Source organism: Anoplolepis gracilipes, chromosome 13 (assembly GCF_047496725.1).
Source record: "Anoplolepis gracilipes chromosome 13, ASM4749672v1, whole genome shotgun sequence".
Classification (NCBI taxonomy): domain Eukaryota; kingdom Metazoa; phylum Arthropoda; class Insecta; order Hymenoptera; family Formicidae; genus Anoplolepis; species Anoplolepis gracilipes.
In genome coordinates this window covers 1,767,502-1,839,590 of record NC_132982.1, presented here as the reverse complement: position 1 = coordinate 1,839,590, position 72,089 = coordinate 1,767,502, and the positions used below count along the sequence as shown (strand labels likewise).

Below are 72,089 nucleotides of genomic sequence, written 5' to 3'. Positions count from 1 at the left end.
CTCTCACAGATTCTTCAGTAACTAGTATTTTTCTTGTTTCGATCATCGAGGGATCATTGTTAGTATTAATAGCAGTTATCACTTCATCATGAATTTTTGAAAATCGTTCTATAAATTCATCCACACTTTTGTTTGGCTTCTGTTTGCATAGGTTTTTTTTGTAGCTAAAGCAGAGACATCTATTGTTTTACTATATAGAAATCGTACCTTTTTAATTAGTTTGTCCAACGAAGGAATAGTGTCCGCTCTGATGGCTGTTGCTGCTTTGCCTTTTAATTTTTGCGATAGTATAGCCAACAGTAAATATTGATGCTGATGTTCAACTAGTATCGTTCGAACACGCATGATCATGTTAATAAATTGTTCCGCATTTTGTCCGTCAAACTCTGGTATCATGGGGATGCACTTTTCATATTTCTCAATTCGGTCAATTGATACTGTTTCTGTTAAATCTTCTTCTGGGAGTCTTAGATACAGATTTTGAGGTGTATGATAAGCTGGTCTTCCTTCTATTCGCGCTTCAAGTTGTTCGATTTTCTCTCTTAATTTTATCATTTTATCCATCATAACATTCACTGCTGTTGTTATTTCGTTAGGAGCGCTTGGTTTACGTATTGGTGATTGAGTTCGCGACATGTTATTGGGTGCTGTCACGTAGGCTTGTATCAGAATTGAATTTAATGAAGATTCTGTTAGACTTACGTTGGTTCGAGTTTCTCTCTAATGCCACTGTGGATCCAGGTTGTCTGATTGGTCCTTCACCTCAATTTTGCCTAAGCCTCACGGTTACGCGGATCTCAGACTAACTGTCACCAAAAACTGTGAACTGTATGTAGGGTGCTTCGGAATTCAGTTAAGATTTTGTAGAATGCACTGCACTTCACAATTCACTTTTCTTATGTGAGTTCAATACGAGACACAGTTTAGTATCCCGCACCGCTGCCACCAATTTATGTTGTGGACATTAGAATAAGAATCTCTTTTAAAAATCATTTATTTTATCAGAATTATTCACTACAATAAAAATTATTTATTATGATAAAAATTACTAGTTACAATTAATGCTACTTGGCCCGTTGCCTCAGCGAGAATAAATGCTCGCCTTGCTTTGTCCGTTCATCGCAAGAATTATCGCTTTTGCTTTGTCGATCGAAAGAATTTCCTTATCGCTATAGTGTCACTCGCTGTGAACCACCTTATGCTTATACGACATGCACGACAGATTCTAAACGCCTCTTTTTACCGACAGAACGTGAATTAATTATTTTTTACAAAAATATTTTTGTTGGCTAAACAAATAAAAAAATCCTTTTCCACAATTAAAATACTTGTAGTAATGAAGACTAAACGCTATTGTAATTTATAAATTTATTATATATTTGCAGGCAAAAAAAAGAAAAAAATTGAAAAGTCCCAAACTCGTCGTGTCTACATCTGTTTAATATAAAAATTCTGCATATATTTCGCGCAAAACATATAGCCCTTAGTCTTGGTACAACATCAAAGAATATCAGTGAACTTTTGGAAATGAGCTTAGAACCCTAGTAAAAAATAATTTTGAAAAAAAATTTTATACATATACGGTGCGTGAGATCAAGGCAAGAGAGTAAAATAGAACAGTAATTAGTTGGCCAAAATCGCCACAGATGGAGCTACAATCTTTTTACTTGACAAGGACAGACAAAATACACTATCCTTGTCTATCGCTCGCTCACTCGTATCGTTCAGCTTCATTCTCTCCCCTCTCCCCTCCCCTTCCTCCTCCCCATCCTCCCCTCCCACTTTCCCACCCTTCCTCTCCTTCCCTCCCTCCCTCCCTCCCAACTTCCCTCCCTCCCCCCCTCTCTCTCTCTCTCTCTCTCTCTCTCTCTCTCTCTCCCCCCCTCTGCTCAACTCATTATTATATTCCTTTATTCGTATAAACGTTATTGTTTCTGCTCTCGTATTTCTCCATAAAAATAAAGTTTTATTTACATTGCATACATAAAAATTTATTTATAATTATTTATATAAATTTATAGATTTATTTATATATAGAATTATTTATATATAGAAAACTAGAATCATAATATGTTTATTTATATTATTATAGACGAGGAACACAATTATATATAAAATAAAAATATATATTTATTAAAAATATATTTATTTTACAAAGTTGTTTTGTGTGTGTGTGTGTATATGTATGTATGTTTGTATATTTATAAATTTATTAAAATTGTGTATTTTTGATGATTTATTATTTATATTTATTTGTGTATTTATTTATTGTGTATTTATGTGTGTGTGTATGCAAATAAGATGGTATATATCCCGATGCAAGTAGGCTGATGGTGCGGACGGCGCATCCAAGTAGGCTGACAGTGCGGGCAGCGTAGGCAAATAGACTGATGGTGCAGGCGGCGCAGGCAAGTGGGCTGATGGTGCGGACGGCGCAGGCAAGTAGGCTGATGGTGCTGGCGGCGCGCCAATATATGATGTGGGTGGCACATAACTAGAAATGTACGTCGGCATATATGACGGTGACACATACTGGTGACGTACTTTCTTCTTAGATTTTTTTTACGTTCATGTTTTACCGCCCGTCGCACCGCGTCATTGATACGCTGCAAAAAGAAAAATTTTATATTTTATGTATAGATCTGTGTGTATGTATACATATATATATTTTTTTTCTCTTGTTTTGCATTAACTACATGTATATTGAGTGAGTATGTTTGTGTACGTGTATATGTATGTATTACAATACAATGATTTAAAATAAAAATAAATAAATAAATAAGAACGATTATATTTCTAATTAAATATTATCCAATTTATGTCGCGTTTGGTGTCGTTTGTAAAAATCTCAAAAATTATTTTCATGTTGTAATAACGTTTATGTGTAACAAATATATGAGTTACTGCGCGATCTTTGTGTACATATAATCAAAAACGCATCATCTCACAGCAACACGTATTTACACGAGACTATGTTCGTGACCAACACGAATATAATAGATGTATATGGAATATACCCGATGATTTGGAATGGACCTAAGAAGTAAGAAGTGTCATTTGTCTTCGAGCTGTTCATCAATGGGGAACGTTGATCAGACGATACCTAATAAATGTAAGTAAAAAATAATTATTCTTCAATAATTTATAAATCGTATTTATCTTACAGTGCTTATTACAATAATCTGTCAAGTGATAAATTGTTCAATTTGCATGATCTCTCTTTCTCTCATTGAATAAAAGTACACACACACACACACACACACACACACACACACACACACACACACACACACACACACACACACACACACACACACACACACACACACTTTTCTTCATTTAGAGAGAGAAAGGGAGAGAGAGAGAGAGATTATGCAAATTTTTCAGTTTACACATTATTATAATTTAAGTAAGATATATATATTTAAAAAAATTTACATTTTTAAATCAAAAAATAAAATTTCCAGCTATCAAAAACATTATAAAAATTAAAAAAAACCGATAAGGAGGAAACGGCGACGCCGATTGCATCGCTTGTAACGGAGGCGATGGAGCCGAAAGAAAGAGAGATAGATACTGGCGTAGCAGGTATGGCGATGATGCTGCCTGCTTTAAGCAGAGAGCATAATGTAAAAAAGGTTAGTCTAAATTATATTTTATACTTTCTAAGATAAAATAAGAACATAAACATAATGATCGAATAAATTACATGTGTGTACATATTATTGTGTCGCGTGCAACGATAGTAACAGCGTCAACAATTTATTTAATCAGAATGTATATTTTTTTATTTTCTTTTTTCAAATATGCACACACACACACACACACAAATTAAATTTTTACTCCTGTTTTGCTTACATAAATACATTTATGTAAGTGAGTGTGTCTGTGTATGTGTGCATGTGTGTGTTACAATGCGACCTTTCTTGAAATATTTTTCATAAATATAACCGTTATATTAGTCACCGGCATGTGATTCAAAATTATTATTTTCAATTTTCATGTAATAATATTTATTTTCATTAATTTATTTATTTTTATTTTAAATTATCGTATTGTAATACATACATATACACGTACACAGACACACTCACTCAATATACATGTAGTTATTACAAAACAAGAGAAAAATAATATATATAGGGTGTCCCCGAATTGGCGGATCAACTCTCGTGAGTAGATAGAGCGTGTTAAACTGAAGAGAAAAATCTTATATCATTTTGCTAAATTCGCAATAATTAATGAGATATAAATTAATAAAGATCGGTCAATACGTGCCAGGATAAGTGCGCGGCGCGAAGAAGCCTCCTACTTGTTACTTGATACTAGGCGCGCGGCGAGACAGTAGGCGGAGCGCTCTACAAAGGACGTACAAAGAACGTACAAAGGGCGTACTTAAAGAGACACGTACAGTGCGTTCTGCGTTTATTTCTTGCCGCGCGCCTAGTATCAAGTAACAACTGGGAGGTTTCTTCGCGCCGTGCGCTTATACTGGCATGGATTGGCCGATCTTTATTAATTTATATCTTATTAATTATTGCGAATTTAGCAAAATAATATAAGATTTTTTTGTTCAGTTTAACACGCTCTATCTATCGACGAGAGTTGATCCGCCAATACGGGGACACCCTGTATATATACATACACACACACACACAGATCTATACATAAAATATAAAATTTTTCTTTTTGCAGCGTATCAATGACGGTGCGACGGGCGGTCCAACGCGAACGTAAACAAAATCTAAGAAGAAAGTACGTCACCGGTATGTATGTACCACCGTCATATATGCCGGCGACGTACATTTCTAGTTATGTGCCACCCACACCATATATTGGCGCGCCGCCCGCACCATCAGCCTACTTGCCTGCGCCGTCCGCATTATCAGCCTACTTGCCTGCGCCGCCTGCACCATCAGTCTACTTGCCTACGCCGCTTGTACCATCAGTCTACTTGCCTGCGCCGCCCGCACCCTTAGTCTACTTGTCATCGGGATACATACTATCTTATTTGCATACACACACATAAATACACAATAAGTAAATACACAAATAAATATAAATAATAAATCATCCTAAATACACAATTTTAATAAATTTATAAATACACAAACACACATACATACACACACAAACACACAAAACAACTTTATAAAATAAATATATTTTAAATAAATATATATTTTAATTTTATGTATAATTTTATTCCTCGTTTTTCGATTATACATTCTCTCTTTCTCTCTCTTTCTCTGCTAAATTCTCGTTATATTCTTTTATTCAAACATTGTTTCTGCTCTCCTATTATATATATATATATATATATATATATATATATATATATATATTATTTTTATAAAGAAATAGGAGAGCAGAAACAATGTTTGAATAAAAGAATATAATGAGAACTTAGCAGAGAAAGAAAGAGAAAGAGAGAATGTATAATATATATATATACATAAATAAATGCTTGGATACGATACTCTCGCACTAGAAAAGTAGAACGTGTGTCAAAAGTCAAGGAAGAATACATTGAACTGTTTTCTTTTATTTGGATTTAGTGTTGTTTAGATTTAGTGTTGTTTTTGACATTATGGGACGCAAATACGGCAAGCCCATCAGTGTTCGCAAACTTTGCAATAAAGGAGGATGGTTTAAAAGGTTAGTATTCTCTTAATTATTATTTACATACAGATTATATATGTGTTACATACATAAATTTATGTAACAAATATATTATATATATTATATATATTATATATTATATATTCTATTGTATGGTGTGTGCGTGTGTGTGTGTGTTTGTGTCATTTTCTTATTTTTAATTTAGCTTATAAAAATATTGGAAAATCTCTGAAAAATAACAAAGTAATTTTATAACTCAATAATTTATAATATTATAATATTATATATATTAATTATATAATATTATAATATAATGTATAATATACATTAGTAGAAATAGTAATAATAATAGTAAGAATAGTAGTAGTAGTAATTGTAGTAATGGTAATGCCAGAGGCGATCTATTCGTATGCTGGTAATCCAGAGGCGATCTATTCGTGTGCTGGATCCAGAAGCGATTTTATCGTGTGCTGGTATTAAAATCCAGAGGCGATCTATTCGTGTACTGGTATTAAAATCCAGAGGCAATCTATTCGTGTGCTGATATTAAAATCCAGAGGCGATCTATTTGTATGCTAGTATTAAAATCCAGAGGCGATCTATTCATGTGCTGGTTTAAAATCCAGAGGTGATCTATTCGTGTACTGGTAAACCAGAGGTGATCTATTCGTGTGCTGGTAATCCAGAGGCGATCTATTCGTGTGCTGGTATTAAAATCCAGAGGCGATCTATTCGTGTGCTGATATTAAAATCCAGAGGCGATCTATTTGTGTGCTGGTTTAAAATCCAGAAGCGATCTATTCGTGTGCTGGTAAACCAGAGGCGATCTATTCGTGTGCTGGTAATCCAGAGGCGATCTATTCGTGTGCTGGTATTAAAATCCAGAGGCGATCTATTCGTGTGCTGGTTTAAAATCCAGAGGCGATCTATTCGTGTGCTGGTATTAAAATTTAGAGGCGATCTGTTCGTGTGCTGATATCAAAAATATAATCCATTTATATTATTGTTATTGTTAATTTTTTTTTAAATAAATTTTTTTTATTACTGTCTTAAATTTTTTTAAATGTAAAGCTTTATAAAAAACTTTGATGGTAAATAGATATTATATATCTTTAATAACAATTATTATAGACCAATTTATAAATAAAATAGTACACTTATTTTTCAGAGATACCAGCACACGAATAGATCGCCTCTGGATTTTAATTTTTTATAAAAGCAGTATATCTTCTGTAAAGCAATATTGAACAAAAAATAATTTATTTATTTTTTACAGGCGACAATTATTGAAGAACATATACGAAAAAAAAATGATTCCAAGAACACTAATATTACTGAAGGTACTAAAGCTTCTAGCAATGAATTCATCAATTTTCATAAGGTAGCAGACACGATGAATTCGGAAATTAGTATCCAAGTAATGCAGTGCTTGGAGTCAACTTCGAATACAGGTATGTGTTATACAAATGTTTACTATTGTGATGATAATTATAATAGTGAAAACAAAGCCTCTATATACGCTTTTTGTAATCAAGAAAGCTTGCTTAAAGGCTGTCGCATTAATTGCGATGATAACGATACTTTTATTTACAATAAAGCCTTTCCAGACGCTTCTTCTGTTCAAGAAAGTTTGTTTGAAGGCTGTCACATTGTCGACATTGTTGCTCGAAATATCAATAACGAATCCATTCAAGAATCAGTGTCTGATGTAGGATCACTATCTGATACGGAATCACTGTCTGATTTGATGGATACGAAAATTGATATCCGAGTAACAGAATGCCAAACAAATAAAGAAAAAAATAAAAATACGTGTGATGAAAATTTCGAAAATTATCAAGATTGCACAGATTTTATTATTGAAAATAGTCCTTTGAATAATGGTTTGGAGGAAAACCTACCTAAAGGACATCGCATTGTCGACCTTGGTTTTTTATAAACGAATTGCACAGAACTTTTGACAATCACTCGCAAGGAATAGAGTGCCAATTTAAATATTGGAAAGTCGTACGTGAACATAGAAATGGATTAAAAAGCCAGTTGTTCTTCAAGTGCGAAATGTGTAGTTATAAAGAGAAAATCTGGACAGAACCCACAGAGAACTCGGAAATAATGGACATTAATAAAGTTGCCGTAGCAGGAACTATTGCAGTAGGAATTGGTTATGCTGGAAAAACAGTGTGCAGCCATAGATGTTCCTTGCATGTCCGAACCAACATACATCAAACATAGAGACGAGTTAGTCGATTTTCTAAAAACAGCCGCAGAACACATGAAAATGGCTGGCAAAGAAGAAAAAAGACTCGCTCTTGAGAACAACGAAGTTATAAACGGTATTCCGTACATAACAGTTGTAGCGGGATGGTAGTTGGATGAAAAGATCGTACGGCACCGCCTACGACTCTCTTTCAGGTGTTGGAGCTATAATTGGTTTTCGCACGAAACGGATTCTCTTCTTCGATGTCAAAAATAAATATTGCGCACCATGTGATATAGCAGAGCGAAAAGGTGTTAAGCCAAAACTTCACAAATGTTATAAAAATTTTGATCGCAACGTAAGCTCCACAAAAATGGAGAGCGATGCCATCGCGAAAGGCTTTAACTGTAGCATCGAAATGCATGGCCTGATTTATAGAACGCTTATTGCCGACAATGACAGTAGCGTATACCAGGCTATTAAAAATAACAATCCTTACGGAGAATATATGGTAACAGTACAAAAAATAGTATGCACGAATCATTTGCTGCGTAATTTATGTAAAAAGTTGAGAACTGTAGCAGAGAAAATTCGACCAAAAGCCTCTAGACAGCATGGCTTTGTACAGGCGCGAAATGTTGTAAAAAACAGCATTCAAAAAATACGGAAGGAAGTAACAGAGACAATTGCTCTACGAAGAGAAGAAAGACAACCTCAACATTGTCAGGCTATGGAATTACAAAAAGATATTTTGAACATTCCTAGGCATGTTTTTGGCGATTACAAGCAATGCAAAGAACGCGGCAAAGATAATTGTGATGAAAAAGAAAACAATTATGTAGACTCTTTAAAATTTCACGGTCTCTATATAGAAGTAGAAGAAGCTATCATATACTTAAGTGGTTACTCTGATAGCTTACTTTTAAAGTATACAAACAATCTTGCAGAATTGCTCAATTCGATAATCTGCGAACTAATTGGCGGCAAACGTTTTATGGTTTGTAAAAAAGGTGGTTACGATGCTAGAGTTGCAGGGGCAGTTGTACAATTTAATACACAACAAGTACTTACAGAATTATGTAAAAGCGTAGGTAAGACTGTTCCGCCTATCACTGAGAATCTGGAAAAGCGATGACAAGAAAAAGTTGCGAGAACCAGAAAATCTAGACCAATACAAGGCAGGCAAAAAAAATTTAAACAAGAATCAGGAACAAACTGTTATTATGGTCCGCAATCGCAAAAAGCGGATTTACCATTCAATATGTTGAAACAACTTCGACAAAGTTATTTCGAAAAGTTGTACGAAAATGGGAGAAATTGGTAATAAATAGAACGTAACATCAGAGACCAAAATAAATCAGAATTATAGTTACAATTGAGACGTAAAATGTTAACGGCATCCAACTTTGGAACCGTATGTCGTATGAGACAGACAACGTCTTGCGCAGTGACTGTAAAAAAATATTTTATATCCTTCTGTTACTGATATTGCGGCAATGAAATATGGTCGCGAAAAAGAAAAAATTGCAATAAAAGAATTGGCTGAAATTCTGAAAAAGAACATTAAAACTTGCGGATTATTTATTGATATTAAAAATCCAAGCTTGGTTGCTTCTCTTGATGGACTTATAGATGAAGATGGTTTGGTAGAAATAAAATGTCCTTTCTCAGCTGAGCATTTAACAGCGGAAGAGGCTATAAAGACGCTGCCTCAACTAAAAGTCATCTTTGATCAGAAAAATTCTGATAAAATGAATAAGAAACATAAATTTTTTTACCAGGTTCAAGGCCAGTTAAATATTACGCAGCGAGATTATTGTGTTTTCGCTGTGTGGACGCCAAAAAGTTTAAAAATAATACGTGTTAATAGGGACAATAATTTTTGGAATAATGAAATGCTGCTCTCTTTAACACGTTTTTATGATGAATGCATGCTGCCAGAAATCTTGGATAGTCGGCATAATAGACATATGCTATTAGAGATCCAGATTATATATTAAAAGCTCAAGAAGTAACCAAAAAATTAAATAGTCAATGTAATATAAAAGACAAAAATATTGTCAAAAATATTCGCAATATTGCTTTTCTTCAATCCAATAATTTACCAGTGGAACTATTACTCCTGTTACTGCTCTGAGTCCGAAACAAGATGACAATTACATAATTGTTAGTTACTCACAAAATAAAGAACTAACTGAAGAAAGAATAGTAGAAAACAAAAAATATATTGATAAACGCTTTATAAAGTTCAATGAAGTAAAGGATAATATATTACCAGTACATAGTCTAATAAACGACGACTCATTGGATTCTTAGGCGTTATACGAAAAAAATCTCGTTTTAAAACACAAAGTGTGTTATATTTGGAATATCCTCATCTAATTGAACCAAGTCGTAGCGAAAGCATACAAATTATTGGAGGAAATTGCAGTAATCACTGGCGATGTATATTTTTTGACGGTACCAAACTTCGAGTGTACGACAGTCTATCTGGTTGTACATACGATAAATTGGTACCTAAAGAAAAAAATTACATTCATCGTCGTTATCCACAAATAAGTGCAAGTAATATAATATTTGAAAAGGTTCAAACACAACCTGATGGCACATGTTGTGGAATTTATGTTGCAGCTTTTGCTACAACTATAACTTTAGGAGGAAATCCTTGTAATGAGAAATATTCAAATCGGGTTGAATATATGAGGCAACATTTTCTAAATATTATAATAGAAAATGAACTGTCACCTTTTCCAAAATGGTCAAATGAATATCTTTGGAAAAAGACGTCTCAATGCAAATGACTCGTTTTAGTCAGAAACGAAAAAAATACATATATTGTGATTACGTTGTCACGGGAATGGGCGCGATGAAAAGGCCTTCTGTTGTCGATATTTTCAAAATACATATATTGTATAATTCTATGAATATCGAAAATATTGAGCGTCCGCAGGGGGAGGAGTAATGGAAACTTGCCTGCTCCCTGGGTAACAAGAAATCCCAAAAAACTTTCTGGATTTACACCTACCTTGTCGTGGTGAGAAAGCTTTATACTAAAAGGTGTAAAATTATGAAAGCAGTTAATAAATGTGGAAGTGACATTTTGTTATTTTATATCACCTTTCCCCTTTTAAAAAAATTCCGTATATAAACAAACACACACACATCACTGTAGGCGCGTTTGTGGAGACGCTACGCTAACAGCGTCATTCTATCTTTGTTCAACTTTTAATGAGTAACAAAGATAGAATGACACTGTTAGCGCTTATAGTGTCTCCCCGAACGCGCCCTGTATATACAGGATGTCTCATTTGAAATAACGACCTTAAATATAAATACATTTTATCGAAAAATGTTGAAAAAGTAAATTAAAAACTCTATTTATTTTCTCTCTTTTTTTATTTATTTTCATAAATACATATATATATATTTTTATATATAATTATGTATAAAATATAAAATATTAAAAAAAAATATATATATATATATATATACAGGGTGGACCATTTTAATCCATCCAGTCGAATATCTCGAAAACTAAGCCCGGGAGAGAAAAATGTTTCAGACAAAAGTTGTATGGTTTCGAGGGGGCCATAAGATGGTACCATTGGTTTGACCTTGAAAAGTGATTTGAAGGTCACGTGAAGGTCACTTCAAGTTTTTTAAATGGAACACCCTATATATTTTTACATATTCTTATAGCTCATCTCGAGAGCTTTCCAAAACACTTATGACAAAGTATTTTTCATTAAGTATTTTTTGAATTATAAGGCTTCAAAGTTGCAGTATTTTGACATAAAATACAAGATATCTCATAAAATATTCATTTTTTTATTATTTTACTCTAATACTTTTATGCACAGAATAACGAGACGAATCAATTGGCATAATTAAAACATAATTATGTTAAAGTAAAAATCTGAATTTGCAACTACAGTTACACATTTTTACTTTAACATAATTATGTGTTTTCATTACACCAATTGATTCGTCTCATTATTCTGTGCATAAAAGTATTAGAGTAAGATAATAAAAAAATGAATATTTTACGAGATATCTTGTATTTTATGTCAAAATACTGCAACTTTGAAGCCTTATAATTCAAAAAATACTTAATGAAAAATACTTTGTCATAAGTGTTTTGGAAAGCTCTCGAGATGAGCTATAAGAATATGTAAAAATATATAGGGTGTTCCATTTAAAAAACTTGAAGTGACCTTCACGTGACCTTCAAATCACTTTTCAAGGTCAAACCAATGGTACCATCTTATGGCCCCCTCGAAACCATACAACTTTTGTCTGAAACATTTTTCTCTCCCGGGCTTAGTTTTCGAGATATTCGACTGGATGGATTAAAATGGTCCACCCTGTATATATATATATATATATATTTTTTTTTTTTTAATATTTTATATTTTATACATAATTATATATAAAAATATATATATATGTATTTATGAAAATAAATAAAAAAAGAGAGAAAATAAATAGAGTTTTTAATTTACTTTAAATTAATATTTAATATTAATATATGTATAATTTAATCATTAATATTTAAAAAAATTTTATGATGATATCTAAATTTTTGTAATATTATATATATATATATATATATATATATAAATAGGTCTTTATATTTGTCTTACTTATACGAACAATGCCGTTTCTCTTTTCTTTTTATTTAATCTTTCTTTATTGATGCATTACTAGGAGACCGCGTTTTTCAACTTTTTATTTCCTTTCTATTTTTGTTTTATTAAATTATTTATCGTGGTGCCATAGCGGAGAACGCATTATTAATCGCGATAAGTATTACGATGCCTTAAAACTTGTGTCCTGAGATACGAGGTCGCATCGTCGGACAGTGGCAGGCCGGAAGAACAGTAGCGGAAATCGCTGCTGCGATTCCGTGCTCTGACAAAACTGTTCGACGATGGATACAACGATTTGCCGATGGTGGTGATCATGCTTTGCATGATCATCGTCAGCATAATCGTAGGCCTCGTAAAACCAGGGCGGAAGAAGACGAGGCTATCGTTGCCGCAGCAGTTGAGCAGCCCTTCGGCGCTGTCCAAGAGGCTCTCAACGCGGCGAACGTCCAAGTATCGGATCGGACCGCCCGGCGACGTCTGAACGAAGCTGGGTTACATTGTTACCGTCCAGCCCACAAAATTCCGCTGACTCCTGTTCATCGGGAGCAGCGCATCGCGTTCGCTTTGGAGAACCTGGTGACGAGCCGTGAGGAGTGGGAGGCTGTGATCTGGACCGATGAAAAGGTCTTTGTATCATCTGTCGACCGCACACCCCATGTATGGCGACCAAGAGATCAAAGGTTGCATCCGAACCATGTTGTGTCTCTTCACAAAAGTGGAAGGATTTCGTGTGGAATGTGGGGCTGGATTTCGGGAACTGCAATCGGCGAATTGATGCAAATTCCCTCGCGGATGAACTCTGCGGACTATATTCGCATACTGGAGGATGTTCTTCTTCCTTCAGTACGCGCAATCTATCCCGCAGAGGATGTACCAGTTATCCGGTTAGTGCAGGATAACTCCGGAGTCCATACCTCACATGAAACACGGGCATGGTTTCGAGATCATCCGGAGATTCAATTGGTCAACTGGCCTGCACGTTCACCAGATCTAAATTTGATCGAAAATGTCTGGGCACAAATGGTTCAACGATGGGAACCAAGACGGGAGAGGACAGTAGCAGCGTTAGTTAACCATGCGAGAGAAGTCTGGGAAGGGCTTCGGCATCGACCAGACTTTCTCGCAAACTTGATTGATTCGATATCAAATCGACTCAATCAAGTTATTGACCGGGACGGATACTGGACAAATTATTAAATGAAATGCAGCTTCCGCGCTTGTCCCACGATCGGCCCTTTTCAGGGCCAATAAAACTTTCACACCGCGAGGAGAAGCGTCTATAGGCGTCTCACTCGTTCGTATACTCTGTATATATATATATATATGTGAGTGAGCCTATAGACGTGTATACTCTGTATATATATATATATATATATATATAGAGTATATATATATATATATGTATATGCTCTGTATATATATATATATATATATATATATACAAAGCATATATATATATATATATATATGCTCTGTATATATATATATATATATATGTATATATATATATATATAGAGTACATATATACATGTATATGCTCTGTGTATATACATATATATATATATATATAGTGTTACGTCCGAAAGCAGACTCGTCTTCTTGCGACGCTCGTTTTTTTTCAAACTTTTGACCGATCGATATATCGATTTCCTCACAGCTGACACGGACGTAACAGTATATATAATTCTATATAATTATATATATATATATAATATTTTTTATATATAAATTCTCTCTCTCTCTCTCTCTCTATATATATATATATATATATATTTTTTTTTTTATTTTATATTTTATATATAATTATATGTAAAAATATATATATATGTATTTATGAAAATAAATAAAAAAAGAGAGAAAATAAATAGAGTTTTTAATTTACTTTAAATTAATATTTAATATTAATATATGTATAATTTAATCATTAATATTTAAAAAACTTTTTTATGAAGATATCTAAATTTTTGTAATATTACGCAGCATAACGTTATCTTCCCTAAATTAGTTACATTTTTATATAAGTATTGTAAATTTACAGTTAAATGCTCGTTGGTTCATTTGTGACAAACCATGAATTCGATCAGATATCGATATTGTGTTATAAACCCGGTAAAAAATTTTTATATATAATCAAACAAAAATAGTCGTATCTAATTATACAAATTTATATACGAAATTTGTCCATTTTATATATGATTATATATAATTATTAATAATTATACATAAAATGTTGCAGGCATTGTGTATAAGTATGTATAAGCTTACATATACATAATTCTAATTGTAGCTATCAATCCATTTATATATAAATATACGTAACGTTTTATACGGTGTCATCTATAATAATTATACATATTTTTACACAATTGTGTTGAATCCTGTATAATAATATTCAATTCTGTATAACTATACATAAGAAATTTTTTATCGGGAATTTAAAATTTGAGTTTTGTAATAATACAATTACGAAAAATATTTTATCACGAATTATCATTTCTACACGTTTATTTATAAGTAATTATAAATTTAATTACAAACGGATGCAAGTTTACAATTACTGTTCTAGTGAATCTCAAAATTACTCATAATGATACATGTATATATATATTTTTTAGCAAATTTTTTTACATAAATAGAAAAAAAAATACGCAATCATAAATAAATTAATATTTAATTAGAATAATCATATTTTTTTGATATATGTGAAACCGAACTTCTAATATTAATATAATATAATTATAATTTTACGAATGCCGGCATTCGATGCGCAGAGTTCAGCCACGTTTCTTGAAAGAATAAAAAAGAAAGCATGACATAAACGCGAGAGCGAACGAGACGCATATAGAGACAACGCGGTGTCCTATAGCTCTCTCGCTCATTCCTCCTGCATTCAAGCGTAGAGTGAGTGAGGCAGTGCTACAGGACATCACTAATCGGCATCACGTCTTGTCATGCTTTCTCTCTCGATCGTGCGGCTTGCGCTAAGGATGCAACATCGGATTGCCTCCCACTTTTTTCTCCTCCGCTGCATGAACTCTGCCGCGCTTTAAGTGACACGTACGTACGCGCTGCATGTGTATGTGACGCTCTCGGTTGTCATACACGTACGTACATACACATTTACCGACGGACACCATTTATGCCGGTGCGTGTACATCAGAAGTAACTAAATGTTATTTGCGCCTAAATGTATAAAAATATATATGTCAATGTGAAAAGTTCAAATTATGTAAAAAAGTCAGACTCATATTTGTATTTTACTATTATCGATGTTTACATACGCTTACATATGCGTATGAAATGATGTATCAGTAAAAAATACACGATGTTGTCTGATTTCAACATATTCAACACAATGAGAAATTGTTCTTTATGACATCTATAAAAATAATACATATGTCGATAATGGCGTAATTAAAATTATCGATATTATCGACAATTTTAATTCCGCCGAAATGAGGGCGCTATTCCGTCGGAGTTCGACCGTCTGTTTAGGATCCCCTAACCCTTGTCAGTCACACTTCCCGAGAATCCCGTACCGGTCACACTGGGTGAAATACACCCCAGCGTGTTTGCACGTGTATAAAAAATTGTAGGTGACCTTAAAAAAAAAGAAATATCCTGTTGTAGTTAAGCCTTCCTTAAAAAGACTGTATAGGTTTGATTTGCAAAAAATTAATTTAACATATGTAAAAAAATTGTTGAAAATAAAGGTCGGAAAAGTGACTTTTTTCACAAAAACCAATGTAACTTTTTCAATTTTTAAGATATTTCAATTTTTCAAACGGTTTTCTCATTCTCAGATGATGCACTTTTCACTGATTATTGCAGTTTATGTGGATGTTCCAAAAAGTTTATTTTGTATTTATTTTGAGGTATAAAGATGCGATTTTTTGCGGAAAAATGAAAAAGACATTTTTATGGAAAAAATAGCAATATATTTGAAGGTCCCAACTACCTGTAGATGGCGACACAAGGCCCATTTCTATTGGTTTACTGGGTCGTTTTCGAAGTCAAAAAAACGCTGGGGTGTATTTTACCCAGTGTGACTGTTAAGGGTTAAAAGCTACCCAGATAGCCAAGCGTGATTGATCATTAAAAACAAACTAATGCAATGCATTAGTTGTTATATGTTTGTTGTACGTTTGTTGATATCGAATTAAAACGCGCTACTGAATTTAGCAACATGAGAGCATATTACAAACAATTAATTTACGAAATTTTTAAAGCAAACGATCTGAGATACTGAAACGTTATATTGTCAACAATATGATAACATCTGATGATTTTCGTTTACAGCTGACTACAACATTATGATAGCAACAATACATGTATAATATTCTTAGACAACATACATGTCTTAAAGACGTATTAAAGACGTCTTTCTTATGACGCCTTTAAGACTTGACCAAAAAACGTCTTTCTGACGTCTTAAAGACATTGTAATTTAAGACGTCATTTTTAAGATGTCTTAAAGACGTCTAAAAAACATTTAATTTAAGACGCCATCTGAAAGATGTCTATAATACATCTGAAAAATGTCTATAATACATTTTTTTGCTTTATCGAAAAGACAACTTAAAAAAGATATCTTTTCATTATCTTTTTATAATTGTTTTCCCGACAAAGCAGAAAGATGACTAAAAGATGTCTTTTCGGACAAAAAAAGTTCATATAAAATCGCAACTAATAAGATTATTGTAACAACCATTTCGATCAATTTCATTTCGGATAGTTTCTATCCAAATAAATAAAATTGTAACATTTCGGGTAGATTGTCCAAATAAGTAAAGATTATTCGTCTTAAAGACGTCATAAATACGTTTTTCTAATAATCTTTTAAGATGTCTTAGCAATTTTAGGATGTCTTTTAGACGTCTTTAAGACAACATAATGTTGTCTGGGTAGAAACAAAAAGTTAAAATTTCTTATACTTGAATGCTTAATTAATAAGAATTTTTAACTTTTTTGTTTCTGTCTTACTAAAACAAAAATTACATGATTGATCCCCTGAAAAATTATCGCCAAATTATCAATGCGGTTAATCACGGATGACAAATCGATGAATATAGGTTGTCATCAAGTTGCTGTCAAGTCTCTTGTTTGCTGACAGCAATCGATGTAACCATATTGCTATCAGTTTGCTGTTCTGAGAATTAGAAATCACGCGAGCTCAACCCGACAAGCATAATGCTGTCGCACCTTGTCCTTACTTTTTCACAATTAGTTGTTGCAACGGTTATCGGCAACATGATTGCAAAATCGGAACATTTGGCTATCTGGGTATTTTCCTAAATTAATCATTTGCCTACGACATATATACACAAAGTGTCCGGTAATAATCGCCCCACCTCTCTAGGGCTGATAGAGCAAGTCAAACTGAACATAAAAGTCCTCTACCATTTTGCGATTTTCGCAATAATTATTAAAATATTAATTAAAAACACTCAGCATATACTGAGTACTATACAGGGTGTCCGGTAATAACGGCCTCACCGTTCATATACAGGTAGAGCAGGTCAAACTGAGTAGAAAAGTCCTCTACCATTTTTCAATTTTCGAAATAATTATCGAGAAATTAATTAAAAAAGATCGACGAATCCGCGCGAGTAAAGCGCGCGCGACGAGAAAGCCGTTTCACCGCTACGCGGTTACTAGGCGCGCTACTCATACGCATTCATTTCCAGTCGTATACCGCTCCTCCTATCATTCAATGAGCGCCTAGTAACCGCGTAGCAGTAGGATAGGTCTTCTCGCCGCGCGTTTGTACTCGCCCAGATTTGTCAATCTTTGTTAATTAATTTCTCGATAATTATTTTGAAAATCGAAAAATGGTAGAGGACTTTTCTACAGTTTGACCTGCTCTACCTGTATATGAGCGGTGAGGCGGTTATTACCGGACACCCTGTATAGAGACCGTGCAAAACAAAGAGTAAAAAGAAACAGGAGGGAATGTATCGGTGGTGAGGGCTAGCCAAATCGCTGACGGAAGCCGCCATCTTGAGTGTCCACTTTTTTGACGCTTATTAGCATCGTCTGCTGCTGTTGTCAGAGAGACACGCATGCGCGTATTATTTTGCACAATTATTAATTCTAAAAAAAAATAGTAAAATAAAATTATGGTGCATTGTCAGGCCTGTGGAATAACAACAGCGCAAAATTATGGAATAACATTTCATCGGTTAATAATTATTATCAATATAATAACAAGAATTTAATATTTTATTTAGATATACTATTTAAAGGACAATAAACAATGTGTTAAAATTTCAATATTATTAATATATATTATTTTATTTGTTGCATATTAAAATTATATATTTAATCTTATTGAATTGATTTTATTAAAAATATTAAGTATATTCCATATTTATATTTAAAACTTTATTCTTCCAGCATCTCCGAAAAGCCATTCAATTTTGACGCTCATAAGCAGCCATTTTGAGTGTCCACTTTTATGCTGATATATATAGGCATTTCCGTCCGTTTAGCTCGAGCCATATGCTCTCTCCTGTTTCTTTTTACTCTTTGATGCGAAATAGTGCCTCTTTGTTGAACTATTAGTGTGAATAATTGTACAGTGTGTTCAGAAAGAATTACAGCATTTTCAGTTACGTCTAAATCACGCCAATTTTGTTGTATAAAAGGTTGTAAAAATACACCAGCAAATACGAAAAATCATAATCCGTCTATATCCTTTTATAGATTTCCTAGTGCTAGTGCACATGCACTATGGAAAACAGAGAAACGCAAATTATGGTTACATGCCATTATGAAATATTCATAAGTGTCTTTTCCTTATATCTAAAATATTACAATTATGAATAATTCACTGTAAAAATATAATAATAGAATAAGTATCAAAGCATATTTATTTCCATAAATCAATTTTCTTATTGATATCCAACTTTTATTCGAAATGGGCAAATTTTTGTTCTTTCAGGAGATATAATGAAGATTGGGAACCATCTTCAAGTTCAAGAATATGTAGTGCTCATTTTATAGAAAATTGTAAATCCGAACATCCTTTTCATCCATCATATGTACCAACGATTTTTCCAGAAATAAAAACGAGAAACTTGAATCAATCTTCAGCAAGATTTCATCGCCATCAACGTCAACAATGTGTCAAGAATCAACTTATTAAACGAAGTATTCAAGATAACGAAATAATTGACATAAATATGCAATTTATTTGTTCTGAAGAATCTACAACAGAACTGAAGAGTGAAAAATGCAACATTGGTTGTCAAACAAACTTTGATGACAAAGATGGATATGAAGACATATACTCTGAAAGGTTCTTTTTTGTGTCATAACAAAGGAAAATGGTATTTGCACAGCTCTATTACAAATTCATATTGTTGACAAAACATCATTAACACAAAAAATGTTACATGCAGACATACCATTGGAAAAGAAATATAAAAACATTGGATGTGATGCAATTAATCCAGCGCAATGTAGACTATTATGTCAAGGTTTTCATGGACTCAGTTCAGTAAAGAGTAATGAAGAATTAAGTAATTTGTGCGGTATATCATTCAACTCATTTAATTATATTTTAAAATTATTACCGGATAGTAACATTAAGAAAACGTATATATATATAGAGTGTCAGATAATTCGAAAAAATAAATATATATATTTATTTATTTATATAAAGCATATCGCAAATATTTATTTTTAAAAAACCTACTCTCTAAATTTTTTAGAGTGGAATTTCACTCTAAGCAATAATGAAAATACTGTCAGTCGAAGTAGAGTAAAATTTCAATTTTTCGAAAAAGTGAAATTATTCGCTTTTTATTGGATTTATTCCTCACCCTAAAAAGAATCAACATTTCACTGTTTTTTTATGTACGTTGTCGCTTATGTTGCGCTATTCTAACTTAAAAGTGACACACGGAAAGAACTACGCAGGCGATTTCACTTTAAATTGGAGTGAAGTTTCGAGTGTTAACTTCGGGAATGAACTTGACTTTAAAAATAAGAGTGAAATTTTTCACTTTTTGTCTTAGAGTGAATAAATTCACTCTAGTGAAGTAAATGTTTATTTTACATGGAGTGAACTGGTCAGTGACTCCATGATTAAAGTGAAAATTTCATTCTAAAAAATTTAGAGAGTACGTATGTGCAATGGACGTATCTCTATGTAGACAAGTATGCATATACACGCGTGTATATGTGAAAATTTTTATTTAAAAAATTCTTTTTATTTTAACATAGTAATAAATCAATTTAGTTTAACATTTAAAAAATTTTTAACTAATAATTATTTTTAACTGTGTTGTTTTTTTAGTAATTTACTTGTATTTTATGTATGTAATTTTATCATGAATAGATTAAGAGCTATACAAATATGAATATATTATTATTATTATCTTATATTATAAATAAATATAAATTATATATAATAATAATAATACATACATACATACATATATACGTACATACATACATACATACATACATACATACATACATACACGCACGCGCGCGCGATAAATACACGTAGCGTGCGCTTATGGATGTCTACAGTATTGATTGAAATAAACATTATCTTTTCTCACTTAATAACATTTTCAAATACATATCATACTGACTGTACAAGCATTTAAGATAAACAATAAAGACCAAATATATTAAAAACAATATTCATATTTCTATTATAAACATGTAATAATTATGCATATAATTATGTTTTTATATTTTATGTCAAAAAGGAACATATTTATTAAAACATTTAAATACATCACGATAAAATTTAACAGATCGATTATTTTAATAATTGTAAGTGCTCTAAATGATATTATAAAGATAAATTATTATGACCATTTCAGTTGATGAGGTTGACCCAACTAATATTCCGCAAATATAATGTAGTTTGGAATCAAAAGGGTGTACGTAATGACTGAAAGTATTCAAACAGTTTTATTACCGCTCTTGATAATCAGTTATGTGTCTGGTTTAAAAATCATTGAATTCCCTGTAGATCATCCAAGAACATGGTTTAGTCTCTTGTATATGTTGCTATTTTGGTCAATTTATTTTTTCTTATTAAAGTCTGCAATAATACCTCATTATTTAACTGCTAAATATTATACCACCGAATACTATATATGCCTTGGATTAAACATTTCAGTAACATTATTGTCAATTATGTTCCAAGTGTACCATGATAAGGTGTGTATGATAAAAAATTGTTAATTATTTCAACTAATAATAAGCAAGATAAATTTTAATTCTGACATTTAAAGTAGCTATATAAATTTTAATTGTAATATTTTTTTCATTGAGTAAAACAAATTATCAAAAAGACATGTAAGGTTTTACATATTATATTAATGCGATATAAATTATTGACCAAAATTTCTTTTCTCGACATAATAATCATTTAGTACATGTAGAGAATAAGAAAATATATAAAATTAAGCTTTACATCTTCTTTGAATAAATAAGTTATATTATTAATTATATAAAATATGTTACACATAGAATAGTCAAACCATAGCATTAATTATTTGTTTACCATACTTCCCCTTTGTAACAGAAATTTAGAAATTGTTTGAGAAAGATCGACATTGTCGATAATACACTGCTGAATGTCGGAACAACGACAGATTATCACAAGCTACAGAAAAAAAACAATATATCTAGTTCTAGGATGGTTTTTAACAATTATATTAATGAGCTATAGAATGGCATATTGCAGGAAAAACGAATACGACAATGACGAGTATACTTTAAAATTTATGTATAATTTCTTTATACGTAATTATTGCTCTTTTATTAACATGTTTAACGATTTGATTATTGCAAGTATTTTTGGGTTAGTATATTTTTTTTACGTATACGATAATTATTTTAGCACAATTATCTGTAAATTTAGAAAACTATCTTGAATAATGCATAATATGTATAATGCATAATATAATGCATTATATCATAATGCATAAAAATATAAAGTTTTTTTGAAATTTTTCAACATATCGATATATTAACATGCGAGATGTGTCAATAAATTTACATATACATTACTTGTTATATTACACTTAGTTAATTTCTTTTTACATTTATAGATACATCGGATTAAAGTTTGATCAAGTTAATCAACATCTTTTAACAACAAATAATAAACATGGAATAAAACGAAGTTGGAAAAATTCGATGGACCGACATAGAGTTTCATAAGCTTCAAAGAACCAATGGATGATATGGATCATAATGTAGAAAAATTAAATCATCTATCAATTATGAACGTAAATTCTATTAATCATAGTTATTTTGAACAGTAAAATTTAATGTTGTTTTTACAGACATCTTTATGCGGAATTACGTAAAATATCTTGTGAAATAAACTTGATATTTGGAGTAGACAGATGACTTTGAAAATGGGACTTTATATTTTTTGGTTAACGCTCGAATTGCGCGAACTTTTTAGCCTGATACTCGTTAAAAATCATATGAAGTCTAATAAAATACTATTGATTATTTTAATGACAATCTGGGTTTTTCATAGCTTTTTGAAACTTTCCTTTATTAATTATGTATGCGAAGCAGTCAGCACCAAAGTATTAATTCTTCATTCAAAATGTATTAACCTGGAATTTTCTAACTATTATCTATTAAATAATAATTATGATCTATAAAATAATATTAATTATATTGTCAATAATTATAAACAATATCATTTTACATGATTTTTCTGAATTAAAAGAATAATTTAAATTTTATTTTGTATATTCCGACTTTAGGCAAATGAAATAGGACGTTTAATAAATAAAACGTGGTACTCTATTTGTGATGTAGCAGTACGTGAAAATGTAAGTCTTAATAATTAGTTTTGAGATACTGAAATTTATTACAATAAAGCATAAGTTAACTTTGAGCAAAAATAAAAAATTATAAATATATATGTACATATATACATCTAATCGACGAACACCATTCCCGGTGCGTGTACATTAAAAGTATCATATTAATTATATTTATCATATTGATAGATATCACAGTTTCTATTGCAAATAACTCAAACGCCAGTTAAATTCTTCGAAATTGGACTTTTCCAATATGGCTACAAATTTCTCTATGGAGTATGTTATAAAATTTCTATCACCAACAAAATAATTTACCACAAACAATTAAATATACAATAATATTTCAAGAATGGAATTATTTCAGATTAGCTCGTCGATTACGACCATTGTAGTTTTATTAATACAAGTGTACATAAATAAGTAAACATTTTATAACGATTAACACTTTGTTGTATAAATAACTTCAAAGAATGTTGACATGCATATAATACAGACACGTATAATTTAAATTGGAAAACAATTGCAACATGAATTATAAATTATAATATAAAATAATATTTTGAACCATGTATTTTGGAGCTAAACATGTATTTTAACAATGTTGTAGAAAGATATACGTATTGTATGGTAAAAGATAAATTATACATATACACCGAAAAAATCATATTCTCATTTTAAGAATATACCACTTATTTTTAGAATATCTTCCTCTAAAATAGGCGCCAAGAGGATTTTCTTAACTAAAGAAAGAAATCCTCTAAAAAGTAGAAAAGTATTAGATATTCTTAATATGTAAGAATATATACACTTCTAGTTTGAGGCTTTCGTGGCCATTAGAATTAGAATCTAAACTGGGGACTTCCGGAAGGATGCCGCGTGATTAAACAGCGTAATGCACGCAATGACGTTTCGCAAACGTTGCAGTTTGCATTTTCAGGGCTAAGAACCCCGATACTGAGCTCTCTTGGGTTGGGGTTCTTATATCTTGCGAGAGGTTTTTCTATCTACAGGAAAAATATACCGTTATGCCCTCTAGTGGTGTGAGCGCAAATAGGGTCTGTATGATACAATTTAAAAATATTTTCTTTATTTCATATACTATTCTTAACAAAAGTTCATTAGAGGGGAATATTCTGAATTTTTTAGAATATTTTATTGGAGGAAAGCTTTAGAAGGAATTCTTCTAAAATAGAGAATACAGTTTTTTCGGTGTACATATACATGGTTTGTCCCAAAAGTTTTTGAATTTTTATTAAAACTCACATTCTAGTTTAAAAATCACTCATTTTTATTTACATTTATTCGAAATATATTTGTTTTTCATGTAATGCAGTATTTGTAACGGTCGTACAATTTTTGACAAAATCGCTAAATCTCTTTTGAAATTTTCGCAATAGCTCCGGCCGAAGCTCACAGCAACTTTGTCGTACGAAAGTTTCTTCAGAATCAATCCATTTCATTGATTACACATATTCAGAAAACTTCGACCGAAGTATTGCAACCATTTCAAAACAAGAGTATCAGCGATTTTTTCAAAATTTCGAATAATTATATAATAAATAAAAGTGAGTGATTATTAAATTATAATGTAAGTATTAATGTAAAACTTTGGGATAGATGTATATATGTGCAATATATGTATAAAAAATATATTAGGGCTGAAGTTTAGAGCGTTTCCGGAAAATTTAAAATTCCTTATTAATAATAATCAGTCTTTTAGAAAGTGTCATCAGTCTTATTATTCACATCTAAAATAACAAATTTATGACACAAATATTTTGTAGACATAAGAAATACAACAATTAGAAAACACCGAAATTGCAACATATAAATACATACATGTAAATATTTCAAAATTTCTTCTGGATTTTTTTACGTTTTGTGCCAAAAAAATACAAACACACACGCACACACACATGCGCGCGCGCATGCACGCACGCACGCATGCTCATATACACAAGATAAATGTGTGTAGTGTACGTTTGTGATATTCTAATATAGATTAAAATATATTATTAGCTTTTATCACTTAATAACATTTTTCGAATATATATAATAGCACTGTTTAGGGTGCTTCCGCAACATACAGATCAGTAAGTTGGGTTGCCTATCTGACGATCGGCAGGGGCATGTTTTACCGACCTCGCATAATTGAAAATTAATAAAATCAGGGGATCGATTACGTAATTTTTTCTTTGTGAAAAGTGAAAAAATTACATGATTGATACCTTAAATGCAAATGGTAATGAATGAGAAAACTGAAATCGGCTTTTAACATACAGTATAATAATAATATTTAATAATATGAATAAAATAACATATACATAGAAAATTCGAATTTATAATAAAAATTCGAACGATGTTCAACAAATTTTGGATAAAAGATGTGATCCAATGTGTTATCCGTTATTATATCCATATGGTAACGATGGATGGCATTCAGAACTTAAATCATATAATCCTAAATATTCAGGATTTAAAGTAACTGAAATGGATTATTATGCTCACCTGCTGGCACCAAGAGCCGAATTTAGTCAATTTAAAAGAGCAGACAAGTTGAGATGTCAATTTATACTTGATGTCTATATGAAAACTGAAGTCAATAGATTTAATTATATTAAATTAAATCAACCTCAATTAAGAGCAGAACTTTATTCAGGATTAATGGATCACCTTGATAATCGAGCAGAAAATGAGGGAATTACAGTTGGTGTACCTGTAATATTACCATCTTCATTTATAAGCAGTCCAAGGAACATGCAAGAAAGATACCAAGATGCCATGTCTTTGGTCAGAAAGTTTAGTAAACCAGACATTTTTCTAACCATGACTTGCAATCCTCAATGTTCCGAAATTAAGAATAATCTTGATGGATGTCTAATAGAGTTTCGACCTGATTTAGTCGCTAAAACATTTAATTTGGATATCAAATAGCTTTTAAAGGATTTAATTCAAAATAAAATTTTTAGAAATATTATAGCTTATGCAGGTGTGATTGAATTTCAAAAAAGAGGACTTCCACATTTGCATTTACTTGCAATGTTAAGTGATGATGATAAGCCCCGACTTCAAGAAGTCATCATGATGGTATGGGCTGAAATTCCTAACGAAGAAAAATATCCAGAACTTAATGAAAAAGTTTTGAGACACATGATTCACGGTCCATGTGGAGATCCCTCGAGAAGATATCCTTGCACTGGGGACGATGGAAAATGTTCAAAAGGTTTTCCAAAAGAATTTTGTAAAGAAACTAATGCTAATGTAAATGGATATTCTATGCATCAACGTAGAAATATTGGAAAAAAATACATCGTTAGAAATAAAGAGGTTAATAATCGATGGGTGGTGCCATATTCACCATATTTAATTATGAAATATAATCCACACATCAATTTAGAAATATGTTCATCAGTGAAAAGCGTAAAATATCTATATAAATATATTCATAAAGGATTTGATTGTGCTATAATTGAAGTGCAAGCATGAGATGGTACAAGATTCATTAGAATAGATGAAATTAACTCACAACTTTTCTGGATGCAAGATATGTTAGTGCTCCAGAAGCAATGTGGAGACTTAACGGATATGATCTGTTTATGAAGTCTCACACAGTAATAAGATTGGCAGTTCATTTGCCAAATGGTTTATTTCCGAGCAGGAAACGAAGAACAAGCTGCTCAAAGAGAGCTCAATCGAAATACTACATTGACTGCATGGTTCAAACTGAATCAATCTGATGAAAATGCAATGCATTTTCTTTACACAGATATTCCTTATCACTATATTTATGACAAGAAAGTTACTAAGTGGAAGCCACGCAAAAAGGTGGTGAGAAAATAATTTCAAGGCTATACACAGTGAGCATAAAAGATAATGAAAGATTTTATCTACGTCTCCTTCTCCTACATGTGACTGGAGCTAAATATTTTGAAGATTTAAGAACTGTAAACGGAGTTATTTATGAAACATTTAAGGATGAAGCAATTGTGAAGAATTTAATAGAAGCTGATGATTTATGGGCAAAAACGTTAGAGGAAGCAACAAAATCAAAAATGCCTGCACAAATTCGAGAGCTATTTGCCTATATTTGTATATTTGGAAATCCAACAGATGTACCAACATTTTGAAATAAATACAAAGATCAAATGATTGAAGACTTTGTAAACAACAATGTTGTCGACCCTGAAAATATGCCTTTAAATCATATACAAGAAATTCTGAGAAATAATGGAAGTAGTTGTGAAAACTTTCAATTGCCAAATCCAATTCCAGTGAATATTTACGTCACAGAGTATAATGTGGATGAAGAAAAAAGACGTGGTGATTATTTATTATTAACACTAAATGATAGACAAAAACACGTGTATGATATAGTCATTAGAGCGATTGACAATGAGAATGAACCTCAGCGGTTATTTTAGATTGACGGATTTACAGGAAGTGGAAAAACTTATCTATTTAACACATTTTTGAGTGTTATTCGAGGAAGAAACGAGATGGTTATTCCATGTGCTTCAACTGGCATTGCTGCAACACTTCTTAAAGGAAGAAGAACTTATCACTCTCTGTTTAAGCTTTCAATTCCAATTGATGATGGAGCTAAATCAAATATCAGAGGAAACTCTCAAGCTACACGAGAACTGATCTCTGCAAAACTCATCATATGGGATGAAGTGAGCATGACTGTTGGACATGCCTTAACAGCAGTTGATAAACTCTTCAAGGATCTGATGAAGAATGAAAGACCATTTGGAGGAAAAGTAATTTTATTACTTATTACTGCAGGAGATTTCAGACAAAATCTTCCCGTAGTGCCATATGCACAAAAAGCAGCTATAATTGAATCGACTGTAAAATACAACCCTATATGGAGAAATGTAACTCAGGTTAAACTACAGCAAAATATGAGAACTGGAGAAGAAAAAGAATTTGCAAATTGGCTAATGCAACTAGGAGATGGTAAATTATCAAATACTGATGGACTACATCTCGATACAATTGAAATCCCCCAGGATTTTATATCAAAAGAATCTCTTATTACTGAGATTTTTGATGATAGAATCACCATGAAGCGGAATAGAGAAAATCCAGATCGAGCGATTCTTTGTCCTAAAAATGAGGATACTTTCATAATTAATGACGAAATCCTTTGTCTAATGGAAGGAGAGAAAAAAGAGTATTTATCAATTGATTCTATTGTAAGTGATGATCCACAGGAACAATTAAATTTTCCAACTGAATTTTTAAACTCTTTCACATCTTCTGGAATGCCAATTCATCGGCTTAAAATAAAAGTCGATGTTATAATAATTTTATTAAGAAATTTAAATATTAAAAAAGGACTCTATAATGGCACAAGATTCATTGTTACTAATTTGAAAAATAATTTAATTTATGCGGAAGTTTTAACAGGTCCTGCTCGAGGACAGATTGTTATCATTCCAAGGATAGATTTAATTACAAATGATTTGGAACTGCCATTTAAATTTAAACGAAGACAGTTTCCTATTCGAGTGTCATTTGTTATAACAATAAATAAATCCCAAGGACAAAGTTTAGAAAAAGTTGGAATTGATTTGCTACATCCTGTATTTGCTCATGGTCAACTTTATGTGGCATTTTCTAGAGCAATCAAAAGAGAAAGTGTAAAAATTAAGATTGGTGAATTCAGTAATCAAGAACATCTAATTGAAGGAAGTGAAAAATGTGTTACAAAAAATATAATATACAGACAAATTTTGTAAATTGAGAAATTAAAAAATTATACTAATTGAAGGAAGTGAAAAATGTTTTAAAATTGAAATGTTGATAAATTATGTATTTAATTTACTGTTAAGTTATTGTTATGTAGTAATATTACTACTATTACGTAGTAATTTATTGTTATTAAAATAACTTTATAAACTTATTTCTTTCATGTACGGTTAATAAATTTTAGTGTTAGAATATCCTCGCAATGACAGAAAATCGAAATTCCGCGCGCAACATTGATATTGAATTTAATTAGGTGGTTTAATTTGTTTAATATTAAAAGAAATGCGACACATTGAACTGTAACTGAAACTTTATTATAAGCGTAAACATTTACTTTTTTTTGTTTTGCGTTACAATAGGTTCAAAAAGACCACCGCGATTACATTGAACGCATAATTGCGCGCGTCGTAATAAACTAATCTGTGCGTTGCGCACCATCTCCGATGTTACATTTGCAAATGCCTCAGTGATCCGGTCATGTAACTTTATTTCACTGTCAATACGCTCCCGATATACATATTCCTTTACAGTGCCCCATAGGAAAAAATCCAGTGGCGTCAAGTCAGGAGATCTCGCCGGCCAATCTACCGGACCACCGCGGCCTATCCATCTATTCGGATAACGCTCATTTAACAAGCGACGCACTTCTAGACACCTATGAGCATGTCGCAGTATTCCGCAGCTGTATAATCTATATTTTCAAAGAAAATAACTTACGCACTGAACTATGAAATTAAATCGTTATTTCTTATTCGGATAACAAGAAGAAATTCTGCGGAAACAATTGAAAACGAAAACAATCGCTATACATATCTTCGCTTTTTATTTTAATTATTTTGGTTTTTTTTTAATTATCATATTTGCGGACGCGTAATTATCATATTCGCAGAATTTCTTTTTGTGATACGAGTAAGAAATAACCCATTTTCATTTCATAGTTTAATGCGTAAGTTTTTTTGTTGAAAATATGGATTATACAGCTGCGGAATACTGTGACATGCTTCTCGTTTACGGAGAGTGCGAGCAAAATGCTCGACGTGCCGCGGGCGAGTACAGGGTGCTTCCGCAACATACAGATCAGTAAGTTGGGTTGCCTATCTGACGATCGGCAGGGGCAACCCAACTTTACCGACCTCGCATAATCGAAACATAAAGGTGCGTACCCACCAGAACGTTCGGACATTTGCGTTCGTGTCCGTAAGTTTGTTTCTTTTCTCGGCAGCACCGAATACTAGCATTCGCTCGAGATTTGGTGTCCGCAAATTGAGATTTCTGTCACAATACATAAAAAGAATAATTAGTTAATTATTCGTTCGCGTTCGCTATTCGTTCGCTGTTCGTTCGCTGGTGGGTACGCACCTTAATAAAATCAGGGGATTAATCATGTAATTTTTTCTTTGTGAAAAGTGAAAAAATTACATGATTGATACCTTAAATGCAAATCCGGAATGAAGAAACTGAGATAGGCTTTTAATATACAATATAATTGTAATATTTAATAATATAAATAAAATAACATAGATAACACAATTAAAATATAATTTAAGATATAATAACACAATTAACAGAATTAAAATATAATAACACAAATAAAATATAATCAAACAGATAAAATAAGAAATAAAATATAATAAATTTAAACAAAAAACCTTTTTTTTATAATATATTACAATATATGTTCAATGTAACTTCCATTTTGTTCTAAACATAGGGCAATCCTCCGCATAAAATTTTTCCTTACTCTCCTAATCATCGCAGGTGTGATTTCCGCAAACGCGTTACGAATTTTATTTTTTAATTCTTCAGGATCTTGCGGCAGAGTGTCATACACTTTGTGTCACAAAAAGCCCCACGCGAAAAATCCTTTGGAGTAAGATCGGGAGAGCATGGTGGCCATTCCTGAGGACCATAAAGTTCGATCGATCTTTCTCTAAATTTTTGGTTTAAAATGGTTCTCGCCAAAAGAGAAGTATGGGCAGGATGTCCATCCTGTTGGAACATCATTTCTAATCTATTAGCTAGTGGCACATTCTCAAGCAGCTCGTCAAGCCGATAAAGAAGAAAATTTGAATAATAAATGGCTGTAACTGTTCCTTCTATAAATTCGGGGCCGATTACATGATCCCCTATAATTCCGAGCCACACATTTATTCTCCATCTGCCCTGAATGTTTATTTTTTTGATGCAATGTGGATTGTCCTCTGCATAATGATGTTCATTATGTCTATTTATGCATCCATCACTGCCAAAAATTGCTTCGTCCGACCAAAGAATATTTTTTAAAAATAAGTCATTTTCGGCATCATTGAAATCCACCTACATAAAATGAGTAATTTAATATAAAGTTAATGAAACAACAATAACATCTGATATGTTGCAATCACAGACTAAGTCTGTGATTGCAACAAAAGAACAGAACATTTGCATTTGCAAAGAACAGTGCATTTTAAACAAACTTACACGTTCAATAAGCCATTCACAAAAATTTAAACGTCGTTGCATATCACGAGGTGTAAGCCTCTGTGTTGTATGCCGTTTAAATGGATGCATACCTAAAGTATGCTTAATAATTTTATGAACCATAACATGGTTTATGTCTAAATCTGTGGCAATTGCTCTTGTGCTTGTATGAGGATTTGTCAAAACAGCTTGTCGCACAGCATCAACTGCCTCTTGTTCTCTCTGCGGAACATGGATGGGCCTTGTAGATTTGTGGAATGCTCCATTTGTTTTTAATCTTTCACAAAGACGGTGAAAAAAGCCATGGTGCGGATGTCATCTATCCGGAAATCTTTGAGCGTAAAGAGCAGCCGTTTGCCTTGGATTCCTTTGACACTCACCATAAATAAGGAGCATGTCTGTTAATTCTTCATATGAATAATTTCTTTCGATTTCCATCTTAATTTTTCAGCTATGATTTTTACGTCATTAATTTCACGTCGTCTTTTCTTAAATAAAAGACGATGGGATCAAAGGAAAGCGGCTGAATTTTCGCTCAATAATTTCCGGACAACATTCAAACTATGATTTTTTTTCGCCGTCTTTGTAAAAAATAAAAACAAATGAGCATTTGACAAATCTAATAGGTTCGTTCATGTTTCGCAGAAAGAACAGGAGTCAGTTGATGCTGTTCAACAGGCTGGCAAATTTTTATGCAAGCACAAGGGCAAGAGCAACAGATTTAAGCATGAACTATCTTACCATCCATAAAATTATTTAACATTCTCTGAGTATGCATCCACTTAAATTTTTGTAAATGACCTGAGCACGTAAGTTTGTTTAAAAATATATTTTCTTTTGCTACAACCACAGACTCAGATTGTGGTTGAAACATATCAGACGTTATTGCCATTTACAACTTGTGTCGTTAAATTCATACTAAATTTCTCATTTTATGTAGGTGGATTTTAATAATGCTAAAAATTATTTATTCTTTAAAAACATTTCTTGGTCTAACGAAGCAATTTTTGGAAGTGATAGATGCGTAAACAGATACAATGAGCGTCTTTATACAGAGCATAATCTACATTGCATAAATGAAACATTCATGGCAAATGGAAGATGATTATGAAAATAATAAACAACACTCCGAGCGTGAGCATACGGGAGGTAAGCAAAGAGCTTGGTGTATCAAAAAGCACGGTTCACCGCGTGCTATGTTTTGAAAAATATCATGCGTATCATTACATAAAAGTGCAGCATTTGATGCCAGGCGATTACGAGGCGAGACGGTAATTCTACATATGGTTATTAAATCAAGAAATGAATCAACTCGGATTTACGAACAGCATCATATTTACGGACAAGTCCTGCTTCACACGTGAAGGAGTATTTAATACGCACAATATTCATTTATGGTCGGATGAAAATCTTTATGCTTGTCACTTGAGATGTTATCAACGTGAACCTGTGGGCCGGTGTATTGGACGACGTTGTAGTAAGTTGAATCGTATACGATTTTTGCAATTACACTCGTTCGTTCTTTCACTCTTGACTTTTTTTTTCTTTAAATTGGTCCGTTTGAGATGCCCGCGCGAATAACGGGTCGTGTCTACGCCAATTTCCTGCGCGACGACCTTTCAGAATTATTAGAGGATGTACCTTTAGAACGGAGACGCAGTATGTGTTTTCAACAAGACGGAGCACCGCCTCATAGGCGTCTAGAAGTGCGTCGCTTGTTAAATGAGCGTTATCCGAATAGATGGATAGACCGCGGTGGTCCGGTAGATTGGTCGGCGAGATCTCCTGACTTGACGTCAGTGGATTTTTTCCTATGGGACCCTGTAAAGGAATATGGAATATTCTACATCTAATATCGAATATCTCCAGTCCTTTCTCTCCCCATTTTCTTGTCCCTTCTCTCCTCTTCTCTCTTCCCCTCGCCGCTTCACTCCTCTCTCCTCTTCTTCCCTGTCGACTTCATCCTCTCTTTTTCCCCTCGCTTTGTCACCTTCTCTCGACCCTCTCTCCTTCCCCTTCCCTCCTCTTCTCTCCTCTCCCTGCCCTTTCGTCACTCCTCTCTCCCCTTCTTCCTCTCTCACCTTTTCTCTCTTCTCACACTCCACCTTTCCTTTCCTGCTCTCCCTCCCCTCTAACTCTCCATAAATCTTCCTTACCATTAACACTTCTGATATGCACTCCTTTATTTCTCTCATCTTCTTCCTAATCCCCCTCAGCTTCTCCATCTCACCCTGATCCTTTCTTTTCATTTCCTCTCTCTCTCTCTTCTTTTCTCTCACTACTCTCTTCCTCCACTTTACTCGCACACTCCACTGTTTCCTAATCCTTGTTCTATATCACTTCTCTCAGTCCACACACTCCACTGTCTCTTTACTTATTAAACCCAACTTCCTTCTAACCTCTCAGTTACACGTGCTCAAACCATTCGCTCCCCCTTACCCTAATCGATATCCCTGTTCGCCGTCCTCCTCGATATCGATATATCGGGATCCTTTTCCACTACGCTTTTCAATTCTCCCCTGCCGCCATCTGCTGCCTCTGTCGTTTACCGTTATATCTCTGCCTCCTTTCTCTCTACCGCACCTTTCCTTCTTTCCGCTCTCCCTTACCGACCCATGACCGCCATCCTCTCCCCGCTCGTCTCCGTTCCCCGCTTCCATTCATTATCCTCTTGCCTCCTTTCCTTCTTCTTGTCTATTTTAACCTTCTTTTCCGTCATTCCTCTTCTACTTCCTTCCCAGCTACCCTCCTCGTTACCTAACTTCCCTCTTCTTTATCTGCTCCCTCGCTCTTCTTCACTTTCCATTCCACTCCTTCGTCTCCCAATTCTCCCACGTCATCCTTCTCCGTCCTCTCGTTCCAGATTTTCATCCTTATATTTCTCTTCCCTGCCTGCCTCTCTTCTCCACTCCACTTTCTTTCGCATCACTGCCCTTCTGCTTGTACCTTCGCCTTTACTTATCACTTATCACTCTTCCCATCCCTCTAAAAACCCAAAAATACTCCGGACTCAAGAACTCGCCCAACCTCTCATCCGCCATCTTTATCCCCTCTCTTCTTCTTTTTATTTATTAATTCTTTGTTTATTGATTCATTACTAGGAGACCGCGTTTTTCAACTTTTCATTTCCTTTCTATTTTTCTTTTATTAAATTATTTGTCGTGGTGTCATAGCAGAGAACGGATTATTAATCGCGATAAGTAATAAGTATTACGATGCCTCAAAACTTATGTTCTGAGATACGAGGTTGCATCATCGGATAGTGGCAGGCCGGAAGAACAGTGGCAGAAATCGTTGCTGTAATTCCGTACTCTGACAAAACTGTTCGACGATGGATACAACGATTTGCCGATGGTGGTGATCATGCTTTGCATGATCATCGTCGGCATAATCGTAGGCCTCGTAAAACCAGGGCTGAAGAAGACGAGGCTATCGTTGCCGCAGCAGTTGAGCAGCCCTTCGGCGCTGTCCAAGAGGCTCTCAACGCGGCGAACGTCCAAGTATCGGATCGGACTGCCTGGCGACGTCTGAACGAAGCTGGGTTACATTGCTACCGTCCAGCCCACACAATTCTGCTGACTCCTGTTCATCGGGAGCAGCGCATCGCGTTCGCTTTGGAGAACCTGGTGACGAGCCGTGAGGAGTGGGAGGCTGTGATCTAGACCAATGAAAAGGTCTTTGTATCATCTGTTGACCGCACACTTTATGTATGGCGACCAAGGGATCAAAGGTTGCATCCGAACCATGTTGTACCTCTTCACAAAAGTGGAAGGATTTCGTGTGGAATGTGGGGCTGGATTTCGGGAACTGTAATCGGCGAATTGGTGCAAATTCCCTCGCGGATGAACTCTGCGGACTATATTCGCATACTGGAGGATATTCTTCTTCCTTCAGTACGCGCAATCTATCCCGCAGAGAATGTACCAGTTATCCGGTTAGTGCAGGATAACTCCGGAGTCCATATCTCACATGAAACACGGGCATGGTTTCGGGATCATCCAGAGATTCAATTGGTCAACTGGCCTGCACGTTCACCAGATCTAAATTTAATCGAAAATGTCTGGGCACAAATGGTTCAACGATGGCAACCAAAACGGGAGAAGACGGTAGCAGTGTTAGTTAACCATGCGAGAGAAGTCTCGGAAGAGCTTCGGCGTCGACCAGACTTTCTCGCAAACTTCGATACCAAATCGACTCAATCAAGTTATTGACCGGGACGGTCAATATTGATACTGGACGGATTACTAAATGATATGCAGCTTCCGCGCTTGTCCCACGATCTGCCCTTTTTAGGGCCAATAAAACTTTCACACCGCGAGGAGAAGCGTCTATAGGCGTCTCACTCGTTCGTATACTCTGTATTTACTCGTACATATGTAAGATAGCTTTTAATTAAAGCCAATCTGTTTATAAACTTGTCAGGATGTTTCCACGGGAGAAAGATATTATTGATAATGTTCCGTGAAATATATTTTGAACTTGTATAAAAATAACACTCACTATTATTTAGAATGTTAAACACAAGTATTTATTTATATATAAAAGAAAGTAAAAGTTAACACAACTTTCTTAAAATAATTATAGGACTTTAATCGATTAAAACACGGAGAGGATCTTAGACACAACCGATCACTTGTGCAGATATCGATAAAAGACGAATCTGCAGCGTGAAATGACGTAACGAACTCTCTTGTTATTTTGTTGTTAAGCAACGTATTTAGAATATATAAATACTATTTAATTTTACCGTGTATACAGACGCATATTAGAGTAGCCAATAGGAGAATAGTAAGTAAATGCGAACATAGATATACAACATCATAGATGATATCTTACACATATATATATACAATCGATATATAGATCGGTTTATGTTTGAAAGAAAAACGAGCATCGCAAGGAGACGAGTCTGCTTTCGGACGTAACACTATATACATATACAGGGTGTCCCAAACTTACCGAATCACCTGTTAATGGTGGATTCCTGAGATCAATTAGAGATGAAAATCCTAATACCAAAATGTCGAGGCTACAATAGTTTTTAAATGGTAAGAGTTTAAAGTTGACCAATTAGCATGACAAAACTTCGCGCGCTCAGGCACGTCGCATATTGAAAGTGCCACCGCACTAAATTTAATTATCGACATTGAAATATTGATAAATTATGTATTTAATTTATTGTTAAGTTATTGTTATGTACTTCCGCTCCTCTATCCTCCCTCTCTCGCTTCATTTCCCACGTCTAAAAGGAAGCCTCTCTCTCATAATTCGTTCTTTCCCTCTCTCTCCCTCTTTCTCTCTCTCACTCACTTTCACTTTCTCTCACTCCCTCTCCCTTTCCGTCCCTCACCTGCACCTCCCACTATCTTAACCTATTTACTTCTCTCACTCTCCAACTAACTCCACTTATAACCTCCTCTTCCTCCATTATTTTCCACATCTGAAAAGAAAACTTATCTTCATATCCCATTCTTTTTCCTCTCTCTCCCTCTTTCACTCTCTCCTTCCCTCTCTCTTCCCCCTCTCTTTCTCTCTCTCATTCCATACTCCTAACTCCCTAACGGGTTGTCGTGATGCTCCTAAGAGCACGCCAATCCTTACAATATCGCCTAAAATCTATTCCTCCACACTCTCTCCCCTTACCCTTTTCCTTCTCCTCCTTACTCCCCCTCGCCGCTTCCTGTTCCTTGATTATCTTCTTCCTCCTCCCCTGTGTCTCCTCCCCTCACTTCCTTATCTCTCCTATCGCCTTTCCCATTACTTCCGCTCCTCCCTCTCTTCTTCTCCTTTCGGCTCTTCTCTCTTCCCTCTTCCTTCCTCCTCTCGTCTTTCCCTCGTCCATCTGATTCTCTTTTCCACTCTCTTCGATACGCTCCTCTATACTCTTTCACCACATACGTCTCCCGACTGCACCTGTCAGCCCCTATCGATTCGATATCTTAACGGACTCTTTTATCGATCACGATCTGCCCTCTTCTCCACTCGTTTTTGAACACTCTTCTCCTCTCTCTCCTCCCTCTTTCTTCCTCTTCTCTCTTCCCCTTGTCATTTCACCATCCTTCTTTCCTTTTCTTCCTCCATCACGCCTCTTCCCTTCTCTTCTTTCTCTGCGCACCTCCTCACTTGATCTCCCTTCTCTCTGCTTATTCAAAACTCGCACCTAACCTCTATCTGTCACCGCCTACATTTCTCTCTATCTACACTCCTTCGTCTCCTTTATTTCGATCCTTCTCTGATCCTATCTCCTCTCCAAAACTCCCCCTCCTTCTTTCCCTTCCTCTCTTCTTCCACTTCCTTCGTCTCTCCTTTTCCATCCCCTCATCTTCTTTCTCTCCTTTTAGCATTCGGCTTGGCATTCTTTTTTATCCCTCTCTTCTCTCCCTTCTTTCCTCTTCTTTCCTCTCCTTTTCCCTCCATCATTCCTCTCTCCTCTTCTTCCTCCATCGCTCTCTCACATTCTACCTTTCCACTCTTGTTTTCCCTCCTCACCTCTGGCTTTCCGCAGATCTTCCTCACTACCACCAACACTTCCGCCATGCACTCCTTCATTTATCTCACTTCGTTCTTTATCCGTCTCAGTTCCTCCATCTCTCCTTTCTCCTTTACCTTCATTTCCTCTTTCCCTCTTCTTCCTTCACTCCGCTCTCGCACGCTTAACCTTTCTATTCTTTATTTATCTTCCCAACCTGTCACCACGTGTACGTCTCATCCCGTCTGTTCGCACTCATCGCAATCGATATCCCGGCCAGCCTCCTTCCAATATCGATCTATCGGGTTTACCTTTCGGATCGACGTTACCCTTCTGTCCGCCGCCTACCGCCATCTGTCGTCCAAACGTCGATGCTCCGCGCTCCTTTCCCTCTGCCGCACCGTCCCATCATACCGCTTTCTCCATACCGACTAGTCTGCCATTTTCTCCTTCCCCTCTTTGCCCCTTGCCTCTACTATTACTCTTGTCCATCTTTCCACGTTCCTTTTCATTTTTCTAAATAAGAAAATTAAATAAGAATTAAATAGAAAGATTAAGAAAGAAAAATAAGACGTGACCAAAAAGAAAGCAAGTCACGATCAAGCTGAGTAAGCATTACGGAGCACGTCCCGCGTTCCGACCCGGAAAACTTCATCTTTCCGCCCTCAAAATTAAAGCGATATATAAACCGATCGCGAGAAATATCGCGGTTGCTCGTAATAAGAAATCTACCCATCGACATGGTCCGTCATCACGACGACCGAATACGTGATTTAATAGTAGTGTAAGACAAGTGTAATAGTACGACCAAAATATATTCTTTTACTACAAGTACGGAGTGCGTTCATTTGCTGCCTGAGTTCTAACTCTTTAGGCGAATATCCCAGAAGACCCTATCCTCACGGCACGGGCACAACATTATTAACAAAGAAGGTATAATAAACACTATAATAAACAGTATTCTCACACTAGAATGTGTTAATTTTGATCTCTCTTTGTGTGAAATAGTATAAGTATGAGCGGGGAGGGGGATCTTTCTTCTATTTACACACCCACCTAAAAAAAAGACCTAACTTAAGGAGTCATGCTCAGTCAGGAATCCGAAAAAAACGTGATTCTTGAGAATTTTTTTCCCAAAAACTGTAAGACTTAAAAAAAAGTTTTTATATCTGAAAAAAGTATGTTTTTATAAATTTCACATAATTTTTTTATTAAAAAATATTAATAAATAAAAATAATGTTCTTTCAGAAGTTCTTTTGAAAAACTTGTTTTACGGTGACCATTGCTGTTCAAATCTGGATCATCCGAAATAAAAAATTCGCAAAGATTTATGCAGTATATTACATTATCTAGTCCTTGAACAGTTTTTTGAAATATTGATTTGATTCGAAATGGTGGACGTATAAAATTAAACTTCCGATTTTCAATGAAAAAATTACTGTCTTTTGTAAAAAAAAACTACATAAAAAAAATCCTTCGTTCAAGGACTAGTTTTTATATCCAAAATAAGTCTGTAAAGTTTGAAATAAATTGATGCAGTAGTTTTCGAGCTATATTGATCATCAATTTTAAAAATAAGGTTTTGAGAAAATATCGCGGAAAAAATTAATTTCTAAGAAATTTACACATTAACATTCGCGTATGGCTCTTATTTGCCAAATTGATAGGTGCTTGTTTGTAAATATTAAAAGCCTTATATTCGAAATATTGAAAAAATATATTTAAATTTTCAAAACAAGTTTACATTTTAAAAAAATGTTTATTTTTTACACACCCATCTAAAAAACTTAACTTACATAGAATCATTTCAGGCCCGTTCAATAAATTTTCGGAAGAAGTTGTAGCCTCTAAAACATCAATTTGATGATGCCGATGAAGCATTCTTCTCTACGTTAGTTACTGCACTATACTTACTCCTAACGATCGAGCACGGAACATATTTTGAATGCTTGTAACTCCGTCAATCTTACTCGGATTAACTTAAAATTTACCAGGAATATTCTCCAGGTGTTATACAGAAAATGTCAAAACCTAATAGTCGATTTTTTTCAAAATTTCTGACTGCATGATCCCTTAACTCAAAATCATATTATTTTTATTTTGGTATGCGTTAATAATTATGATTTCGCTTTGCGTGGAAAATTAAAACTCATGTGGAATCGTACGATAATAAAAGCGTTGAATATAGTTTCATATAGATTTTCAACTACGAACGACTTTCTTCTCATAAAATTCTACAAAGAATAAGAATTGTGTTATATTAAGAAATTTATACAAATGCATGTTGAAACTTCATAAAATCTTTCAACCTGATATAGAACTATTAGACACACTGATTACTCGAGCGATAACGTATTTGATCGAAGAAATCAAAACAACAGTAAGCTCCGTTATTTGTTGGATATATTTGTGTATAATACACGATCATATTTACTTCTCAAATGTATAAAATATTGGAAATGATCTTATAATAAAAAAAGTTCAGATTATTGTATTTAGTACAATATTTTTATTGTACAATTTAATTATTAATAACTTTTTAATATATAACGATTGACAGCTAAAACCTTTCGAATGTTATTCAGGGTCATAATATAACAACATATACTAAAATTAAAATCACTGGAGGAGACTCCTTTAAACAGGAATTTTTATCTTTTTTTGAAGTAAAAAATGGAAATTGATATGAATGTTAATAATTCAGTATTTTTGTGATGTATAACATATTTTGGAAGATAAATAATATTTATCATTTTCATTTATTTTTATACATGTCTGTCTGGCCATTAAAATATATATATATATATATATATATATATATATATATATATACATATATATATATATATATATATATATATATATATATATATATATATATATATATATATATATATATACAGGGTGTCCAGAGCACTTATGCTAACGCTCGTGAGCAGGTAGGGCCACAGATTAATAGATAGATAGCCAAAGGTCCCGGTTTAGGCGAGACCGGCACTTCTCACTAGTTTCAGCGCTATATCATAGTAGCGGCCAATACAGTAGCTATTTGTACGATAAAACAGGTCAAACGAAAAGAATTATATTGGTAAAAGCGCACCAACGAGATATTATTAAAGACCGGTAAAAAAAGTAATTATTTTATATTTTTTATATGATGTATTAATGCAATTTGCACGTATACAATAGATTTTTTTCGATAAGTAGCAATTTTTTATACTGTGATTGATAATTTTTTCCTCTTTTTTCTGACAATTTTATATAAAATAAATGCAAAGAATGCAAAATAGGCCAAAATCAGCCTAATGGAAATGTATGAAATCGGTCTATCTTTATATTTTTGGTCTTGAATAAAATTAATAAAGCTTATAAAATCAATTAGACACAGTTCTGTTTGTATGTACGTGTAGCTTACACGTACGTAGTTCGCGTTTATGTGCGCATACTTTCTCAACAGGGTGAGAAACATGCTCATTGCAAATTTATTTTTATATATGTAATGATAACTAAAATTAAATTTTGTATATAAAATAACAATATAATAATTTATATAAAAAATTGATACTAAAAATATTTAAAATTAAAATTAAAACCTTGATAAGATATTTTTTTAATTATATATTTTTTTAATTATTTATTTCACTTAATCATGCCTTGTGGCTTTGGATGGCATCAGTTCTTTCTTTTTCTTTGCTTCCTTTTTTTACTACATTTTCATTTTATATATGTAGTAATGCAATTCAACGATAATATACGCTCGAAAATTCATCTGATTGTGAGTTAACAGGAGAATATATATTTCGTAAAGAAAGTAATATGCAGATCGAAAAGCAGAATATGTCTTAAAATTCGCGCGAAAATTTATTTTTGTTATTATTAGGAGAATATATTTCGCAAACTTTTTGCAAAGCAAATACTTCTTTGCGAAATATATTCTCCTAATAACAAAAATTAATTTTCGGGCGAATTTTAAGACATATTCCGCTTTTCGATCTGCATATTACTTTCTTCACGAAATATATGTATATTCTCCTGTTAACTCACAATCAGATGAATTTTCGAGCGTATATTATCGTTGAATTGCATTACTACATACATAAAATGAAAATGTAGTAAAAAAAGGAAGCAAAGAAAAAGAAAGAACTGATGCCATCCAAAGCCACAAGGCATGATTAAGTGAAATAAATAATTAAAAATATATATAATTAAAAAAATATCTTATCAAGGTTTTAATTTTAATTTTAAATATTTTTAGTATCAATTTTTTATATAAATTATTATATTGTTATTTTATATACAAAATTTAATTTTATTTATAATTACATATATAAAAATAAATTTGCAATGAGCATGTTTCCTCACCCTGTTGAGAAAGTATGCGCACATAAACGCGAACCACGTACGTGTGAGCTACACGTACATACAAACAGAACTGTGTCTAATTGATTTTATAAGCTTTATTAATTTTATTCAAGGCCAAAAATATAAAGATAGACCGATTTTATACATTTCCATTAGGCTGATTTTGGTCTACTTTGTATTCTTTACATTTATTTTATATAAAATTGTCAGAAAAGAGGAAAAAGTTATAAGTTTAAGACATAGGTACATTCTGCTCGACCTGCATTATTTATTCGCGAAATATATTCTCCTGCGTTAACTCACATGAATTTTCGAGTGTATTACATTATATAGTGAACTGTATTTTTATATAAAATATATACTATGCAAAATGGTGTACCTTTCTTAATTAAAAAATTCAATTAATTATTTTTGTATTATTGACTTTTGTTTAAAGCAGCGATTAATGTATGGGATAGTTTTTGGGATATAAGGGAGATTGTATTTGTTAAAATTTTGGCGCTGAAAAGTGCCAATTATTATTGCGAACGTGCGGTATCCATCTCGGAATAAAAAAGGTACTGAAAAGTACCGTTTGTGTTCTACTCTAGAACAGAGATGCAATCCACTCAACGACATATATATATATACATATATGTTTGTGTGCATTGAATCCACTAATCGCTACTATGGTGTAGTAGGTTCTCACGTGTATTCCTTATTCGATCTTCTTCTCTTCTGGTTTCCTATTTTTTTCGATCTTCTTATTATCTTCCTCTTTGCGTTAGACTTGAAGCTAAAAGTGCTTTAGAAAGCGTTCCATAATAACAAAAATAAAATTTAAAAAATGCATAAAAATAAAATTTAAACTAAAACATTCATGAAAACAAAATTTAAATAAAAAATAAAAGTAAATAAAAAATTATTTAAATAATTCCTAACTGTTCTAAAATTATTTAATTTAAGAAAAAAGAAAATATGTATTTAAGAAAAAAAATTATTTATTTTAAATAAAAAAATTAAAACATTTTCACTACTTTTTCTCGGAGAGGACGTTTTGAAACCTAGTCTAAATAAATAAAGACAGAACATATTTAAGTCTCGTTTAAAGTCAAAATAACGTTGTGCTATCGGGCCTAAAAAATAAAGCCAAAGTTATTACATACTATGTCTAATTGTTCAAAGATTCTTCATCCGTGCTTTTTTTGGCTAACTGCTCATCGTTCGATCGCTTGTCATTCCACAGGTTCCGTCAATCTCATTGATTTCTTGCGTCCGCGCCGTTGCCGCGCGCAACAGTATTCGTGATCTGCTCCTGTGTCTCTCCTTGGACATCCTCGTCAGAGCCTCCCGCATTTGCGCTTGAAATTCAGAGCGCGTTGGTTTCTCGCAATATTTATTTTGACACACACCATCTAAGAAGTCAAACATATACTTTATAGTAATTTAAAATACATAGTAAAATTATATACATATAATATATATCAAGAGAGAGAGAGAATATTTAATTGATACATTTAATTCAACTTAAATAATCTTCAATACACAACAGAGAGTTTTCAAAAGTTTTTTATTCACTTTACAAAACTATAAAAGTCTCGTACAAATTATCAATATATGCTAAATTGTTTATAACTTTTTATTATAATGTACAATAATTAATTTTTTCAAATATACATTTTTCTCTCTTTTATTATAATTTTAATTTTTATTTAATATCTACAATATTTGTGAATAAACTAACTTTTCAAAAATTAAATAGTAAATTAAATATTATAATACCTTTTAAAATTTTAATATGTGCCTTTTCTTCGTAATTATAATTGCCCTCTTTACTGCTTCCGTTTAAATTTTACATATGTTGTACATTCTTAAGTTTTTGACTTTTTGTCTTTATTTTTGTATTTGTTCCTTCTCTTCGTTTATTGTTATTTTGTTTTGTAATTGCATATATCTTGACTTTAACATAAAATCCAACATTTCAATTCTATGTGAGTAACATTCGTTGTTCTCATCGAACCAATCTTTATTAACACGTTGGACATGTTCTATGCAATTTTCAAGAAGCCTTTTCTTTATATTTTTTAAATGCCAATACTTCTTGTAATATGAATTTAATACTTCAAGTTGAAGAGCGATAATATTTGAGAATGTATCCGTTGGTCTTGATAGCCATTCAACTTCAGGTCCATCTTCGTCTTCGTGTTTATATTCACGTAACTGAATATAGATTTCATTATTGTTTAATCCTTTCATCGGTGTTTTTAAATTTGTTTCACGGCAACTCTCGCATTTAGGATTATCGTAGCCGTGGCGAGCAACATATCCTGCGAAATATGCAATAGCATTTTCTTCATACGTTCCTGAATTGTTCTTGCCAATCATATTTATTATGTTGTCGGAATAGTTTTGTTCTGAATATTTAGTAAATTCTTCAAAAGCTGTCACAATGGCATTATCGTCGTCGTCGTCATCCATTTCAATTGGAAAAGTTAGTTCGTCTTGTAATAAAATATTATTAGCTTCGGTTTCACTATTAACTACCGATGTACTTTCTGTTAAAGAAGATGTTTCTGGACAAATTGTGTTGCCTCTATCGCTTCCGTAAATACGCTCACTTGCTAAAATATGGCGTAACGTTAATCGTACCATCCTCGCGGTAGGATTGCGATTGAATCCTCCGCGTCCTCTAATTTTTCCGAATGTATGTTCTACGGAATCCTGGTTACACAATGCAGTGGCGAGCTTAAAGTCTGGATAGTATTGTTTGATGGAACGATACGTTGATAAAACTGCTCGCACAGTCATAACCATTCCATTAAAGCACGGAGGTCTTGACATCTTGTTAGAGGAAGTATTCCACTTTGAACACCATTCAATGAACGATGTTAATAATTCTTCGACCATTATGTTATCTTCTGATATCGGTCCCTTTTCTCCTTTTCAATCACTAAAACGATATACGTTCATAGCATCTATTACTTTATTCATTTTATTTACAAAATCTGCAGATGCTTTCCATGAAGTACTTTTCAATACGTTACTTTGGCCTGCTGTCGATATTGATGCAGCGAATCTTGCACTTAACATTTGAAAAGCTTTTCACATTCATGGCTTCAAAGTTGTTTGGATAAAAGTGCGCGTTAGGTAATGTGGCCCAATAAATTAGAAGTACTTAATTTTCTGTCAAATTCCCACGTTGCATATAAGTCGTAAAAAGACATAATTATTTCTCCGTTTATATAAATATACTTATGCGATCTTATTTGGCAAATCAATCGCTTGATAAGATGAGGCCAATCGAAAGAAGCATTATAAATTTCACTGTTTAATGAGAAAAATGGCTCATCTGGTGAAATATTCCAATTATTGAAAGCTTTCCTGTTTGGTCCACCTTGATCGCATGTAATCAATTTTACATTTGCCCGTACATGTTTTAATTTTTCTAAGCATATTTCGGTGAGTTGCACAATCTCCTTATGTGTTGAATTTTTTCCTGTTAAAAAGTATGCTACTAATTGGCGCCAAGGATTTTCTGCATTAATACTGTCAAGGCAAAATAGTAAAATATTTTCCGCTGGTTCATTGTTTCGTCCTAAAAGTCCAAGATCTATTAATCCTTCAATAAGATCATATTTCCGACTATATTCTTCAAATTTTTTTATTGACATCTCATCAAATTTCAAACAACAAACTGTCTGAGAAGATGGTAGTTTAGACAAATTTTTTTGAATTTTGAAAAATATTTCCTCGCAGAATCCTGGTCGAATTTCTGTTTCAGAAATCAAATTTCTTACAGAATATACTGATGGAAGATTTAATCCAGTCTTTCTCATCCGTGAATATCCACTTGCTGAATAAAAAAACATTTGTTTTGCAAGATTTTTTTCTTCTTTTGTATATTGTGACCTTCCTTTGTGTAGTTGAAGTTTTATCATTGTTCTTGCAAGTGGCTTTTTACACTTTCCATCCAAAAATTCATTAATACTATGTTTGCAAACATTCTTTCTTTTTCAAATTTCAGCACTGTGACGTTGCAATATAGCATTGATAGTTTTTTGTTTTTTTCTTCTTTGCTCAAGAAACTTTTTTAATTTTAAATTCTCTTTCTTTAATTTTTCGATTTCATCCATTTTATCTTCCTTATACATTTGTTGATGGGTAACTTCTTTTGCACGTTTTCTTTCGCTTCTTTTGTACATTTGTTGTTATTTCCACTTCTTTTTGAGTATTGTCAACAAATAATGGACATTGATTTTCCGTATTGAGTCATTCCTCGTCGTCTGATAAGTTTGTTCCAAAATTGCAAAAAACTTCTTTCCCAGAAGGATAACATTTTTTATTTATCATTGTTGCTATTGCGACTTTATTGCTTCTGGTAGTTTCTGCAATGTCTTGAAAGTCGGTGTGATCGACTTCCATCGGAGTGCAATCTCGATTCTTTAATTATGAGAGATCAACAACATTGTCTTGTATATTTTCTTCAACAATTCTTGCTTCTTCTGCAATACTTATATTATTGTCTTCGACAAAGATGACAGATAAATTTTCAATATTCGTTGGGATCCATGGTATGAGATTTCTTCTAAGATGTAACTTTCGATGGATAAAATCGAAAAATTAAAGAAAGAGAATTTAAAATTAAAAAAGTTTCTTGAACAAAGAAGAAAAAAACAAAAAACTATCAATGCTATATTGCAACGTCACAGTGCTGAAATTTGAAAAAGAAACTGTATGGCTAATAAAATCTTCTTTATTAAAATAATCCGCACATAATCCTGCTTTCTGAATTGATGCCGAGGACCATTTAAGCAACTTTTCGTTACCTGTTTTAATATAAATTTATTTAAACATTACTGAATGTATAACTCAATGTACACTGGAGAAAACAACGCATTTACAATTACATTGCGTAAATGACTTTAAGGAGACCAATAGGCAATCGTAAAGTATAAAAAAACATGTTTATAAATGAACAATTTACAAATAAAAAAAATGTGTCCTTTTAACTAATTTAATTTTATTGTAGTAGGATTCTTTGTCCGTCTCGTCGAGATATATTTGGTACGGATATATAAATTTATTAGTTCTCAACGTTTTTTAATGATATATGTATTTGCGAAACGAGTGCGATAATTCAATAACGGTGATGTTCTTCTCAATCTTCTTCAACTCCAAAGTATTGCGAGAGAGCCCCCGAATTCTGCGTATCGCCTCCTTATATACGATACAATCCTAGTCTTTTTCCCCCCTTCAAAAATCGGGCCAATTACCTATCTATTTTAGATGTCAGGGCGTTGGTAGGGGTTTGAACCTCCGCATTTCGACTCGCACGCTTGAGACAATCGGTTCGAACGAGAGCATGCAACTGCTAGGATCGAGATGTAAACATAAGGAGATGTAGACAACAGTCGCACGACTACATTATAATATAATAAAAATAAAAAAAAAAATAATATGGACATGTATACTTATAAAGTGAAATTTTTCAATTAAACTAATAGCACCACTAGAAAGAGCAGGAAAAAATATATCGATTGTTACCCCGAGACTATAACTAATTATACAAATATTATACAAATAAATATTATATACCGATAAAGCATTAAGCTTAGCGATTGCGAAAGGCTAACGCAATAAGCATGCGATATCCGCATACCGCGATTAGGCGCATTGACCGTGCGTGCCGCTGACATAGTGAACCACGCGAAACCGGAGACGAAGCCGGAACACCGCGGCGAGCGTTACGAAAGTGCAAATTAGGAAGTCTGACTTTTGGACCTGCTGCGCTTGCACTCAGCGCGAGTTGGGCAACCCGACCAAAATTTAGGACGCTCGCCCAACAGAATAAAAAACCCACCCGCGCTCGGATGCGCGGGCAGTCAAATAGAGTGTTAGTAATAGCCATAACTGCAACGGGCAGTCAAATAGAGTGTTAGCCATCGCCATACCTGCGATGAGCAGTCATAAAGAATAATCAAAGTGCGCGTACGATTACATTACGTATAATCGCAACCGCCGTGCGCGAGTGAGACCGAGTGCGAAATGCCAACTCTCACGACGACCGACGCGAGGGGCCCATCTCAGCCTACGCCGCAACGCCAGGAACCGACCTCGCCATTATAGGCAATAACACTGCGCTATACCTTTGTAGTTGAGTAAATATATTATATTTCGATAACTGTACAGAAGTCGCATTATTGAAACGACAAAGCCTCCCTGCACCCTGAATCTTGCTATCCTCCGCGGATCCCAAACCCAGTGCCGTCCCGCGGCACAACACGATTTATATGCATATTTTTGTAGCTTTACACATTTAAGCATAATAATGACGAGGAATTTCATGGACGTTCCCATAAATAGATGAAACGTCCAAAACAAATATATAATATAGGTATATTTTTTTAAATATTAGATGGCCAGCTGTTTAATAATAATCGAAAATTGGAATGTTGTTATAAACCGTAAGAAGAAGTTCGAAGCGGCTTGGTATAAAAAAGACATCTTCCTAGCAAGGTGCCGATCTCGAGTTATTAATAATTATTTGATTATTAATTATTATTAATTGTTATAATACTTATTCTAATATTATATGATTATCATTATCATTATCAATTATGATTATCATTATGATTATGATTATGATTATGATTATCATTATCATTATTATTATTATTCGATTATTAATTATTATAAAATGGCTGGTCATCTACTGCACCTAATATTTTAAAAATATATTTAGAAAGTTTCCTTTAACAAACTATAAAAAGCTGATTAAAATCCAAGACATCATACAACCTGTCTTTATTTATAGTACAACACACAATTATATGTACAATTATATTTAAATCCTACACGGTACTACCACAAAAATTTGAAATAAAAATATTCAATAATAATATTTTTTACAAAGTTATATTGTTTATTATTTTGTTACTATTAAAAAGTTTAAATTATTAGATAAAATCACTTGAAATTTTACTATTAAAAAGTTTAAATTATTAGATAAAAATCACTTGAAATTTTTAAGACTTATTAATCATTTTTTTATTTTAAAAATAAAATTCAGTGTTATTTATTTATTGTTAATAATATTTATTTATTGTTATTTTGGTATTTTAGAGATTTTTTACTTACCGCAGTTTCTTATCCAAATGTCAAATCTTTCATCAGTCTTTCGTGGAAAACGAAACAGTTTACAATTATCTGATTTCACATTAGTACAGTTTTTATATACACATCTGTTAAATACCGTAATGTTTTTTACACTATCACTATCCATTTTGATTCACGAAAAATATCTGAAATAATCAGAAACAAACCGTCTCTTCCCGGTTGCGAGCAGAAAAACGCAGAGAAAAAAATCTCTGCGAATTTTTACTAATTCTACTAATCTCGTGACTTTTCTCACAGTTCTTAGTGAGCCCACAATACGTGTAAAAAATTCACGTTCTAAGAATATTTTCCAGTAACTGCAAAAAAACGCAAGATACTAAAAATCGCAAAATTAAAGCCTAGCAGCTCTGAGACAGTCGATGTATGCTTTACACGCCGATCGCGATGAACGCATGTGCATGAGCAAGCACTCGTCGAGCGGTTGAGCGAAAAACAAGCGACAAATGAAACAGATTTCCGCGTTTCATAGATTTCAGAGTTAATTCCCGCTATCCTATTCAAATATATTCTAATCTATTAGGAACATTTATTGTACAATTATTTAAATGTATTTAACACGATATTTTGAAGGAATATAGAATGATTAAAATTTTACATATTAATTAAAAATAATCCGATTTATGCCACGTTTGGTGTCATTTTAAACAGAAAAATCTCATTAATCCATAAAAATTATTTTTAAATCGATAAAATATGAAATAAAAGTTTTAGTTTTTATATTATTCGATTTTAGATAAGGGTGCTCTTTAAAAATCTTCGATGCTGGGGAATCGTCGAAAGCGAGAGCGAGAACGAGTAAGGAGCAAGAGAGATGGCCAACATCAAAGAGAGTTCCGAAGTCTCGCTCGTGAATCTTTCTTTATCTCTTGTTTTCGTATCGTATTTTATCTTACCACAGAAAATAAAACCTTTAAATTTTACATTTTATCGATCCGAAAATAATTGTAATGGATTAATGAGTTTTTTACGATTAAAATAAGACCAAACATGACATAAATCGGATAATTTTTAGTTAAATTATTAATTAAAATATTGATTATAGAATAATTAAAAATTATCCAATTTATGTCGTGTTTGGTCTTATTTTAATCGCAAAAATCTCTTTAATTCATTGCAATTATTTTCGGATCGATAAAATGCAACATGTAAAAGTTTTATTTTCTGCGGAAAGATGAAATATTATACGAAAACAGGAACTAAAGGAAGACTCGCGAAGACGTTCGAAACTCTCTTTGATGTCGGTTATTTCGCTTGCTCCTTTCTCGTTCTCGCTCTCGCTTTCGGCGACTCTCCAGCATCGAAGATTTTTAAAGAGCTCCCTTATCTAAAATCGAATAATATAAAACTTTTATTTCATATTTTATCGATCTAAAAATAATTTTTATGGATTAATCAGATTTTTGCGATTAAAATGACATCAAACATGATATAAATCGGATAATTTTGACTAAGATAAGTAAAAAAATTTATTTAATTGAATAAATTATTCGAACAAAATGTGTCATGTTTGATTTCACTTTAATCACAAAAATCTCATTAATTCTGAAGTTGTATATTCAATAAGATGCAAAAAGATATTAAAAAATTTTTAGTTTTTGTTTATATATATTTAATGTTGTTTATTTATAAAAAATAGTTAATTCTAAGAGATGTAGCATATCAAATAGTCTTTACGTGACGTCTCGTAGAAAGATATTCTATATATTTATACAACTTGATATGGCTTTCATTATGTCACAAAAATATTTAAAATTTATATATATAAATTATTTTTTTTTTTTTTACATCCCAATCGCATTGTAATCTGTCCATGTATGTAGGACTTTCAGTAATAGTTATGACTTAGAGGTGATCATGGAAGGAACGCATCCGGTGATGCCCTTATATCAATTAAACTTTATAGTTATTTTAAGACAGAGTATAACATGATAAACTATGTTACAGTGCTGATATAATTCTGTTATGATTTATGTTATGAAATCTGTAGGTATTTTCCTCTTCAGTCTCCTGTTTCCAGGAGATTGTTTCATGAGGCATGTTGTAAGAATATTCGGATGATTTTTGAGTCTATTGCTGTAATCTGTGCAACATTTTGTAATTTCTTCTTTGACACTCGGCACTTGGAGGTCACGTTGTATCGTGTCATTGGTTACAAACCATGGTGCATCTAGAATAATTCTTAGGACTTTAGATTAGAAACGCTGTAATATTTCTACGTTGGAATTTGAGGCTGTTCCCCAAAGTTGAATGCTATACGTCCACACTGGCTTTAATATAGTTTTGTATAACAATAGTTTATTTACCATTGATAGTTGTGAATCTCGGCGTAATAACCAGAACATTTTACGTAATTTAAGTCCAAGCTGCTTTCTTTTGGTGAAGATATGAATTTTCCAATTTAGGCGACGATCAAAGTATATACTTAGATCATTGGCAAACTCTGATTTTGGAATTGGTTGATCGTTGAGTGTCACTTGGGGACAGGTTTCTCTTCGAGTGGTGAAGGTCACATGAATCGATTTGGTTTCGTTGGCCTTTATACGCCACTTTTTTAACCACTTTTGGATAGCATTAAGGTTAGTTTGCAGCATTTGAGATGCTATGACAGGGTTTGTGTGAAAGGCTATAGCCGCGATGTCGCTGTTGTTACTCCTGTTGTTGTAGATAGGTCAGCCGTATATAAGAGGTAGAGTATGGAACCTAATACACTACCCTGGGACACCCGCTTGTATTTTGTGAAGGGCCGTTGTTGCGTCTTGATATTTTACAAAGAAATGTCTATTTTCGAGGTACGACTTTAGGAGAGTGTAGTAGTTTATGGGCAGACTTTGCTTGATTTTATATAGTAAGCCAGCATGCCATACTTTGTCAAAGGCTTGTGTAACGTCCAGAAAGGCAGCCGAACAGTACTTTTTTTCTTCTAAGCCTGTATATATTTTTTTATAAATTTGATGAGCCTGCTCAATAGTAGCGTGCTTGTGCCGAAAGCCGAATTGGTGATTAGGAATTAGCTTCTTTTCTTCTATGATTGGTCTCAATCTCGAGAGGAGTAATTTTTCGAAAACCTTTGACAATATTGGCAGAAGGCTGATTGATCGATAGGATTTGACGTCTTCCGGTTTTTTGCGTGGTTTCAGTATAAGTATGATCTGGGACGCTTTCCATTGTAATGGAAAGAAGCTAGTTGTCAGGATAGCGTTGAACAGTTGAGTTAAAAACTTCCAACCTTTCTCTGGCAGGTTTTGTAATATTTGCTCAGTGATCAAGTCATATCCTGGGGCCTTTTTTGGATTTAGGGTATTACGGATGATTTTGATGACTTCATACTTTGTAAATTTATGCAGAGGAGGCTCCAACTGGTAGGGCTCGTTTATCACTCGATAGATTTCGTCTTCTTCTTCTTCTGATTGTGCTGCGGCAAGATGTGGAGAAAAAACTTCTGCTAAGTGCTGAGCAAATGCATCTGCTTTTTCGTTTGCACTTCTCGCCCACTTTCCATCAGGTGAGTGCACTGGTGTTATTGGGATTTCTGGTTGCTTAAAGCGCTTAGTCGCCTTCTAAAGCGTGTAGTCAGATGCTTGGGTTGCACCCACGTTTTGTAGATATTCCTGTATCCCCTGATTTCTCTCTGAGTTAAGCAACTTTCGTAGGCTTTTGGTGACTTTATTTAACTTAGATTTTAACTCTGGGGATCTGGATGTCTGCCACTGTTTCCTGAGTTTACGTTTTTCTCTTACTTTTAATCTTACCGGTACCGAAAATTCGTTAAGTCTGTCCTTTACTGGGTTAAACGGAGTAGCGTTCCATGCAGCTTGCTGTATGCACTGGTTAAAGTGTTCTATCGATTCAGTAATTTCATACTCAGATTTTAGTGGTATTGATGTGTTTAATGTTTCTTCAATTTGTAAGCAATAATATTCCCAATCGGTTCTTTTATTGCTCAGTATGCACGGCTTTTCTTTTTCGAGTACTTTGCTGCTCAAAGTAAGTAATACTGGCGAATGATCAGAAGAGAGTTCCAAGCTTGATTTAACCTTTAAGTATCGTTTATTTCTGTTTTTGGTGATGTAGAAGTCAATAATGTCTGGGATCTTTCTTCTGTCTGTAGGCCAGTACGTCGGTTCGCCTGTGGACACTGCATCTAGTTTTAAATGCTCCATAGCTTTGTGTAGTTCTCTGCCCTTGGGAGACAATAATCGTGAGCCCCATTGAGGGTGTTTGGCGTTGTAGTCACCTCCAGAAATAAATCGATTTCCCAAAGTTTTAAAATAGAGCGTAAAATCGTTTTCTTTGATATTATGCTTCGGAGGGCAGTAAACTGCTGATATAGTGAGTGGACGAACCCAGTCCTCTACAACTACATTCGCGGCTTGTATTTGTTCTGTTTGATATGCATTAGTTACATAATGTTTTATGTTATTTCTGATGATAATGGCGGATCCACCGTGGGCAGTGCCATCTGGATGCATGGTATAATAAACAGAATATTTAGGGATTTTGATGTAACTCTTCTTGGTGAAGTGAGTTTCAGATATTAGCATGATATCTATGCTATGGTCTTTCAAGAATATCTGTATTTCGAGTTTGTATTTGGATAAGCCATTAGCATTCCAGATTACTAGTTGTAGTGTTTTAATTATTACGCCATTTTAGCGACTAGGGTGGTAAAGAGATTTAGTATCGTACTCATCTGTGCCATGAGGCCTTTCATCATGGTTTTTAGTTCTTGGAGGTCATTAGATTGGTGTTCTTGAAGCTGTTGGTTTGATGCTTGGTTATTAGGAGTGTTGTCTTGTATCCTGTTGTCAGCTGTAATCTGTGCATAGGTGAGTCCTGGGTAATTAGACTTTGGATGCTCCAATGGTTGTTTCAGGTATTCGATTTGTTCCATAACATTTTGTTTTGGTGCTATTTCTTTATTCCTCAGAGACGGGAATTTAGTTTTTTGTAATTGTTTATAAATTATACAGCCTTTATAGTTGGCTGGGTGATTCCCGCCGCACAATACACACTTTACTTTATCGGATCTATCTCTATGCATGCAATCTGTTGTTTTGTGATTGCCTGTGCACTTAACACATCGCGGGAGATGGAAGCAAAAGTTCTTTGTATGACCATAACGTTGACAGTTTATGCATTGGAGTATTTCACGTTTAGGGTGCAGGGCTTCAAACTTAATTTTAGTGTTTAGTAGGTATATTCAATCGCGTAGATACTTTTATTATTTACATCTGGCTTTAGATCTATAGCAAATAAGGGTAGCGGCTTTTTCGTTATTCTTTGTCGCATGTTTATAATGTTTAGTACCGTGTGGCCATGACTTTCTATTTCGTTTTTTATGCTATCGATTTCGGTTGAATGGTGTATATTACGTAATATTACTTTGAATGTTTTTTCTTGTTTTTTCTGATAGGTGTGATATTCAGTATTTTTTTTTTTTAGGGCTTTAATAATTACGTCGTAGGCTTCGATGGTTTTAGCTTGGACCTTGACTTATTCTTGATTTTGTACTTTAATAGTATAATTATCTTTAATGATTAGATTTAGCATGTTCAATAACGGAGTTATATTATTGACTCCTGAGATAAATATAGGAGGAACTTTGATAGTTTTGACTGAAGCTATGTTTACCGATTCTTCAGATTCCTGATTGTCTAGGTGTTGATATTTGTTTGCTACTAATAACAACACTTGCTACACAATAGGTAGGTACAATATCGCGTACGGCGCGAACAAGCGTTGTAAACATGTTCGACCCATACGACGGCTCGATGGAGACTATATATAAATAAGGATTAAAAATATAAAAAGTATAAATTATAGAAATTGTAAAGCTATTTTATTTTGCAAGGATTGTCTTATTCACTACAATTTCTATAGTTTATATTTTTATATTGAATTGTAATACGAACTTTTATATATTTAAACTCTTTAGATATACATAAAAATATGTAAAATGTAATATGTAGAGATGTATATCATATCATATATTTATGGGAGCGTCGACAGAAAGTGGGCGACCGAACTCCGCGCGGCGCATTATTGTATAAAATTCTCTTTATTTAACTCGTCATTGCAAATATGTAAAGCTATATAAAAAAATATGTTGCATATATAAATCGATAGATTTTTTCCTACTCTTTCTAATGATGCAGTTAATTTAATCGATGATGAAAAGTTTATAAAATGAAAGAATTAATATATGTTTATAATTCTTAGCAGAATAGGAGGGGATAAAGATGGCGGATGGAGAGGTTGGGCGAGTTCTTGAGTCCGGAGTATTTTTGGGTTTTTAGAGGAATGGGAAGAATGATAAGTGATAAGTAAAGGCGAAGGTACAAGCAGAAGGGCAGTGATGCGAAAGAAAGTGAAGTGGAGAAGAGAGGCAGGCAGGGAAAAGAAATATAAGGATGGAAATCTGGAACGAGAGGACGGAGAAGGATGACGTGGAAGAATTGGGAGACGAAGGAGTGGAATGGAAAGTGAAGAAGAGCGAGGGAGCAGATAAAGAAGAGGAAAGTTAATGAGGTAACGAGGAGGGTAGCTGGGAAGGAAGTAGAAGAGAAATGATGGAAAAGAAGGTTAAAATAGACAAGAAGAAGGAAAGGAGGCAAGAGGATAATGAATGGAAGCGGGGAACGGAGACGAGCGGGGAGAGGATGGCGGTCATGGGTCGGTAAGGGAGAGCGGAAAGAAGGAAAGGTGCGGTAAAGAGAAAGGAGGCAGAGATATAACAGTAAACAACAGAGGCAGCAGATGGCGGCAGGGGAGAATTGAAAAGCATAGTGGAAAAGGATCCCGATATATCGATATCGAGGAGGACGGCGACAGGGATATCGATTGGGATAAGAGGGAGCGAATGATTTGAGTGTAACTGAGAGGTTAGAAGGAAGTTGGGTTTAATAAGTAAAGAGACAGTGGAGTGTGTGAACAGAGGGAAGTGATACAGAACAAGGATTAGGAAACAGTGGAGTGTGCGAGTAAAGTGGAGGAAGAAAGTGGTGAGAGAAAAGAAGAGAGAGAGAGGAAATGAAAAGAAAGGATCAGGGTGAGATGGAGGAGCTGAGGGAGATTAGGAAGGAGATGAGAGAAATAAAGGAGTGCATATCAGAAGTGTTAGTGGTGGTAAGGAAGATTTATGGAGAGTTAGAGGTGGGGAGGGAGAGCAGGGAAGGAAAGGTGGAGTGTGAGAAGAGAGAAAAGGTGAAAGAGGAAGAAGGGGAGAGAGGAGTGACGGAAGGGCAGGGAGAGGAGAGAAGAGGAAGGAAGGGGAAGGAGAGAGGGTCGAGAAAAGGTGGCAAAGCGAGGGCAAAAAGAGAGAATGAAGTCGACAGGGAAGAAGAGGAGAGAGGAGTGAAGCGGCGAGGGGAAGAGAGAAGAGGAGAGAAGGGACAAGAAAATGGGGAGAGAGAGGACACGGAGGAGAATAAAGAAGAAGGACAGATGAACGAGAGGAAGAAGAAGAATGAGGAGAAGGGTTCAGGAAGTGAATGAAAGAGAAGAGACGATGGAGAGGAAGATCGACGGGAAGCCTGAAGTGAGGAGGGAGAGTGGGACAAAAAGGGGGGAGTGAGAGGAGAGAAAAGATGAAAGAGGAAGAAAAGGAGAATGGAGCGGTGGTAGGACAAGAGGAAGAGAGAGAAGGAAAGAAGAGAGAGGAGAAAGGGCTGAGGGAGGAAGAGATAAGGAGAAGATGGGAAGATGAGATAGAAAGGGAGAGGAGAGAGCGGCGAGAGCAAAGGAGAAGGAGAGAGGAGGACAGAGAGAGTGAGGATTGGTGGAAGAGGGTAGAAGAGGACGAAGAGGAAAAGTGGGTGGAAGAGAAGGAAAGGGAGGAAAGAGTGAAGAGGGAAAAGTGGGATAACATCTGGAAAAGGATGGAGGAAAGAGCGGAAAGTGCAAGAAAGGAGAAAGATCGCAGAGAAATAGAAAGAAGAGAGAGAACAGAAAAAGAGGAAGAGGAGAAAAGAAGGAAGAGGGAGAGAAATGTGATATGGAGAGGAAAGAAGGGGATGATCAAGAAGAAATAAGATATATGGTGGAAGGGATCATTCAGAAGAAGTTAGGCAGGAAGCTGAGGATGAAATGGAAAGAAGAAAGAAGAAGGGAGAATGGGACATGGACGGTGCTAACGGAAATGGAGAGGAGAGAGGACGGGGAAGAGGTACTAGAGAGGGAAGGAGAGATTAGAGGGAACTGGGGAGTGGGAGTGGACGAGGACTTGACACTGGAGGAGAAGAGGTTGAGATGGAGGATAGGGGAAGCGGCAAGAAGAGAAAGAGCGAGAGGCAGAAAGGTGATAACAACAAACAGGGAACTGAGGGTAGATAGAAAGAGGTGGAAATGGTTGAAAGAGGAGAAGAGATGGGAAGCAGAGGAGGGAGAGGAAAGAAAGATGAGAGGTAAAAGGAGAAATGAAGAAGAAGAATAGAAGAGAAGCAGGCGTAGAGAAGAAGAAGATGTCCGAGGAAGAGGGAGGAGAGAGGTTAGAGAGAGAAGAGAGGAAAAGAGGGGGAGGTAAGATGGATAGGAAGTGAGAGAAGAGAAGGAGAGGACGAGTAGGAGAGAGATTGAAGGAGAGAAAAAGGTGTTGTCAATGTGAAAGGGTTGGGAGAGAGAGAGGAGGGTCAATGGGAAGAAGAGGAGAACAGCCTGGCTGGGAGAAGAGGGAGGAAAGGGAAATTGGAAGAGAGAAGAGGGACGAGTAAGGGAGAGGAGAGACAGTAAGAGCAGAGAGAGAGAGATGAAGAAGAGGTGAGAAAAGGGGGAGCGAGAGTAGTGGAGGAGAGAGAGGGAAGAAAGGGTAAAGAAGATGGGTCGTGAGGGAGGGAGAGGGAATCAGTATGTAAGGGTCGCAAAATGGCCAGGGTCGCGAGGGAGGAGTTTGAAGTATAGAAGAGGAAAGGGTTTAGAAGGATGTATAGTATGTAAATATTGTTTGTATGTAACAGATAAAGATGTATTGTTGAAAGGGTGTGAGGAGTTTTCTTTTTTGTAAGGGGTTTGATGGTTCCCTGAAAACACCTCGGAAACCTGCGGGACCCGGAATAAACTAATCTAATCTAATCTAATCTAAATTCTGAGCAGAATAATCAATGATTGCAAACAATTTATTGTTGTTAACCAATCAGTCGCGCGCTAGACAGCTTGCCGCGCGCTTAACATGACGTCTTCAATAATTTTTTATTAGAGATCTATACATTTCTCTGTCTTCAAATTTGCAGAAGATATTCTTTACGAATTGTATTTTAGTTTAATATTTTTTATTTTGATTTCAAAGATGTCATATATTTTCCGAAAAATAGCAAAAAAATTTAACTTAATTTATTTTTACTTATAAAATTAAATCGATTAAAATGACAGCACCATATGCAACATATTTTTCTAGCTTTACATATTTGAGCAATCTCGTCATTGCTTAAATATTAATTCTACATATGTTATATTTACTGAATCATCCGTAAAATTTACGGATGATTCAGTAAATATTGTAGATAATGTAGAACGAGGCGTAAAAAATGTTTGACTAGAAACAAAATTAACATTCGAGATAACTAACGTTCTTCGCAAATATCCGTAAAAAATATTACTAATTTGTAAGCGTTATATTGGAATAATTATATATTGGATTTTTCAAAGGACAATATTGCCTTCAAAACTACATGTATGTACCAATTTTTTAAGACCTTAAATTTTTTTTCGGTGCACTGAATTTTGGTTGCAAAGGTGTTGCTCCAGTTAACGTGGAATGATCCATTATATATTATATATGATTAATATAAATGAACAATTTCTTATATAATTTTTTATTTATTTACAATTTTGTTATTGCTAGCATACATAACATATTAAGATAATGAAAATATTAATGAAAATATTTTAGTTATATATACAGGGTGTCCAGTAATGACCGCCTCACCTCTCTAGGGTAGATAGAACAGGTCAAACTGAACATAAAAGTCCTCTACCATTTTGCGATTTGCGCAATAATTATTAAAATATTAGAGCAAAATGATAGAGGACTTTTATGTTCAGTTTGACGTGCTCTATCTACCCTAGAGAGGTGAGGCAGTCATTACCGAACACCCTGTATATACATATTATATAAGAATGTGAATTATATAAAAATAACAAAATTAAATATTTTTTATTTGTAACTTTTATTCATATAAATTTTTACAGAGTAATACAAAAAATATTTATTAATATATGTATAATAACATTTGTTATTTATAAAATTTTTCTTGTAAAACATTAATATTAATAACAATATAATTTTTATCATAATAATTCGCCCGACTCGTTATTATCATCTCCAATATATATTATATATACGTTATGTACATATATATACATATATAATCATATATAAATATCTGTATATAAAAGAAAACATTTGTATAATAAGATCGAGAACCAGCGAAAATGAAAATATTTGCTAATAACTGGCTATTAGGGGCAAAGTCTGTTGAGGAGTTTAGCACGGACTCGAACCAAGAGCATACTCAGTTTAGCTCGGACTCAGACCAGGGGCAAAGTCTATCGGTAAGGGGCAAAGTCTGTCGGTAAGGGTATACAAAGCTCGCTCAGCCTCAAACTCTAAAACACCAAAATGGTGGTTTCGCCTAAACCGGGACCTTTGGCTATCTGTCTATTAATCTGTGGTAGGGCACAGTAAACTGAGCAAAAAGGTCTTATACCATTTTGCAATATTCGTAATAATAATCAAAACATTTAACATTAAAGTTAGGCAAATAAGAGTGCGCTGAGACGCAATGAGGCGGGCGCTCGAGCCGCTCGAGCTATAGCACGGCCCAGCGTATCCAGCATTGACAGGCGCGCAGTGAGGGGAGCGAGAGCGACAGCGCGCCGCTGCCCATGGTTACCGCACCGTTCTTACATTAGCGCGCTCTTATTTGCCTAACTTTAATATTAAATATTTCGATTATTATTACAAATATCGCAAAATGGTATAAGACTTTTTTGCTTAGTTTACTGTGCCCTACCTGCTCACGAGCGTTGGCACAAATGCTCTGAGACACCCTGTATATATATACAGGGTGTCCCATAATTCGCGAACCACCCGTCAGGTGCAGGTAGAGTAGGTTAAACTGAGTAAAAAAGTTATGTATCATTTTGCAATTTTCGCAATAGTTAATGAGATATTAATTATAAGAGATCAGCCAATCGGCGCCCGGCAGGAGCGCGCGGCACGAAGAAGTCTCCCATTGTTACTTGATACTAGGCGCGCCGATATGTGTGTGTGACTATATGTGTGACTCTTCAGGTTGTCAATGCAGAGGGTTCCTCCCACCGCTTCGTCGACGCGCCTAGTTTCAAGTAACAATGGGAAGCTTTTTTGTGCCGCGCGCTCCTGCCAGACGCCGATTGGCTGATCTCTTATAATTAATATCTCTTTAACTATTGCGAAAATTGCAAAATGGTAGATAATTTTTTTACTTAGTTTAACCTACTCTACCTGCACGTAACGGGTGGTTCGCGAATTATGGGACACCCTGGATATATGTATATGCGTGGCCTTCACTTGGACACAATACAATTGGACACGTTGCAAAAATAGACCGTTCACTTGGATATCGTTCATTTGGACACCGTTTATTTCGACACCGTCCGTTTAGACATGAAAAAAATTGCGCGCTATTAACTTGGACACAAGAATATACACACTGTTCATTTGGATCACCGAGATCTATAATTATATGATTCTACATGAGTTTATGACTTTTTACGCAAAGCGAGGGACAACAAATATCGTCCTGTACTTCAGATGCCATAACGAGGTCTGTAATTATAAGGTTCCACATGAATTTGCGACTTTTCGTTTTCGGTGTCCAACTGAACAATGTCCAAATGAATGATCTCCAAGTGAACGATGTCTAAATAAACAGTGTGTATATTCTTGTGTCCAAATGAACAGTGTGTATATTATTGAGATTGATAAAACTCTTTTAATGTTTACATATAACTACTTTGAAAGAGAGCGATTAAGAGCCAAACGCAGATGGTTGTGCGTCGTTTTCGCAGAAATTAAATTTTTCTGAGAAACTAAATAGTGCACAGGACACGAATTTTTCGACTTGTATTTACTAAGACTAATGTTTATTAATTCTTATATTCAAGAATTTTAATAAACCCTCTTTACCCTTCTAAAGAGACATAGGTGAGAAAAATTTCGGAGCGAAGTCGCTGAATCGGGAATCGAACTCGATGTGTGTATATTCTTATGTCCAAATAAATAGTGTGTATATTCTTATGTCGAAATAAACAGTCTATATATTCTTGTGTCCAAATGAACGATGTCCAAGTAAACGGTATTCAAAATTTCATGTCCATTTGAACTGTGTCTATTTGCAACGTGTCCAATTATACTGTGTCTAAGTGCACCGCCCTCTACAAAAAAAGGATTAAAAATCCTGAATAGGAGACCCAGATCCAATGACTTTGACCTTGATGTATATTATCAAGGTCATGACTCTGAGTAACATTCAAAAGGTTTTAGCTGTCACTTGTTGTTTATTAGAAAGTTATAAACAAAAAAAGTTACATAAATAGCACTAGCGAGAAAATACTACGGGAAACAGAGATTCGCTGCAACGTGCGCGCGCGTGTGTGTGTGCAGCGAGCATTAGTACTTTGCATATATTATATTGTTTTCTTTTAATATTTTTTATTTTTTTTATAGTTTTAAGTGAATACTTATGTTATTCTTAGGCGGAGGTTTTCTTTTTGTATATTATATTTTATGATGTTCTGTTTTATTATATACTATACAGGTTAGGTTAGGTCTTGTGTGCGGAAATCTTCGTAATTCCGCGCACAATATCGAGATTGAATTTAATTGGGTGGTTACAAGGATTTTCTGTCATTGCAGAGATATTCTAATACCGAAATTTATTAACCGCATATGAAGGAGATTTTATATAATTATTTTAATAACAATAAATTACTACATAACAATAACTTAACAATAAATTAAATACATAATTTATCAATATTTCAATGTCAATAATTAAATTTAGTGCGATGGCACTTTTAATATGCGACGTGCCTGAGCGTGCAAAGTTTTGTCATGCTAATTGGTCAACTTTAAACTCTTACCATTTGAAAACTATTGTAGCCTCGACATTTTGGTATTAGGATTTTCGTCTCCAAATGACTTCAGGAATCCACCATTAACAGGTGATTCAGTAGGTCTGGGACACCCTGTATATTATAGAAAATCAGATGTCAGAGAACGTAAATTAAAATATATCTCTCTTTATTTTGGAAGCAGGTATACGAAGCTCGCTCAACCTCAAAGTCACAGTTCTTACTTCTATCCGCGCGTGACGACGAACCGAAAACGAGTCTCTGTTGACAAACAGCTGATCGCAAACGGCTCGAGGACGATTCCTTAGCCCCGCACATGTAGTTTCGCCAATCGCGAAGAGACAGTCAAGCATGCTCGCTACTCGCTCGTCTCTTCCCCGCGCCATATCACCCAACTTCTTGCTACTACAATATTAAATTTTATTATATAAAATATACAATATTTTATGTTTTGGCTGTGGGATTTTATAAAATATTGGCGATTCTTCCGTAAACGGCCGTGCTCCGATTTCGCTCAAATTTTGTAAATATATTCCTTTTGGATAGAAAAGAAGAATGCTAAAAGGATTTTTGGCGACTCAAAGGTTAAGCAACTTTTTTTATCATTTTTCTAATTTTTATACAAATTAATGGTAAATATTTAGAATAACAAACCACCTCCCCACGTCAATGACCTTGACATATGTTATCAAGGTTATCATTCTAAGTAACCTTCAAAAGATTTTAGTCGGCGCTCATTGTTTATTAAAAAGTTATTAACAAAAAAAGTTTAGAAAATATAGGGTAATTATTTACTAGGGGAGCCAGCTCCAATGACCTTGGCCTTGACATATGTTGTCAAAGTCACTGTCCTGATGTTCAAAAGGTTTTAGCCGTCGCTCGTTGTTTCTTAAAAAGTTATCAAAATAAGGTTTATAAATAGGACATAACTTTCTCACCTCATATATATTTAATAAAGCGGGTTTATTTATTTAGATGTATTAAATCAATCGCGTGAGCCGAGTAATACATACATGTAAAAAAAATTACTTTAAGGGACAGCTCGCCGATGACGACCTTGATATCCGATGATGATCTTGTAAAAGGTACACTCCTAAGTAAAGCGTGCTTTGAATTTTGCATGGAATAATATAAATAGGGGCCAGGGAATATTTTCATAACAAACATACATACACACACACACACACACACACATGGAGGGGTGCAAGGGGGGGGCCTTTGGTCCCCCTCCCGTACCCGCCCTCTCCACTTCGGTTCGCGTGGAAAGTTGCAAACCCATGTAAACTTTGCTTTGTCTTGCAACGTATATGCGAAGCGAGGTGAATGGAGTGGGTTGCGGGAGGGCCTTTGTTTAAAACTTTTTAATAAACAATGAGCGATGGTTAAAACCTTGTATACGTTACTCACGGTAGTGACACATGTCAAAATATGTCAACATATGTCAAAATAAACATCATCAAAACGTATATTAAATATACACAATTGTATATTAAAATATACACAAAATATAAAAAATGGTTTAACCATTTAGTCGTTAAAAATCCTTTTAATACACTTCTTTTCTATTCAAAAGGAACTTATTTACAAAATTTGAACAAAATCGGAGCACGGCCGTTTTCGGAAGAACAGCCAAAATATTTTGTAAAAAGTACACTGGAAACTCTCAATAGTGCGACTCAAAAAAGTGCAATACATCCCTTCCATCGTGCCAAGTCCGGCCTCCGTAACATGAGTAGGGATAACGGCCCAGCAGCGTAGCGTTTACACAAAGCTGCAGACGCGTACTCTCTCGCGTAAACAGCATGTATACTCACGCGTCTCGCGATATTACATAATTCAACCGTCGTATTCGTGCGTATTCATGTTATTGTGTTTTACATATCTTTAATTACTAAAAGTACGAACTTTTTTTATGTATGGGCAAAACGATACATTCTCACGGCTCTGAACTCTAAGTAGAGGTGATAAACTTGTGAAAGTGCAGCAGAGCCTCGTACGTTGCATTATTAAGAGTTTCCAGTGTACATGTAAAAACGGAGGAATGAAAGTCATTATAACTTTTAGAAGATCAAAATTATCTATCTATCTATATAATATCTATATAAAATGGAAATTTTAATATATAAATTATTTATTGATAACTCATGATTATTTCGGTGAGAAGAAAAAATTATTTCTATGCGAAGAAAAAACTGTTGCTATAAGTAGCGAGCGCTGAAAATATGTGAATACGGATAAGGAGCGTATAGCAATATAGAGGTTTTTTTAGCTTATTTCTAAGAAATGTGTTTTCAGAATAGAACTTTATCGTGGTTGAATATGTTATTAAATATATTATAAGTTTTGTTAGAAGATAAATTTTAAAATTTTCAAAAATTAAGGGGTGGAGAGGGATTTCGAAAAATGACATTTTTGCAAAATTTAATATTTGATTATACTATTATAAAATAAATTAAAAGTATAAAACTTTTATTTGAAATTTTTTTATATCGTTTACCGTTTCGACAATATTCGCTCAGAAATATAAAAACTGCTTTTCAAAAGGGTGTTTCGTCCTTTTAACGGCCAAATAGGCACGTATAAAATAATATGTCTCTTATTTTGACTTAAACAATATATTCAAGACTTATTCAAATTAAGGAAAGATATTTCCAATCCTTCCTTTGTGAGAGAATAACTAATTTTTTAAAAACTATCAATTGCACGTTAAAACTGAAACTTTCAGCTTTAAAAAGTCTTTTTAAAAACTATAATGATTTTTCGTCGAGTATTGATAATATTTCTGAAAAATATAGATTTAGTTTCATGTAATTCAATCAAAACAAATTGTAGGAAAGTTTAAAAAAAAATATTTTATAGGCAAAGTACTTTGTACTTTACTTGACTTTAATTCGAGAGAATTTTTCTAATCAAGCTGCAGAATGTCAAAGATACGTAAATTTAAAGAATAAAACAATGTGTTCTTTTTTTAAAGCATAAAACAAGAAAGATAGAAAAAATTTTAAAGCTATCGATAATGCGTTAAAATTGAAACGTTAAAGCTTCAAAATGTTCTTTTTTTTTAAACTTTCGTAAGATGATTTTTCACCGATTACAATAGTTTAAAAATAGCTCATTTTTAGCGTATAAAAAGTGTTTCCTATACTTTACTTTGAGCAGTGTATGATAACAGATTTTGATTAAAAAATGTTATATCAGAGTGGTGATGCCACTTTGATCCATGTTTTTGCTGATATGAAATAATAAATGTTTGTAGATAATTGTAGATAATAGTCCCATACAATGCAAATTGTCGATAATGGAATATAGTCAATGCCATTAATATAATCGTTCTATCGATAAACAAAGTTTTTCCCATGTTGTATGAAACATCTTGAGCTCATATAAATTATTTTTTGCAATGTAAAAATAGTATAACCTTCTGATAAAATTCTTTATGACATTTAGAGTGCCGGAGTATGTGATGCATTTTACAATTCTAATTGGTATAATAATGCACCATCGGATACAAAGTTACTTACCATTTGTATCAATCGTTCTGAGAAGCCATTAATGTTGACTGCTGGGAAATTCTACATGTTATCATTGAACACATTTACAAATGTGAGTTAGTAAACAATATCTATGTTATATATTTTTCTATCATTATATGGTTACTTCTCGTACAGTACATTTTGTTTACAGATAGTGAAAACATCGATAGCATTGTCTATCTTACGCAATTTTGTGTAAATGAGTATTGATTAGAAATGTTTCGTCAAAATTTATTTATGAAATATAAAATATAATACATAACAAAATGTCTAATGTACGTTTAATATTCAAATAAATAAATAAATAATATTAAATTGTTATAATTTGTAAACTTATTTCAGTTACACCCTATATGTACATGTATATATATATATATATATATATATATATATATTTGTATAATTACTGTAAACAAATGCTATTTATCACTAATTAAACTAGACTGATAGGAAGACAATGTCTAGTTCTGTAAATTTATCAAAATATTTTTCTTTATTCTTTAACTGACAAAAAGTATAAAATAATTGCATTCTATGAAATTTACAAAGACAATTTTAATAGATAATATTGCTAAGTATTTATTGTTACAATTAAGAAGTTTAATGACTATACTAGAAACACTTGCAGTTATTACAGTTTTCTATGTAATGTTGATTGTAAAAAAATGAAAGACATAAATAAGAAACAAAAGTGCGGTTTTGCTTTTGGTTGTATGAGACAGTAAGATAATTGATGCTCTAAGAAAAATTATGGCTAATAACAGTTTAATAGTATACCGACTATTAGGTTGTTATGTTAGCTTGAATCTAAAATCAAGCTTGTCGAATTTAAAAAAAAAGATTGATAAAATGAGCACTATACAAATGCATATCTAATGTTCAGATTTATGTTTTTACCATCACGCATTGATTAATTGTGGCATATAAGTCTGATAGTGGTTCGCAACAAAACGAATTACAGTTACGGACGATCAGTTGATGAAAAACGACAATTCAATTCGACATGAAAGTAAGAATGTCTTACACTAAAAAATATTTTGCAACGTTTTATTAAAAAAAAATTCCTTATGTTTGATAGAATTTATATCGTAATATACATAGTGAGTTAAATAAAGTGTTATAAGGTTTTTGGGTGAAAAAGCTATTAGAGATACATTTAGAGATACTTTTAGAGATATATGATAAAATCTTTTAGTGTTTAAAGATTTCATGTGCTCGCTGACAGATTTTGTATGAGAACATGAAAGAGAACGAGAAGATGAAAGAGTGAAAAAGCAAGTCTATGTATATATTGTATGGAGCATCTCTTCTCGCTACGTGCTAATACTCGCGTAAAGTGTGGTCGACCTTTTTTAATTAATTTCTCATTAATTATTGCGAAAATTGCAAAACGTAGAGAACTTTTTTACTTAGTTTGATCTATGAGAGGTGATACAGTTATTATTAGACACCTTGTATATATGAGACGTTCCACGCCAAGTGGAATTCTGTCTAGGGAAAATTCATTAAGTCAAAATAAGACGAGAACTTAAATTGAGAATTTAAAATTTTCGTTTTTATATGTAGTTTAAGAAAAAACTTGACTTTTTGAAAAATTCAAAATAGCTTTTGGTTGCCGCTTTAATATGGCGGCTGAAGTAAATTAAAAACTTATTGAAAATATTTAATTCATTGATCAGATAGTCCAAAATTTATTCGATTTGAAAATCGGTATTTTAGAGGTTTTAGGATCACTGATAAACAATCCATAATTCAATCAAATTTCAAAAATTCTAAAATAGCTCCCAGATATCGATTCTCATGGAAATCGAATGAATTTTGGATCATCTAATGAATTAAATGTTTTCAATAATTTATCATTTACTCTAGCCGCCATATTGGAGCGATCATTTTGAACTTTTTAAAAGGCCACTTTTTTCTTAAACTATATAAAAGCAAAAATTTTAAATCTCTAAATTTCTTATTTCGACTTGAAAATGAATCTTGTCCGGACATTTGTCTCACTTGATGTGAAATGTCCTATATATATGCAGCATTTTTTGCCAGTGAGCCACCCACAGTTTTAAAATTGTAGTACTTGACATACGAAAATCACCGGTAGAAGGTAACACCTGTCCGATTTTCTTGCTACTTACATATATTGCTCGGGGAGTTGTTCTGAGTAATTCCTCGCAAGAATTAAGTGGGGGATGGCATTGGTTTAGGAGATATAACAAAATGAAATTTCATATTTTTCATGCTGTTCCTTCGGTTTTATAAACTGATAATACCAACAGTGAGATTTGTTTACGTCCTACTAATTTGTGCGACACGGAAAAAGTTTTTGTTTACATTTTTTGAGAGATATATGTACGGTTGAATGAACCACTTGATATTAATTTTTACTAATGATATATATTTTCAATATTTTCATAACATACACATACACACACACACGGGGGGTGCAAGAGGGGCCTTCGCCCCCTCCCTCCCGCACCCGCCCCGTCCACCTCGCTTCGCGTGAAAAGTTGCAAACCCATGCGAATTTTGCTTTGTCTTGCAACGTACATGCGAAACGAGATGAACGGAGTGGGTGCGGGAGAGGGGGGTGCCAAGGCCCCCCTTGCACCCCTCCTCGCGCGCGCGCGCGCGTGCGTGTGTGTGTGTGTGTGTGTGTGTTATGAAAATATTGAAAATATATATCCTTAATAAACATTAATATCAAGTGGTTCATTCAACAAAGAATCGTATGTTAAATAAATAAATTTGCAGTAATGCGTTGAACTTTGACAACATATGTGTTCAAGGTCATTTTTTTAGAGATTTAAAAGACAAGATAATTTTTTTAATACAACTACATATTTTTGTTTGCACTATTTTATTGCCTACATTAAGAGGAGTTCAATGACAACGTAACCTTTAAATAATTTTAAACATGAATGTCCAATATGAATTTTGTATGTTTATGACAACAGAAAAGTCATTTACGTTCTCCAACACAAGTTTATTTAAGGAAGTGTTCAACATTTATGTTTATTATGAAATTCAAGCTAAGATGTTTTACATTTCATGCATACATATTTATTATTTAAATGATCGTGACATGCTTTCACAGTATAGTCTTTCCTGAGATTCTCACAACAACAGAAAAATATCATGAATGTTTACATGAAGGAAGAAAAACTAAAAATGCTTCTTATTTATGGTAACAGTCTTGCAAAGGCACAAAGAATACACAGTCAAAAGTATTCTGAAAAACGTTTACTGACCTGCGCTGCTTTCAATTGTTTTATTAAAAAATTTCGTGAAATTGGAAGTGTGTGTGTGTCCATAAAAAAATTCGACCTCGTTTACAAACTAATGAAGCAGCAGAAATTGCTGTTTTGGTTGAAGTGATAACTCATATATTACACAGTTCTCGACATACAGGCATTTTAGTATTTTTGAGACAAGTGTTTTACGCCTTTTAAAATGCCATTCTATCCATATCACATTTTATTGCATCAAAAACTTCATAGAAATTATTTCATTAATTGCGTAGAACTTTGTCAATGGATGTTACAACAGTTGAAAATCGATTAATTCTTCGTCTGCGGAATATTATAATGATGAATCGACTAGCCATGGACAAGTAAATACAAAAACATGCACTACTGGTCCGTTGAAAACCCAAAGTGGTTTCGGCAAGTAGAACGTCAACGTCTGTGGCGCCTTAATGTATAATGTGGCGTTTTACCAAATCAAATAATTGACCCTTTCTTTATGTTGGAACATTTTAATGATCAAAAATATTATATGCTGATTTTTTTGTCCCAAATCAGAGTTGTTGGGAGAAGTGCCGTTAGAAACTCGTTTACAGATGTAGTATGTATCGGCATGATGGTTGTCCAATGCATGCATTGCACGTGCAGTTCTACACGAAATAATTCCAGAACGCTGAATAGAAAGAGAAGGATACATTTACTGGATTGGCCTGCACGCTTTCTTTTATTTGAATCCTCTAGACCAGTTTTTTGGAGGGAACGTTGAAAAACAAAGTTTACCAATTACAGGAGAACATAAGAAAACGCATTTTGAATGCATGTGGGAGTATAAAATCAGAAATGATAGAAAGGGCAAAAATATCATTTATGTATCGTATTAAAAAATGTATTGAAGCTGTAAAGCATACTTTTGAACACCTTCTTAAATAAATTTAGTAAATATGCATAAAAGGTTACACCTCTCCGATTTTCTTGCTACTTACATATATTGTTCAGGGAGTTGTCCTGAGTAATTCTAAACCAATGCCGTCCCTTACTTAATTCTTGCAGGTAATTACTCAGGACATCCCTCCCCCACAATATATTTAAGTAGCAATAAAATCCGTGAGGTGTAACCTTTTATGCATATTTACCATAAATTTTTGTTTTGAACAGCATAAATGTTTGACTTTTCTGTTGTTATAAACATACAAGATCTCCATTGTGGAAAGAATACAAATATTATCTTCTCTCCTACCCTACACAGTTATTGAAAATAATATAATAATCATTAAATTATGATCTAAAAAATAATATATGTATATATACACATACAAACATTGTGTATATATATTGATATATATACATACAGGATGAAACTACTTAAATTGATCACCTTAAATATCTCGTTTGTTTTTAATGAAAAAAATGTGTAAGGAAAATGTGTCACACTACTTGACGGGGCAATTTTGATAATTGGAAAAGTGGTAAAACTCTTGTTTAGGGAGGATGCTCCAATAACCTTGACCTTGACATACGTATGTTCTCAAGGTCATAGCCCTGCGTGACTTTCAAAAGGTTTTAGCTCGTTATTTGTTAAAAAGTTGTAACAGAAAAAATTTTATTTCAAAAGACTATAGTTTTCCGATACTGTGTACATTTAAAAAGTAAATATATGATCTGCTATACAGAAATATAACATATATCTAATATATAACAAAGCTCGCTATTTTGTTTTGATTTCTGCGGTCAAATATGGTATGAATCGAAGAGTCAATGTGCCATAAACTTCTATATCAGACGGTTGGAAGATTATCGATTTTCTGAATTTTCAACATGCGTTTACACAAATTTCTTAATATGACACACAATTTTGGTTCTTTATGGAATTTTTTGTGTTAGAAGAAAGACATTCGTGGATCTATTTATTTAAACATATACTAAACGCGTGGACGAGGGAGGGGCGAAGCCCCTCTGCACCCCCACCCAAAAAACTAATCCAACCCAATCTTTATTACAAAGCAAAATCTATATCATGCTTTAGATACAGGTTGGGTTAGTTTTTTAGGGTGGAGATGAGGAGTCTCTCCCACGTATTCAATGCTTTACATTTAAGCAAATAGATCCATTAATAGTATGCTTCATTAAATATACATGATATGAAAAAATTATGTCCTACTTACAAAACATTTTTTGTTTATAACAAATTACGAGCGACGGCTAAAATCTTTTGAAGGTTACTCAGGGTGATGGCCTTAACAACATATGTCAAGGTCATTGAAGCTGTCTCCCTGAAGTATATAATTACCTGTATTTTTTAGAGTGCGATCTCTAACCGTTGTTCTACTACTTTCAACAACTCCTGTTATAAAAATTGTATTACAGGCCAAAGTCGGCGATATTGAAGATTTGTTCATTCATTTAGAACGTATTTTGTCCGTCGGGGGAATATGGCCATTCAAACAGACATACATCCGTTTTGCAATTTACATATTATATTATATATTATATCTAGTTATGGCATATACCGATCTTTATGATGTTTTTGGTAATCTTGAGCTAATGGTGATGAATCTCGTGGAAACGGTAGCATATACTATGACATTTACAGTAGTGTGGCTAATTCGTTGTAGCAATTTGTTGAAGCACGTAATCAATGCGGTTAAAAAAGATATAATGGAACGCAAATTTGAAAATTTTGAGGAAGAAAGGATTTATTATAATTACAATTACAC

The 72,089-nt window shown here is 33.7% G+C and overlaps 2 protein-coding genes and 1 long non-coding RNA gene across 4 annotated transcripts in view; 2 read left to right on the top strand and 1 right to left on the bottom strand.

Annotated features, from left to right (window-relative positions):
* The first annotated feature begins 27,434 nt into the window (after positions 1-27,434).
* Positions 27,435-28,359, top strand: LOC140672313 (ATP-dependent DNA helicase pif1-like). Its single transcript, XM_072904361.1, has 3 exons — positions 27,435-27,609; positions 27,727-28,248; positions 28,349-28,359. Exons 1-3 carry the CDS (start codon positions 27,435-27,437, stop codon positions 28,357-28,359), a joined length of 708 nt encoding a protein of 235 aa, XP_072760462.1.
* A 9,532-nt stretch (positions 28,360-37,891) lies between these two features.
* On the bottom strand, positions 37,892-63,040 carry LOC140672459 (uncharacterized). Its single transcript, XR_012047900.1, has 3 exons — positions 62,825-63,040; positions 62,610-62,714; positions 37,892-38,488 (listed from the first exon to the last, which is right to left on the bottom strand). It is a non-coding gene; the product is annotated as an uncharacterized lncRNA (long non-coding RNA).
* Positions 63,041-67,054: 4,014 nt separating this feature from the next.
* The window catches only part of LOC140672597 (odorant receptor 4-like), a 16,109-nt gene continuing 11,074 nt past the window's right edge, over positions 67,055-72,089 (top strand). For both annotated transcript variants that reach the window (XM_072904880.1, XM_072904881.1), the window contains exons 1-2: positions 67,055-67,142; positions 71,740-72,089. The exon at positions 71,740-72,089 is cut by the window's right edge and continues 98 nt beyond it. In XM_072904880.1, coding sequence (XP_072760981.1) covers positions 67,137-67,142; positions 71,740-72,089 — 356 coding nt within the window. In that variant the 5' untranslated portion in view covers positions 67,055-67,136. The remainder of the gene's footprint in view (positions 67,143-71,739) is intronic.

What these genes read in the sequence shown, in the direction of transcription:
- LOC140672313 (XM_072904361.1), top strand. Translation starts at nt 27,435, where the DNA reads ATGATTGAAGACTTTGTAAACAACAATGTTGTCGACCCTGAAAATATG. An exon ending in GGATGAAGAAAAAAGACGTG is followed by an intron (nt 27,610 to 27,726) that starts GTGATTATTTAT and finishes ACGGATTTACAG; the next exon opens with GAAGTGGAAAAACTTATCTA.